At 51.1% G+C, this 71211-nt stretch overlaps 2 long non-coding RNA genes across 2 annotated transcripts; one reads left to right on the forward strand and one right to left on the reverse strand.

Annotated features, from left to right (window-relative positions):
• The first annotated feature begins 3521 nt into the window (after positions 1-3521).
• LOC311631446 lies at positions 3522-18789 on the forward strand. The gene is made up of 4 exons (XR_014796591.1): positions 3522-3594; positions 7268-7403; positions 10486-10598; positions 18529-18789. It is a non-coding gene; the product is annotated as an uncharacterized lncRNA (long non-coding RNA).
• Positions 18790-28578: 9789 nt separating this feature from the next.
• Positions 28579-45722, reverse strand: LOC311631445. Its single transcript, XR_014796590.1, has 3 exons — positions 45422-45722; positions 29911-30091; positions 28579-28648 (listed from the first exon to the last, which is right to left on the reverse strand). It is a non-coding gene; the product is annotated as an uncharacterized lncRNA (long non-coding RNA).
• Between the last annotated feature and the right edge of the window lie 25489 nt (positions 45723-71211).

The following is a 71211-nucleotide window of genomic DNA, read 5'->3' on the forward strand; positions in this document are numbered from 1 at the left end:
GTCTTTAGTCTCATATTTCTGCCTTTTAAGAAGTTTATTGTGTTACAAAAGTAATCTACTTTCAATAGCTTTATTGAGGTATAATTAACCTATAAAAAATGGCACATACTTGAAGTGTACAATGTGGTAAGTTTTGACATATTTATACTCGCTTTAAACCATCACCACAATCAAGAAAATATACATTTTCATCACCCTAAAAGTTTCCTCCTGTATAATTCCTTCCTCCCACCCCTTCCCCATCTACCCCATCCCCTGGCAATCACCGTTCTGCTTTCCATCCTAGAAAGTGGAATTTTCTAGAATTTTGTATACATGAAATCATACTATATATGCTCTTTTTTAAAAAAATCTGAGTTACTTATTTCAGCATGTGTTTTTTTTTTGAAACTCATCCGTGTTGCAGCAGGTATCAATAGTTCATTCTTTTTTAATGTTGAATAATATTCCTTTGTATAGATATACCACAGCTTATCCATTCACTTGTTGATGGACATTTGTGTTGTTTCCACTTACTTGGCTATTACACATAAAGCCACTGTGTGCATTCATGAATAAATCTCTGTGCTGACATAGGCTTTCATTTCTCCGGGTCAATACCTAGGTGTGGAATGGCTGGATCACATGATAGGTGGATGTTTAACTTTATAGGAAACTGCCAAAAAGCCCTACAAAATGGTTGGTTTTGTACCATTTCACATTCTCACCAGTTATGTGTGCAAATCCCAGTTCTCCACATCCTTGCCCAAACTTGGTATGGTCAGTCCTTTTCCTGTAAGACATTTTAATAGGCATGAGTGGTATCTCAGCACGTTCATTCATTATTTATCAGGTTTATCAGGTAGTTTCTTTGAATTTTCTTTACATATTCTGGAGATGAGTCCTTTATTAGATATATGATTTTCAAATACCTGTGGCTCCTCTTTTCATCCTTGTAACAGTTGCTAAGAGAAGAAGTTTTTAATTTTGAGGAAATTCAGTTTATGGATCTGTTATTTTATGGAGCATGCGTTGGTGCTATATTTAAGAAATCTTTGCTTATCCGATGGTCACAAAAGCTTTCTTCTAGATGTTTTATAGTTTTAGGCCCATAATCCATTTTGAGTTACATTTTGTATATGAGGCAAAGTTTCATCATACATAGAAATTTACTTTTTTTAAGAAACAGAGGAAGATACACACACATGGAAGAATCTACCGTGTTCATGGATTGGGAGAATTCACATCATTAAAATGTCCATTCTACCCAAAGCAAGAGTTCTTTATATACTCTGCCAGGTGCTGTTTTAAGTTCTTTGCAAATATTGACTAATTTAATCTTCTTAACATCTGTATGATATATACTATTGTTTTGCTTTTCATTCTTTTCAGATGAGAAAACTAAAGCACAGAAGGTTAAATAACCCACGTTTGCTCACCTAGAGAGTGGCCAGCCAGGATGGGCCCCTCCTGAGCTGCCTGCTATTTGCCTCTGTGTGCGGGGTTTTTGGTTTGTTTCTGCTGTCATCTTAACAATGGCTCACAAGGTGCACTCACATCGGAGAGGAAGCATTTGGGAGTCCTCCTTTGGGGAGATTGTCATGGGACCTTTTGAAAAGACTTTGGAGCAGCCACTGACTTGCTTTTTGATGGTCCTTTGAGAAGCGTAGTAGGAGTATCTTCTCTTCAAGCCAAATTCTAAGGTTGGGACTCATGTCCGCAAATATGGGCGGATGGGTTGTCCGGCTGTCACTGCCAGGTGGAATGAATTTTATGGGTTGTCATGAGTAAAGCTCGATAAACAGAAATCCCTCAAGGCAGGGAATCGGCACGAATTAGAAAGAGTCTCTCTTTCAAGCAAGAATGCAAGGATCAGGGCCGATGTGGGGAGAACCCCAGACTAAGACAGTCTGGGTCCAAATACCAGCTCTGAGAATTGCAAGCTCTATTACTTTGGACACATCTGCTCTACCTCGGGGCCTTCACATAGAAACAGGGACAACAATAGCATTACCTCATCGGATTGTTAGGAAGCTGAAATGAAACGATTCGTGCAAAGCATTTAAAACAGAGCCTGTCATACAGTAAAATGCTCAATAAATATTAGCTATTTTGTGTTATTACCGTCATTATTATTAGGCCACAGGTTGGAGCAGTCTCATAAGATTTCCGTTTGCTCACAGATCTGGTAAGAAGGGTGACTCCAAACTGCCTGGCTGCTGCTAACATGATCCCCCAATCTCACCAACTGCCCATGGGACCTGACCCCAAGACCCAGCCCCAGTGAAGCCCTCAGCTGGAAGCAACCCGAAGACTCACAGGCCAATTAAAGTGGAAACTTTCAGCTGCAAGTGATAGAAATTATGGCTCAAGTCTATAGCCATACCACCCTGAACGCACCCGATCTCGTCTGATCTCGGAAGCTAAGCAGGGTTGGGCCTGGTTAGTGCTTGGATGGGAGAAATTCTGGCTCAAGTTGGCTTAGAAAATAAAACAGAAAGAATCCCTCTTTTATCAGGCATTTGAGAATAAGGACATGTATTATCTCATGTAACAGGGAGTCTGGGAGTCGGACAGACTCTAGCCAGGTTGATCCATGGGCTCAGGGATGCTGTCAAGTTTCTTTCTGTTAAGTGCTCACTGTTCTGTCTGTGGTTGCATACATTACATTAAAAATGTAAAAATACTTTGTGATGCAGCAATTTATTTCAACTCTTGGCATTCATAATGTGTAGAGCTATAAGAGATACCTTGCCAAATGATAGGCCTGCATCATGTACTATGCCCATTCAATCTCGACCTTTGTATTTCACTTCCACCCATCCATTGTACCATTTAATTGAGATTTTGCTAGTAAGTTTCCACTTTTCCTGATTTCAGTCATTCTTACAAAATACTTGGAAGGTTTTGCGGTTTTGTGTTTTTAACAATCAGATCCAAAATTCTCTCAAACTCTTTATTTACAAAACTTTCCGAGCTGATTGTTTAGACCGTGTAGAGTCTGCCATAGGCAATATGCTCACATAGTTTTCAGTAATTTAGAACACCTTGCGATGAAAATATTTCCAAATAATCATCTTCAAAGTGCTCTCTCTTCAGCATACATTTTCATTGGAAAAGCTGATCCTCTCTCCCTTATTGTTAAAATCCCCCCTACAATTGTCTAGAACCGACTATTTTTGTCTGAACTGCCCTGGGGTGTTCTCACTACTAGTAGCCACTTACAGCAAAGGTCAGTAGGTCTAGAACCCATTCTTCTTTCTAGAAGAGAAAAATGTCCAAATAGCCTTTAAATTGGATTCCCAGGAGACCTGTGGGCTGGGGAGGAGTTTCCTGTTACACCCCTCTCATTTACAAACTATGAAAATATTCTTCACATTTTATAAAACCAGCCACACTGGTGACACGCTGGAGGGCTTAGTAAGCAGCAAACGAATGTGAGCCAAAGTGGGAAGGCACCCCCACCCCCAAGCTCCCCAACATTTCACACAGCCGTGCTCACCCTCATCCCCAAGATGCCCAAGGTTCCCAAGAGTCCTACAGAGCCATCCCAGACTCTGGACCGCCTGAAACTGGGCCTGGGGAAAAGCACTGTGTCGATTCATTAACTATTTGGTAAGTCTTTCTTCCATTTCTAGACTGAAACAACAAAAAAACCTGCTCAATATTTGTATGCCTCACCCCAAGGGTCATATTCCACGTTTCCCTGTGGGGAGGGAGCTCCGGGGATACGTTGAGAGAGGCTGCCTGTGGGTTGGACTGTGAAGGCAGAGGGGCCCCCCTTTGGAGGAGGCATAGCTTTTCCTTCTAATCAGAAAGCAAGCCCAGGCTCCCAAGCTCCTGATACCATCCCCTAAAGGGGCAGGGGTCCTCTGCCCTCTCCATTAGCCGCCCCGCAGGGTCCTCCGAGCCCTGGAGGGTGAGGAGAGAACCCCAAAGGTCGGAAGGGGCCATCAGGGTAAGGGGGGGACCTTCTCTGGCAGTCTCCATTTATGGCCTGTGGAGGGGAGATGGAGGCTGGGATGCAGGCAGCAGCAGTGGGTGTTAGTGGGGAGCAAAACCCTAAAGTGGGGGCCTCATCTCCCAGAACCTGAAGTTCTCTAGGAGGCGGGACCTGGCAGAGGGCCTCTCCCCACTGCTCCTGGCATCACAGAGCCTCATGCTTGGAAGATCCTCTGTAAATATTTGCTGGGTTTAATTGAAGGGAGTTGAAATCTCACTTCCTGATTCCAGCAATGTTGGAAGGGCAAGCTGGGTGGGCTGAGCTCTGATTCGTGGGGGGGGGGGGGGGGAATTCAAGGCCAAATTGGAGGAACATCCTAAACTTGGATGAGCTTCAGCCATGCCTGTCCTTCCACCAGCCCCTGCTCGTTGGAGGGTCTCCAACCAGAGGAGGGTCTCTCTCTGATCATCCAGGATCCACGGGAGCCGCAGGAGCGTGCAGGAACCGAGTCAAGTTGGCAGCCACACCCAGAGCCCCAGACAGTCAGTGTGCGCCTGCGCAGGGCTGGGTGTCCATTGGATAGCACATGTGTCAAACACAAGGCCCGCGGGCCAAATCCAGCCCGCCAGGCCTTGCAATGTGGCCCGCACCGCGCTGTCATCACTGCACTCCGCTGTCAGTTTATGACATTGTCAGTTTATGACATTGTCAGTTTATGACTGTTCAGTAAACCATTCGGCCCGCGATTTAGGCTGGATTTTAGATTTTGGCCCCTTCTCTGATTGAGTTCGACACCCCTAGTATAGAGCCTTGGTCCGACCCTCTGGTTCTTTTCTCCAAAGAAAGCCTCAGCGCCAGCTGTGAGTTCCCTGGCCCGGCGCTTGGGGGGAGACTCCCTGTTTTGGTGAAGCAGAAGGCCTAGGCACGTGTGTCCCCATGTGCTCAGCTGCATTACCAGCTCTCAATGCACACACACACAGGCCCGCGTGTATGTACTTGCAGTCTCGCCCAACCAGCCCCGGGCACGCATGTGTCGCCACATGCAGACACTGAAGCACACACACACTTGCCTGTGCTGGGTCAGACCTGCTGGCATGAACGCACACATACACACTGCAAGAAATAAACAGCACCCCCAGACACATGCCAACCCTTAGGCACAGAGAGCCAGCCCACAGGTCCCACCAGGAGCGACACGAAACAGAGGAGGTCCCCAGGCTGGGTGCCTCGCCAGGGCTGGTGTCCACCACAGTCAGAGCCACATCCAGCTGCTGGCATGACACAGGCTCCCATTGTGCTACCAGGCCCCGGGCACAATGGGGGCCTATTTCCTCCCTCTCTCCACCACACTGCCTGGCAGCCTGGGGCTGGGAGCCCAGCTGCCTGTTTCAGAGGGTGAGAGGAACCAGTCTGGGGCTCTGCATAAGGAGCCCCAGGGGATCCTATTCCGAGGGGGACCCCACGGAAGTTGGGGGCTCTCTCTACTCTTAGTCGTACATTGTTTATCTGAGGCCTGTGGGGAAAGTCCTGCTCTGAGGGGTGACTGGGTCTGCTGGCCTGTGAAGGCCTCCTGGGCTGGCATTCTACCCTTGCCTAAGGCCCCTAAAGGAATGGGGGGAGGGTTTTAAATTCCTCATCAAATCAGGATGTGGCTTCTCCGTGAGTCTCAATTTTGAGAGTTGTGAAGGCTACCGCCCGCTGGCCACTTGGCCCTCTCGAATGCCCCATGACCAAAGCCAATGTCATCACTGCACTCTCCATTTCTGATCTGACATCTTCACTGCCGTCTCTGGCAATTAACACCAGCTCCTCCCACACGTGTCCCTTCATTCAGGCTCACCAGCGACAAGGACCTGCTCTGAGCACCAGAGCACGGGCTTGTTCACTTTTACTCTCTGTGGCAGATTTGTGCACAGGTCTTGTATTCCAGGCAAACTGATGTTTCTTGTTTTCTTCCAAATACAACGCCTCTTCCTTCCTCCGTGCTTTTTGCTCATTCTATATTAGTCGATGCAATAAGTATTTATTGAGCATAAGGTTACCAGATAGAATGATACAATATCTTCTTCATTATAAGTAGTACGTTGCTTATCTGAAATAAAGGCCAGCATGCAAGGTTGGGCAGATAGAGTCAAAGGAAACTGAAACCATGTATGCAGCCTCTGCTTTCCATAAAAGGCTGAGGCAAAGGAGGACCCGTGATCCCAGCATGAGTCCTCGGTACTCGGAAGGGGGAAAGGCAGGTGTCATCTTGACCTTGTGCCGGGGGTCACCTTGACCTTCTCCCTTCCCCTGCCGCAGCTGGGACCAAGGTGGTCGATAGTAGCTGGACAGGAGGGAAGGGGCATGGTCAGGCACACCTGAGTGTACATGAGTATGCATACATAGGACTGGGTGAAGTGGCCCCACGCTTGTATGTGTGACATTTGTTATGTTGCATTGGTTTGGGAGAGCTAGACCTGGGCAGCAAAGAGTGAGTTCGATCCTGGCTCTATCACTTCCTAGCTGGATCACTTCCACTTAGTTACTTAACCTCTCTGAGTTTCCATTTCCAGCTTTGTAAATGTTTCCATTTTTTTGTTAGTATTCTTTTCTATTTGTTTGTAATTTTGTATTTTCCTTTGTGCTTTATATATAAATAAACGAAAAAATATATATATTTCATTTATTTTAATTAAGTATAAATTAAAAAAATAATAATATATACGTCCACTAGGCGTGATGTACTGACACGTCCTAGTGAAAGAGTATGCGCCCGTTGTACTTTGCGTAATTAAAAAGGGAACTCCCCGGTTAACAGGTTAAGGCTTAAAAAACATGAAGAACTGGGCCTACCCGGGGATATCCATCATTATGTTTCTACTGATAGTAAATGATTGCAGAAACTAACTGTGTTTCTTATTCTGATTCAAAAGTTTCTCTGGGAACTGTTCTCAGAGCTCCCAGGGAACCATGGGCCATCTGTAGCTCTTCTTAGGCTGTCGGCATTATCCTCCCCAAGAGGAGGACTACCTCCATGAGTCTGTCCTATATTCCCAGGAAAGCCTGGTTTCCTTGCATCCTGAAGAAGGCTTCTGTGATAGGCTGAATGTTTGTGTGTGACCCCCATGCCTTCCCCTTTTTCCCTAAATCATATTTTAAAACCCTAACCACCCAGTGTGGCTGTATTTGGAAATGGGGCCTTCAAGGAAGTTATTAAGTTTCAATGAGGTCATATGGGTGGGCCCTAATCCAACAGGACTGATGTCCTTATAAGAAGAGGAGGAGACAGGAGAGATTCTCTCTCTCTCTCTCTCTCTCTCTCTCTCTCTCTCTCTCTCTCTCTCTCTCTCTCCACCTGCACAGAGGGAGGGCCGTGTGAGGACACAGTGAGAAGACGGTCTGCAAGCCACGAAGAAAGCCCTCCTCAGGAACTCAATGAGCCGGCACCTTGATCTTGGTCTTCCAGCCTCCAGAACTGTGAGAAATGACAGTCGATTGTGTAAGCCATCCAGTCCGGGGCATTGGTTACGGCGGCCCGAGAGGACCAATGGGCCTCCCCGTCGCGCGGTGCCTTCCCTGCCTGTGGCAGCTTTGTCTCCGACCCGCACTGGCACATGACGAGCATGCACAGCACATGAGTTCACACCGTGGTCCCTTTCTAAGCGGTGGTTTCCGAGCAACCAGCCCTGCACGCAGTCCTCACCGCCTTTCCCTTAATGAATGCCCGGTCCTCATTGAAATGCCCGGTCCCTTCCTCGCTGCTTTGGGGGTAAGAGATTCTCCAAACGGACACATTCTTGGGACTTTTTAATTCTTAAAGTGCTCTTTTCTTCCAAATCTATACGTTAAGGCATATCAAAACAACACAGCAGAGTTTTTAAATGGTGATCACAGCTACTGCCTTCAGATTGTTCACTCTGTGTTCTGGATGGTATGGGGGGGAGGGGGTAGGAGAGGGGAGGAGCGTGTGAATGGCCCCCCCTCCCAGCCCTACCCCCACCACCAGCTGGGTTCCTTGGGGCTGCCCTTTCTTTGCTCAAGCTCCTCCTCTCCTCTCAGCTGCCTTTCCCACTCCTCACCAATTTAATCACCACCCCACGTGGGTCGATCTCACCTTTTCCAAGTTTTACCTCCCACGTTTGGCAGTCAGCCACCTGCAGTGGAGGGTTCCATCTCACTCACCTTGGGGATACGGATTTCCCAAAGACCTACTATGTGCCAGTGAGCTAGGCACGGAGCTCAGTGTGTCCATGTGCTCTCTTTCCATCCTCGGTGTTAGCCCCCATGTGACGGGTGAGGACACTGGGGCTCGTATGGTAACATTTCTTGCTTAGAATCAGCCAGACAGAGGAGCTGGGATTCACTCTGGCCTCCTGGGAGTCATCGGCCCTGCTCCCTCAGCCCCCAGCCTCCGTGCCTTTCCTGACCAGCCATCCCAGAGCCACCACCATGTGCTAGTCCCCAGGACTCTGTCCAGATGCATTCCCCTGGAATCTCAGCCCCGAGAGCCCCAACACTTATAAGCAAAGCCTGCGTGAGGTGGGCTCTTAACCATATTGGGTGAAGAAATGAAGCAGGTTTTTCTAACTAGACCCCAAGTCCAAAAAAACAGAATGTACAAGCCCATCTTCTGCCCCATAATAGCGTGCAATCCAGGACTGGGCACACTGGGGGTTGGGGGCGGGGGGCCGGTCTCATTCCCCATCTTCTCACCCAATGCACTCTCCTATCTGTCCTACCCTGCCTCCAGCTGTGCTTTATAAAAACCCCAGCTGGATAGACTGGTGCCTCTGACCCCCCCCCCCCCCCCCCCCCAGCTGCTGGAACTGACTTTTGCCATGATCCCTAATATTCCTTTTCATTTTTTCTCTGGATCAACATTAGCTTTGCTTGCTAGTTCCCTTCCCTCCACCTGATAAGGATGGGGTAATGGCATCTGGACGAACTTGGGGTGTACTTTTCTTGCCTTGTCAGAACAGCAGCTCCTATCTGGCTGGAGATGGGCTGGGAGCCAGGCCCCAACAATGGAGGCCTTGTGAGCCGGCCCTGAGGGTGTGCTGAGAGCCCGCAATTTAGCACACACACAGCCCTTCCTGGTGCCACCTTCTTATCTCCTGCCACTGAGCCCTGGCCAGTGCTGGGGCTGTAACCCAACCCCTGTAATTGCATGTCCAGATAGAGCATTCCTGGGCTCGGGCCACTGTTAAACATTGACTTTGGGTGCTGGGGGCAGTCACCACGGACTGTGGGGCTGCGGATTGGGGGAGCCTCTGACGGGGTGTTCCCCACTCTCTTCCCAGTGGGCTTGGGCTGCCTGAGAAAGCCACAGCACAAAGTAGATGGTCTCCGTTTCCCACACCTCTAAGTCAGTGTGTTAGGGATGCCCCCAGCAAGTTAAAAAGAAAAAATGGTTTCTCTTCCCGCCCCCTACCCTGAGCTCACTGCCTGCTGTCCTTAGCCCCCTCTTTCTCTGGATTTCTCCATTCCTCCTATTCTGCTTACTCTCCTGATCTTCTGTTTCCCTACCTTCTTTCTCAGCCTTTCCTCCCATCTTCCTCTTTCTCCCTGGTTTTGTCCCATGTGGGGAGCTCAGATGAAGAGGGCTCTGCTGTCTCCTCCCCACCAGGCCTCTGAGCTCTCTGGGAAATCTGAGGTGTACGGAGGAAACAACTGGCTCCAAGGCCCTTCCCAAGGACGCCATCCTGGCTTCCCCAGGCCCCCAGGCTGTGTGCTCCAAAGAGTGTCCAGGACGCCTTGGGATATATAACTGGCAAGACCCCCGCCCTCCCAGAGCTTCCAGGTCAGGCACGAACACGAGTGCTGAACAAGCCTTCAGGGAGTGAGTGCTGTGATTAAGTGTCAGGTGAATTCTAATTTGGGACTCACCCAACAACAGAAACTCAGAATTGGATACTTTGCACCGAGGTCCGTGTGTTCCAGCTACACACACCCCTAGTCATCCCTTACATGCAGTCTCATGTGTATGTTTCAAGAGAATGCCTCTGGCTGCCACGTGAAAAACAGCAGTAAGAGGGAGAGGGAGAGGCATGCTACCTCCGAGAGGGTCTGTGCCAGGAGCACTCCCCAGTGACACATACCTGTCTGCACATCTCTGTCTCACCATCTGTTTCCTGAGTAACCCACCCTAGGACAGCACTTTCGTAGATTGCAGGTTGAAAGCAGCATGTTGAAAAGGGTGAAGTTAAAAGATACAAGATGCCTGAACCCTCCAAACCACTAAACCACGACCTAAGCCCCAAACCATCGATGTGCAAGACAGAAACACAGACTTCTATTTTGTCTAAGCCGAGGTAGTTTGAGGTCTCTTTGTGACAGAAGTCTAAGCCATGTTCTGATAAACACAAAATTTGACATCAAGGAGTGGAATGTTGATGTGGCAAAATTTTAAACACAAGGCATGGTGCTGTTGTCAGACGGTGGGTGGATATTTTAGGTTGGAAAGAGGTATGCAAAATATTTGATACCTTGGAATACAGTTCACGTGCCTATGTGAGCCTCCAGTGCTAGAGGAGGTGGTCCAAAAGGTACAAATGGTGGTATACATAGTCTTCTTGCCACAGGTAGCAAGGTCCTGAAAGAGAAAGAACCCAGACTAGAGATAGAAGTTTGTAAGCAGAGATGAAAGTGAATGGAGCTCGGTTCATGGAGACTCTTCCTGCCTGTGGCCAGTCATGTAAGTTGCCGAGAAAGCCAACTGCTTGTGTACCTCAGACTGAAGCAGTTATGCAAAGGGGCCCTTTTCCAGGAGGTGAGATTGTCCCAAAGCCTTTCCCAATCAGCTCCAGTTAAGTACGCCCTGCCAAGACCACAATTATTGGAGAGGAAGATGAAGGAAGCAACAAACGGCCATTCTGTTGTCTAGGAGAGTGGCAGGAGGTGGGGAAGGGAAAAGATGAAGCTGGAGCTGAGGTCTTCAGAGGGTGAGGGTGAAGGCCCAGGAGGCGGGGAGATGACAGGGGCACGGAGAGAGGATGGTTAGTGGAGCAGGAGCGTCAATGAGCAGAGGATGGGAAGAATGGGCTGAAGATGACAATGAGGAATACTGAGAACACACACTTCGCCTTTTAGTCCTGAGGTGCAGGGAATGTGAGACCAAATAGCCCCTGCTTAGGGCTATTTGCTCCTCACTGGCATGTCTATGGAAGAGTCACGCTCAGAGTGTCTGTCCCCCACCAGCCCTGTGTGTCCCTCAGGCTTGATGTATTATACATCATGATGTGGGAGCAGGGGAAGTGGTGGGGTGGGGGTCGGGGTCAGTCAGAAAGCCAATAGTCTTCCTTTGGATCCAATGCTGGAGTCAGAGGAAATGAGGGTGGAGAATTGCCTTGCTCGAAGGTGGGGCCAGAGGTCTCTGAGGAGATCCAGGGATACAACTTAATGTCTGGTCTTTCAGTCCATTCAGGTGGAGCCTGCAGCTTCCATGGCCCTGGGCTAGTCCGACTTGCCCTATTTGAAGTTTTCTGACCCCAGTGTGAGGGTAGAGACACCATCTTGGCTCTTAGGGACATTCTTAGGGCAAAGGTTTAGAGGGAAAGAAGAAAAGGTGAAGCCAGCTGCTTGGCAGCCAAGGACGGCTCTAAGAAAGGCGTGGGCTGTCCCGCCATTGTTCTCAAATACAGTCAGCACAAAAGAAAGGAGGAGCCCAGCCCTGCCCCAGCCTGTGCTGCTGTGGTCCGAGGCAATGTTTCCCAACTGGGCACAACTCAGAGATCACGCTTCAGTTATGAAAGCTTGGAATGAGGGTGGAGGATCGTCAGACACAAAGTCCTTCCATTATTTTCAGTGCCTCCTCTTCTTCCTGACCCAGCCACCGCCTCTTCCCCATCCCAGAAACCCAAGACCTACCTGGCCAGAGCTTTCTTTTCCCTCTCTCAAAACCATGGGCCTTGAGTAGGTGCCTAGGGACAGAACACTCCCAGGTGACAGGGCAAGGGGCAGTTATCAGTGGTCTCTCCTGCATCCTCCATCGCTCAGCTCTCAGTAATTCTGCGCCCCCAGTTCCTGCCTCAAGGGGAGACTGGCTGTCTGCTGTGCTTTATATTTCTCCAGGAGATATATGCTCAGAAGTAAACTCAGGAACCCCCAGACCGATGAGGGAGCCATGGCCTCCACTCTTTTGGAGCCCCTGAGCCAGCACTGAGTTTGGTCTAAGCCATGTGCAAAACACTTTGCACCATGCCCAGTGAAATGGAATGCGTATGTAGGGAGAAAGGATAATAAGTTTGCAGGTTAGAGAGAGCAGATATGGCCTGTGATGTTTCTTGTCACACTCTCAACCAAGGGTGGGGTGGCCACAGGCAGGATTTTTTTGGTTGGAGGTATATATGGTGAGGGAATAAATTTGGTCCTGGATACAGGAGATAGTTTTCAACCCAAGAAAAGGTCCCAGGATGTATTGTTTAGGACATAGACTTGGTATATGTAACCGACACCTAAAATAGCAGCGGCTCAAACAAGAGAGATGTTTCTTTCCTCTGGTGCAATCATCCAGGCATAAACAGTTTGGGGCCAAAATGGCATCAGAGACTCGGGCTCCTTCGAACTAGCTAACTTGCTGTGGTGCCATCCCAAGGATCATGTTCTCTCCCATCAGCTCTCAGGTGGTTCACCATGACACAGGCTTCCAGGATGCACTAAGTAGGGAAGAGAGGGTCCGGAAAGGTTGCTTCCCTCCTTGTAAGGACACCGTCTGGAAGTTGCACACCTTCCTTTTGCTCATATCCCATTGGTCAGGACTATTAAACACATGGCTATATTAGCTGCAAGGGAGCTTGGGAAATATTGTTTTTATTCCAGGCAGCCATGTAAACATTTTCTTCTATTAATAAAAGTGAAAATTATTATTTTGGGCCAACTAGCAGTTTTGCCACATGAAATCCCAAGTGCATAGCAAGTTTTTAAATATTTTTCTGCCATGTACTTCATTCCCCTTAGTCACAGGGTTGGACAAGTGGCTCTGCCTTAGAAAATCACCATAACACATACCCCCTACCTGGCCACAGCAATTGGTCCAGATGGGCACATGATTCAAGGAGAGCCAATCAGGTTCTTCCTCAGGATTTTTTCCTAACCAAGTCTGGTGGCAGACAATGCAATTTCTTCCCTGATCATGAACTATGAGAAGAGAACCGAACTAACCATGGTCATTTTCCCTGCCAGAGTGGTCAAAGAGCGCAGTAGAACAGGTGCCACCAGCCTCTGAGGGATGCAAAGAGAATAGCATCCCAGCAGGGTGAATAGATGTCATGTAAGGCCCCCCAAGGGCCTCTTCTGTCCTTGCCCCGACCAAGTCAGTCACTCAGTCAGTCAGTCAATACTCCCTTTTTGGCAAGCTGATTCAAGTTGGGTTTTGGCTATCTGCAACTTAGACTTACACAGTAGTAAAAGTGATGTTTCTTTCTCCCTAAAGGAATCAGGGGGTTGGGTGTGGGGGAGACACAGCTGAGGTTGAAATCCTGGAAGAAAAGAATGTGGGTTCCAGCCAAGCTGAATCTTTCTCCTAAACATTTGCCCCGAGGCTTCTTAAGTTCCCACACAGCATCTCAGAGTAGAGGTTTCTGAGTATCTTTGCATTTTTTCCAGTCAGTCCTGTTTAGTGCAAGACAGCCATCCTCTCAGGCCTGCTCTAGCCAGCCCCGCTGTGAGGAGGGGGCCTGAGGATGGGCAACCCTGACAAAGGGCCCATTCTCAGCTGGTCCAGGCTGTTATCAGCCAAACCTAAACTCTGAATCACCCGCATCCGTGGGCAGCCCTGTAGGTGGGACTGCTCGATTGCCCCTGGGCCTCCCTGCGTCAGGACCTGCAACTGGGGGCGGACTTTCAATAAAGGCTCATTGTTTTCTGTTCCTTCACACTATCCAGGTCCTGTCCATGGCCGTTCTGAGGCTCCCCTTCCTGTTCTCTTCACTGGCCCCCTTTCCCTGGCCCCCATCTCTCTGGGCACCATCCCCCCCACCACAACCATGCCTGATATACCAGCATAAACCCCTCAGGGGAGACGGGCTGGTGGCTGGGAAAACGGGCCTGTGCATGAGCATACCCTCTCCAGCTCAGTCAGAATGAGGATCAAATCTGAAAATGTCCTGAACTTCGGAACCAATGACTCCCCTACTTCCCTGGGGCCTCCTGGGTCCACCTCAACCTGCAACCAAGCTGCTCCGAGTCTGTGACGTCACCTGGTGGTCAACCTCTTTTCTCCTCCACCTCCTTTCATGGGTGGGCGATAGGGGTACAAAGGTACCATAACCTCCCTTTGCTCTCTGTGTTTGTCCTTTGTTTTTTTTACCACGATCCGTTCAGATCAGCTCATTCTTCCTCAGGACATCTTTAAGACCCAAAATCACACACCCTTGAGTATACTTCCTTCATCTCCTTTTTAACGACTCTACCCTAATTACCTCAGGAGGTCCTTGCCCCACAGTTTACTCTATCTAGCCAAACAATCCTGGCTGCCTGAGTGTCGGGACGCAGCCAGGCCCACCCTGTGTCAAGAAAGAGGCAGACTGGATGTCAGGAAGATTAATTAGAAGGATGGAGAACAAAGGCTTTCAGCTTCTAAAGCCCTTGAACAGCACCTCGATGTTTCCTTCAGAACGTCCCATCCATCTCCTCATACTCCTGTTAAGAAACCTGCTTTCCCTCAAGCACCAGCTCTCAAGAGAAAATAAACAGGCCTTGTCTAGATCGGCATTATTATTTTTCCATTTCTACCTACAGGCCTTGCAACAGTAGGGTTTTCTTTCTGTCCCCCACTTCCCCCCCGCCCCCCCATGTAGGTGTGTGGCAGCCCAGCTTTGTGGTGGGTTCAATGGGCGTTTGTGGCTCAACCTGGAAAACTGAGCCCCATTCATAACGCCAAGTCCTCGGTGTTCTATTGGCTCATTGTCTGGAATGCCAATTCGCTTCACAGCAACCAAGTCTGAAATACAACTCATTGATAAACGGGGATTGCCTGATGGCAGGTATGTAAGATAATGAGATACTTTCCAGGGCAAGATGGTGGCTGTTTACTGTTGTTTTAAACAGGCTCATCTGTGAGAATTTATCTGATTTCCCAAGAAATGGAAACCATGAGCCTGTTAGAAGCCTGAGGGTTTCAGAATGGGCTGGGCCAGTGGACTGAGGTTAGGGGTATGGGTTTGGAGTGAATAGCTAAATGAAGCAGTGGACACAAAGCCCAGGTAGAGAGGATATGAGAAGCGCTGAGCTGAGTGGAGGGGGCTGGAGAGAAGTTGTGGAGCCAATGACTGGAGAGACGGGTCCAGGTAACATTTATTAAGCCCCCTGCACGTGTCAGAAAGGGCCCATTGGAAACATGTGGGTACCCCAGGAAGGCTAATGATTTTAAGTCCCATCAAGCTGACATTCTTTTACTCAATTTTAATATAGTGGCAACTGATCTCTGCTTGGTGGACAGGGCAGTGGGTGGAGAAGAGGATCCCTGTTGGCAATACTCCATCTTCTCTGAGCTGTCCAGCTCTGACCCCAAACTTGAATCCCTGGGTCAGATAAACAAAAACTCTGCAGAGACCCTGCCCCACCCTCCTTAGTAAACAGTAAGCAACCAACTATATTATTCTAGCCTGCTCTGCTGTAGGGCCCTGCCACCCCCGTGCAAGTAGTTCATTCACGTAGAGCATCCAACTGTTCCTTTGAGGACTTCCAAACATGGTCTTCTTCATCTCTTTCCATGGCCAGTGATGTGTGAGTGCCTTGGAAAGATGGCATCTGAGGCAGCTAGCGGCCTGGCTAGCTCACCCCTGAGACCAGCTCTGATGCTGGGCAATGAGCATGTTACCTGATGTAATCACCCTGTGAGTCTCATGATCCCCATCCCACCTCAAGAAACTGCGACTGAGGACAGTGAGGTTCATTGCCCAGGAGGCCCATGATGTGAGTAAATGCCATTTTTGAGCTGAGCTCTGAATTCAGGTATATCCATCTTATTTTAAAGCCCAGATCTCCACTTCCTCCCCCTCTGCTGGGAGAAAATGGGAAGAAAAGCCATTAATAAATAAATAAATAATGAAATGTGGGGCAGGGGGGAAAGAAAAAAATAATAAAAGCCATTGAGAGCAGGAGGGGAAACCTGTGGGATACAGTGGAGGTTTGAACAGGGAGCTACAACAAGCTGAGTCAGAGACCCAGTGGGTTGTCAAGGAGGCTGGGCACCCAGCTACAAGATAGCCCAGACGAAGAGGGTGGGGAAGGTGAGCCAGGTTGAGCTCCTGGAGTGGAGGAGGGTGAAGAAGTCCTGACCTGGAGGTGGGGGAGGGGAGATAGGTGATGCAGCCAGGTTAGAACCCCTTCCTTTGCATGCGGGCACTGGAGCCATGCCTACTGCTAGGACAGTATTGGCCTGAGGTCTGACAAAAAGAGGGGCAGCCAAATAGGGATATTTGCAGAGAAATCTCTCCTTCAGCCTAGGTTGGAGACTGCAGAAAGTCATTTGGACTCAGTGGAGGCAGGATGCCTGGGAGCTGGCCCTGGTCTGTTTTGCTTTTCTCTTCATCTTCCCTCCAAACACCCAGTTCGGCCTGCTCAGCTCCAGGGCCAAGGAGGGGCCCAGCAGCCTGTTCCTGGCCTCCCCAGCAGAGGGCTCCAGAGCAGAGCTCAGGAGTGTTGGGGTGGGGTTGGAAATCTAGGCCTCCCTCCCTGAAGGGAGGTGCAGGAAGCATTGTGCATGGGTTCTGCTCCCAGGTGTCCTAGGGTCCATGGGAATGGGTGGTCTTCAGTTGTGCATGGTATGTCTGTATTTGTGTGCTCCGTGTAGGTGTGTGCAAGCGTGCAAGCGTGTAAGTGGGTATATCTGCATTTGCGGAGTATGGTTGTCTGCAGCGCATATGCATGACTGCTTGTTTATGTGTTGGCTGGAGCCTGCATGTGTGTTTGCCCGCTTCCTCTGTGCACATGATGGTACTGCTAGTGGACCTCTGAGAATTTGGGAACATGTGGGTACCTGGATGATTTGCGCATAGGTTTCTATACTGGCTTGTAAGCAGAAAGGAGAAAAACAATCACGGGGTGTGCTGTGGAATCTCAACTTTTCTCAGGACAGGGATGCGGAGCCCTGGGTTGTCCCAATCCACACACGCTGACCCAGCGTGGCTGCTTCCTACCCTCACTCAACACAGCCCCTGAGTTTGTTTGTTAAAACCCCGTTTACCACAGATGTTGTTGACATTTAGTCCCCAGGAAGCCAGGCCTTCCTGAGTTCTGTGAGTGTCTCTCACTCCTTGTTCTGATTCCCTCGTTTGCAGCTTGAGAATGCTGTTCTCCTTGTTTGGAGGGTCGAGTGGAATCGCAGAGAGTGGGGGAAATTAGAAGGCCAAGGTGGAGGAACATACTAGTAGGCCCATGCCTGCTATATCCATGAGTGAAGGAAGGCAGTGGGCTTGGGGGCAAGGCCATGGCCCAGAAGTCTGGCAGCATGGACAGGTCCAGCTCCATCAGCAGCTGGAGGCCTTGGTTGGTAGGAAGCAACCCCTCCTGCCTTCCTTGCTATGGTCTGGGCTGGTGCTCAGCCAAGGTGGTCAGGGACGCCAGTCGGGAAACGCCCCTCACCCTGTGTGTGTTGGAAAGATGCTTTGCAGCAGGGAATGGGGCAGAATCTGGCATCTACCACATGCTGGAAGGGTGTATTAGTTTCTTGTTGCTGCTATAACAAATCATCATATATTTATTATTTTACTTGTGTGAGCTAAAGTCAAGGCATTGGCAGGGCTGTGCTCCTTCTGGAGGCTCCAGGGCAGAATCTGTTTCCTTGTCTTTTCCAGGTTCTAGAGGCCTCTGACACTCCTTGACTTGGGCCCCTGCTTCCATTTTGCTGTCATATTGACTTTTCTATTGCCTTTGACCTTCCTGGCCTCCCTCTAATTAAGACCCTTTGTATAGGGATTGACCTCGATTCAGACTGATCCCTCGGAGCTCTGAGTCTCCCTTCCTACCCTGAGCCTGCTCCAGATTTAGCCTCTGGCCTTAGTTTCTGGCCTCATCCTCACTCCCAGAATGCTCTTCATCAGCTTGATTTTTTCCCCTGCCCCAGCCCCCGCCTCCCCATCCCAGAGGCAGTCAGACAGACCCCCCTCAGCCCTCTCCACATGTGTGAAAACCACACACATGGGCTCCTTCCAGCTCCCTACAGAAAGCCCAACCGCAAGACCCAAAGTCAGGGAGGGGGTCACCCACGACCGACCGTGCAGGCCAGCGCTGGGGAGTCTGGCGGGACGACTGGCCTCCCAGATGCTTGACAAGGCCAAACTCTCCAGCACAGTCAGGCCCACATCTGGAAGTAAGCTGGAAATTCCAATTGCTCTCCTCTGCTAAGAAATGTGTCAAATCTTCCCAGAGATTCAGTGGATGCAGGAAGCAATGGGGGGTGGGGAACTTATTCTACAGCACCGGAGTGCTTTGGGGAAATCCAGATGTCACGATGTGTCCACAGTCCTCTGGCTGATGGTTCCTCTGACCCGCTCAGCTCTGCACCCTGCCCCATGAACATTAAAGAGGACTGGAGTAGTTCCTTTCTTGCTAAGACCCACAAGTGTGTCCACATGTGTGCGTGTGAAACTATGACTTTTTTTTTTTTTTTTTTTTTTTTTTAGGGATTGAGTTATTTTTTCCTGGAGAGAAAAATGTTGACAAGCCTTTGGAGGATTGCCTTCCCAGAAAATCCCTGATGCGTGAAGAAGGCACGCTGTTCCCATCTCTCTAACACGCACACACGTGCACACACATCTCAGAGGCCTGGGATGTCCCCAACCGTATTCTCCGGGCCCTTCAGGGCCTCACCTGCATTTCTACCCCAGCCCCTTCCAATTTGATGTGGATTCCATGGAGCGGGGCCCGGAAGATCGGAGAACAGGCTCAGCTACTGACAAGCTCTGTGTCTCTAGGTAAGTGTATGAGTTTCCTATTGCTGCTACAATAAATCTCCACAAAGTAAATGGCTTAGAATGGCACAGATTTATTCTCTTATAATTCTGGACTTCAGAAGTCCAAAGTCAGTCTCACTGGGCTAACCTCAAGGTGTTAGTAGGGCCCATTCTTCCTAGAGAGAATCCAGTTCCTTGCCTTTTTTAGTTTCTGGTGGCCGCCTGCACTCCTTGGCTTCTGGCCCCTTCCTCCACCTTCAGAGAACATCACTCCAATCTCTGCTTCTGTCATCACATTGCCTTCTCCCACCCTCCCACAACCTTCTTCTAAGGGTGTTTTGTGATTAATTCCATTGGGCCACCTGGCTATTCCCCATCTCAAGAGCCTTGATTTAATAATCCTGCAAAGTTCCTTTTGCCATATAGGAACACTTACAGATTCTGCGGGTTGCTTGACTATATCTGACAGCCATTTATTGTCTTCCACAGCCAGTGTCCCTCTCTGGGCTTCACTTGAAGCTTCAGATGCTGGTCTCCCATGGCCTCTTCCAGCTCTGTCCCTAAACATGCTGAGTCTCGGCCTTCCTGAATCTCCGGTGAAATGGGCCTGCCCCCACCCCCACCCGCCTTCTACTGATTGCTGGGTCTCTGGGACTCATATCGTCTCCTCTCCTTTGTCAGAAGGGAGGCCTTGTTTGTGCCACATGGAGCAGCAGGAGTCTGATGCTCCAATCTGGGGCCCTCACCCTCAATCTGTACCCGAGGAGCATCTTCAACCTGAGAAGAACTCACTCCAGCTACAATTTAGTTTAGGATCTGAATTATACTTTTTCTCCAAGGCAGTTCTCAACTGCCCATGGGGGATAAGAATCTTGGGCCTTATTCAAGGATGTTGGGTAGGTGTACAAGATGTATGAATGGGAGAGACAGGAATTCTAACCCAGCCTGGGCAGTCCCATGGAACCCAATTGGACAGATGGGCCCCCTCGGAGGCCTCCCAAGTGAAGTGTCCCTTAGAGCCAGATCTACCTTCCTCCCTTTCCTCCTTTCCCTCCCTTTCCTTCCTTCCCTTCCTTCCTGTATGACCCAGTGCCTGGTCCTATGTCAAGCACAGGATACAGAGCCAGTCCCCTGGCCCGTGAGAAGCCAGTGGGGACACAGCCATGCAAATATCTTCTCCTGGGCAGTGTGTGGGTCACAGGTCCCTGGAGTTCCCCAAAGCCCTGTGGGAGCCAAATGAGGCTGCCAAAGGGGCGAGGAGAGCTTTGGAGGGCAGGTCGCACTGCATTTTACACCTAAGAATACACTGGAACCCCAAGTCTGACTGTGTATACCATGTGAGGAGAGGCAGCTGTGCTTTGGCTCATGCTCGCCCCCACTGCTGGATGTTTGCACTCTCCTGGACAGCTCTGACTCGGGTACCACCTCTTCCAGGAAGTCTTCTCTGAAGCCTGAGGAGGCTCAATTTCCTCCCTGATGCTCCCAGCATCCTCACAGAGAGACTCATCATGTCCAGATGGGGAACTGATTTTAGAGAAAGCCACTGCCTTGGAAGAACCTCAAGTGGGAGAGGGAGTATCTGGTGAGATGGGGCTGGGCTCTGCTTTTGAAGAGCTGATTGACCCCTACAGATCGCCCCTCCCATCTCCCTCAGCACAGACAGGGCACCGAGGCTCCTTTCACAGCTCCAGGTGGCGGTGCCGGGACCAGAGTTTCCCCTCCCAGCTTCAACCCAGTGCCTCTTTTACGAACCATTCTATCTTGATGGTGGCCATGTCCTGATCGTCTCTGTGTCCACAAGTGCTCGATGGCCCAATATGAGAGGAGTGAGCGCATGGGAACTGAACCCAGAAGACATACGTGTAGAGAAAGCACGTTTTGTCCTAGCTGTGTGACTCAGTTGGTTGGGTGATATCTCATGCACCAAAAAGTTGCTGGATGGATTCCTGGTCAGACATATGCCCAGGTTGTAGGCTCGATCCCCGGTATAGAGAGTGCAAGAGGCAGCAGATCAATGTTTCCCCTCTCATATCCATGTTTCTCTCTCTGTCTCTAAAAAAATCTACCTGTCTATTTTTTGCAAGCACGTTTTTTAAAACGTCACAATTTGGTCACATACTCTGGAGGTGGTGGCCTGGCTTCACATTATCCCTTCCATGGCAGAGATGTGAAGAGAAGGCTCTGGACCTGGGTTCTGGCTCTGCCTCTTCCTGGCTGTGTGACCTCTTTGAGCTCCCCTTTCTTCATCAGCAAAACGTGGGTAACAATGGGACATACCTCACAGGTTTGTTTTGATGACTAAATAAGATAATGCCTGAGAAGTCTGCGATTTTCTGGCTGCGATTCCCATGGCCATGCCTCTGTCAGTGGTGGCTCTAAGTATTATTCCCTGTCATCCGAGCCTCCACCATACCCTCTTCATGCTCTCATTCTATGGACTCAAATTTCAGGAATCAGGAAAGCAGTCTGATTAAATGGACTCACACATTCCAGCCCTAATCCTACCAAAGAGATTCTGACTCATTAAGTCTGGGGATGGGTTCCCAAAATCATTATTTTTATCCATCTTCATTTTAAAAATTAACCTCCCGAGTGATCCTGATGTTTATCCGGGTTGGGAAGCTACGGGAATAAGGGATAGTGGGCTTTTATTCTAACGAAGGCCAGCTCCTGCCCTCAAAATGAGGCTTTAGCTTGGAAGTTTCTTCCCATGGAACCACCGCAAGCAGGACCCTCTCCCTTCCCACGGGGAGGGTGGCATTCCCAAGGAGCAGCTCTGGAAGGGGTGGGCAGCGCCAGCTGTGTGCCCTCCTGCAGCTGTCTCCGTGCCGCGGCCCGGTGGCAATCACTGTGAAATGCATTCTCCACATCTCCCACAGCTGGGCCAGGTGGCTACTGGCTGGAGCGGTGGATCCCATCAGGCTGATCCCATCTGGAAGCCAAGAAAATACACCCACCAGCCTCCCCACTCAGCACAGGGCTCCCCAAACACTGCCGTCCTGCCTTTCTACTGGGGGACTTTCTTTACTCCATGGCAGGATGTGCTCAGCTCTTGCCTTTCTGCAGGTTCCCCGTGACCATTGGCTTTTTGTCCAGCTTTGGGGTGGGATTCCGCTTCAGCCCAGGGACAGCCCTGAGGCCTGGGACAGAGGTAGCCGCTCTGGGCAAACGGGAGTGGAGGAGGCAAGGAGAACTGTGGATCTCTGCAGATTCCACTCTTCCCTGTGAGTGACAGCGGGCGGGGGCTTTCCCGGCATCCGGGAGCTTTATGAGCTGCAGGGAGGTGCAGGCGCAGGGGTTTGGCCGGGGAACAGGGAAAGGCCCAGAATGAGAGCTCTGTCCTCCGCCAAGGACACAGGACTGTTGACATGGGAGAGATGGGCGCAGCCTCTGGATCGAGTTAACCGTGAGGCGGAAATAGTTTTCACTGAAAAACAAAGTTGAAAAACAGTTTACCGAAGGGAAGAGAAAGAGGAAAGAGGGGGGAAAAAACACCTCAAACTGTCTGATCATCAAAATCACTTGGGTAGTTGGTTAAAAATACAGATTCCAAAACTCATTCCAAGTCAAAAAAATATTATTCTTGACAGCTCCGGGTGCCTTTCCCTTGTGGGTTTTTTTTTTTTTTTTTAAACGTCGATTCCTCGTCAATTCTATCCCAATAAAGCTGGGGAGAAATTAAGTTACAGGTAAAAGCAGTAGAAGAATGAAAATCAGCCATCCCACAAGGCGAATTTTCAGAAGGGACGGAGTGCCAGTGGAGGAAAGGAATGTGAATTCAGCCTTTGCCTTTCTAAACGGGACATCCATATCTGAACTTGAAAAATTAATGGTCTAATTAATAAGTTTTGTGTTGTCATTAGAGCAGGAATGGCCATTGCAAATAAAATGAGAACCTGTCTTTTTAAAAATATAGATTTTAGCTCACATAGGTTGGGTGAGTGGGTGTCAGGCGTGAGGGGAAGCACTACCTGATGGAATAAACAACATGGATTATGTTTCTAACTTTCCAACTGGCCTGAGGGAGAAAGGGAGGGAGGAAAGGCAATACACAGAATCAGGAAAATCAAATAAAATTCTAGAAGCCACTTCTCTGCAGCCAGGCTGAGTCTTCCTCTACATCAGTGTTTCCCAAACTTCTCTCATGATGAGAATCATCTGGTGGAGTTGTTAAAACACAGATTCCTGAATCCCAACTAAGAAGTGCTAAACTAGAATTTTTGAGAACATATAGGTAAAATTGCATACCTAACTTAGTGCTCTGTATATAAAATCTGTCTTAGAGCACTAGTTAAGTATACAATTTTACCTATATGCTCCCAAAAATTCTAGTTTAGCACTTCTTAGTTGGGATTCAGGAATCTGTGTTTTAACAACTCCACCAGGTGATTCTCATCATGAGAGAAGTTTGGGAAACACTGCTCTACATGAACCTGTCCCATCCCCCTTTCCTTTCTCACTCAAGTTTCCTGAGTAAATGGTCTCTCCTCGCCTTTTCCACTTCCTCCTCTTCTCTCTTCTATAATCAGCCCCTTGACAACTGAAAAGTGAAAAGCTGAATAATGACACCTGCCAGCCCCCCTCCCCACCCCACCCCCCCCACACACAAGATGGGCATGTACTCATCTTGTATAAGACTTTGTATGTGTGACTAAATTAAAAACCGTTCCATGGGAAGATTATCTTGGGTTATTCCAGTGAGGCCTGATATAATCACAGGGGTCCTTTAAGAGGGAGGCAGGAGATTAAAGCAGAGAAGGCGATACGATGACAGAAGCAGCATTTGGAGTGATGCTCTTTGAAGATGGAGGAAGGGGCAGCAAGCCAAGGAATGCAGGCGGCCACAAGAAGCTGAAAAGGGCAAGGGGACGAGTTCTCCCTTGGAGCCTCCCGGAGGAACCGGCCCTGCCCACACCGTGACTTCAGCCCAGTGAGACTGATTTTGGACTTTGGACCTCCAGCACTGTATGAGAATAAAGTCCTATTGTTTAGGGCACTCACTTTGTGGTGATTTCTTACAGAGCAACAGGAAAGTCATATACTCCTGACCTTGGCCCTGTCCATCCCACCTGAACCTCCAAGAACCAAACTCTTGCCAACTATAGGCCCTTCTCAGTGCTTTCGCTCTTGACCTCTCCTCATTGCTCATTCTTAAGTCTTGTGACCCCCACTGCCCTGGTGATCCTCCTGCCTCTCAGATCCTCCTCCTCAGCCTCCTCTCAGCATAGCCTGTGCCCCGAGGTTCTCCTCTGAACGGACTTCTGTCCTCATTCTCTTCTCTCTAGGAGTGGTCCCATGCCAGTGGTAATCCCAAATCAGGGCCATGTGCTCCATACTCTAGTATCCAACTGCTGAATGATCCACCTGCCCCCTCCTCAGCAAACCAGTATTTCCGTCTGCAGTACAGTTCCCTCCTTCCCTGCCCGTTGAAATCTAGTTTACCTGTTCACTCCTCGAGGTCCAGCGCGAATGTCACTTCTTCCAGGAAGTCTCTCTCTGTCATGCCATATGCTTGTTTTTTTAATTTTTTAAAAAAATTTATAAACTTTATTTTTTTTTTAGAGCAGTTTTAGGTTCACAGCAAAATTGAGTGGAAAGAACAGAGTTTCTTATTTATTCTACTCAACAGCTCTGTGAAATAGGATGGATTTTCTTTTTTTGTCCAGCTTTATTGAGGTATAACTGACCGATAAAAGGTGCACATATTTAAGGTGTACAACATAGTGACCTGACATATGTATATATTATGAAATGATTAGCACAACCAAGCTAATTAACAAATGCTTCACATAGTTCCTTTTTTGTGTGTGTGTGCAATTTTAAGCATATGTTATTAACTATAGCCAATGTGCTATATAGATCTCCAGAACTCATTCAAATATGCCTGGAACTTTGTACCATTTGACTAACATTCCTCCATTTTTCCCAGCCCCTGGAAACCCCCACTCTAGGCTCTGCTTCTATGAGTTGAATTTTTTAGATTCCACGTGAAGTGAGATCATGCAATAGTTGTCTTTCTATGTCTGGCTTATTTCACTTAGCACAATGTCCTCCAGGTTCATCTGTGTTGTCACAAATGACAGGATTTCTTTGCCATGTAAGTGTCAACTCTGCCCATCTGTGGCCCCTCAGGACTGTGAGCCCCTTAGAAGCAGAGTCCTGGTCTGGTGAGCCCTGGATGCTCAGCACCCAGCACCCTGTCCCTCCCACCTGGAAACTCTCCCTCCTAAGCTATATCTCGGAAGCTCTGGTTTGTAAAATAATAACTATTTTTATTATTTTTGCCCTTCGTGTATACATAAGTGCATGACTATTCCAGAAAAGGTTTAAAATTCAGGAAAGCAAAACCAAAATAGAAAAAAATGAAGGAATCTAAAATTATATTTTATCTTACAGCCAATCAATGCTTTGGTGTATATTCTTCTAATAGATAGACATACTTTCAAAATCAGATTATTTTACATATTTATTAGCTTTTGTTCTGTTTAATATGCTATTCGTTCATTTCTATGCCATTACCTTTTCTTTGACAGCATCATTTTTTAATAGACCGCATTGAGTTTTCTTTTCTGGCTGAGTCATAATGTACTTAACCAATCCCCTCTCGCTGGACATGCAGGTGGCTTCCAGTTTTTCAGACTTATAAATAACACGGTGAAGAACAGCTCTGTAGCTAACTCTTTACCCATCCTATGCGTGTTGCCCTAAAAGAAGCCTCAGAAATAAACTCCCTGAATTAAAGGATGCTGGGCTTTGTTCCCATCTCCGAGCAGGCCCCGGGGAAGACAGGATGTTTCTGGAGGTCTTGGCACTGAGCCCTGCACGCCAACTCCAACCCTCTCCCATCCCCTCCCCATCCCCAGGCTGAGGCTCACCCCGGAGAATGAGTTACACCTCCCTGCTGGACATGAGGCCATTTGTCTTCTGCTCTGGAATCCTGATGCGATAAAATCTGGGCAGAGCACAGTTATTTATTTAATGTATTTCTGGGCGGGTGAGCCTTCGCCCTTGGGTATCACCTTCTCCAGATCGGGGTTAAGAGTTTACAGGGAGGAGGAGCAGGTCACGGGGTGTCGAGCAACCAGCTCCAGGTCTCACCCAAGGCAGGCACTCCCTTCCCTCCCCTTTCCCCCTCTCCCCGCCTCCCCCACCTTTTCTCCCACCCCAAAGCCCATGCCAGTTACATTTCCAACCTCCCAAGTCCTACCTCCCAACCTCATCCTTCCTCATCTTACACTTGAGGCTACACAGAGGACCCTGCTCCTCAGACAAGGAACTGGGTGCCGAGTGCTGTGTTCCCACCTCTCCTCCCGTGAGATGGGGAAGCTCCCGGGCCCCGATTTTGGGACACTTCCACAAGGCATCTCTGCTTCTGGCTCCTGGAGTCCTGCTCAGGCCTCCACAGAGAGCCTCTCTCTGGGGCTTTATCCTAGTTTCGGCTCAACCTCAGCAAATGCCCCCTGACCCAGGGATCTGAACAGCCAGAACACACCCTTGACGCCTGTCCTGTGAGTCATGTCTTTGACTCAAGTGTGATGTTTCTCCAGAGAGTGTGAGGATGTGTCCTCCAGGCCAGGGCCCAACCCTGCTCAGGTCACCAGGGAACTGCACATATGCAGCCCCCAGGCCTCTCCCCCAAGACCCGGATGCTGCAGGTCTGAGAGAGACCTAGGAACCTGTATTTTCACACAGGCTCCTGGCTCTTCCCACAGAGCAGTGGTGCCTTCCTCCTCCTCCTCCTCCTCCTCCTCCTCCTCCTCCTCCTCCTCCTCCTCCTCCTCCTCCTTTTCTATTCAATGTATTTAAACTAAAAACAAAAATGCAATTCACCCATTTCTCTCGACCCCCACATTTTACAACCACCAATCTGTTCTTTATATCAGAAGCTTGGATTTTTTTTTTTCTTTTTTTTGATTGTCTTGTTTAGATTCCAAAGCTGGATTCCAGCTTAAACTCCAGAATCAGCACAGCCTTCCTGCCCCTCATTTGTGCTGCTGTGGGGGCAGGGCATCTGGCCTCTGGGTCAAACAGGCCCAAGGCTTGTGAAGCAATGAGACACAGGCGGCCTACCAGGCTGCTTGCTCAGGTAACCTAAGTTCAGGAGTTTGGGCAGCCAAACTGGCCTCTCCTGGCAGGGGCACTCGGCCAGGGGCAACCTGAGCCGCCACACAAAGCCACCCTCACAGCCTCTCTGGCTGGGAGTCCCCGGGCGCCGGCGTGCCCAGGATGCCCAGGCACACCTCTGGCCGGCCTGGCTTGCAGGAGTCTGTGGCCAGGAGAATCAAAGCGGCCGTCCTCAGCGCCAGTAGGCACTTCCTCTAGAAAGTTCTGGAAACAGCACACACAGTCTGAGGAGGAAGGGCTTCTCTGGGCCAGAGGTGGGTCGGTGCAGACAGAGGACCAGACACCACCCCTTCTGTTCGAACACTATCCACTGCCCGGCCCCTGCCTCCTGTGTCAGCCCAGGGGCCTCAGTGGGTCAAACCCCTTCATGCTTCTGTCCTCCTCCTTCCTCCTCCTGTCTCCTTTCTGTCTTGGGAACCTCTAGGAACTATGGTGGATGCTAGGATGGGCAAGGACCCACAGACGCCCTGCTTGGTTCCAGCCATTCCTGTTTTCTGGACTTTGGGCAACAAGAGCAGTTTATGAAATGGACAACAAAACCCATTCTCTGTCTCAGTTAAGGGCAACTTCATCCCTTCCGCTGCTCAGGCCAAAACGTTGGTGTCGCCCTTGAGTCTCTCCTGTGAGACCACACGTCCAACCCATCCGAGAATCCTGTCGGCTGGTGCCCAGTTATTCCAGATGCCAACGGCTTCTGACCACTCCATCACCTCTTGCCCGGAGAATCTCAACAGCCTTCTCCCTGCTGTTCCGTGGAGCAGCCAGGGGCTGGCCAGCAGGTGCGGGTGGCGGGTGGGGTGCTGGTCCAGGGTCAAGCCACGGACCCCAGAGGTCCCTCCTGCCCAGATTAGATTTCATCTTGGCTATTTTTAACAAGAAAAGCTGTTGGTGAGTCATCTAGAGAATGACTCATTTTATAAACCTGCAAGGGGTATCGCAAATCCCCAAATTGCTTCTCGAGAGCTCTCGTACTAATTTGGAGTTTATGAAATCTGTCATGCTCACAGGGACTCTTCCTCTGACTTTTGGGACACTGAGCTGTGAGTCACGGTGAGATAGATATTCAGCAATCGGGGGGCCCCTCTAAGATGCTGAGGCCAGGGCCAGGGGAGCCCCATCACTGCAACACCCCGCTGGAATATGCCATGGGGCGATTCTGCAACCAATGTGATCATGCAACAGATGTACATGAATGACATGGGGCAGCTGGGTCCCAGTGCCCCCGGCGACACCCCCACCACACTCTGTCAGCAGGAGAGGGCTCTTCCTGGGAGCTTACATCGGGACACATCTTTCTGGGGGACGACAGGCCCAGTGCGAGGTGATTTGGGCAGGAACGGGCTTTTCCTGGGACTCTGGTGTGTGGGTGCAGTTGTGTGTGTGAGGTTACACATCCTGCCCCCTCTTCCCCACAGCTCCTCCAACCTGGAGGGGACAGTAACCAGTTCTCCCTGCTACCCCAGCCCCACCTGCATTCAAGGCCAAGGCCTCGAGGGCAGCTCGCACACAGCCCTCCCAGGCTTGCTTCGGCTTCGTCTTGGTTCCAAGCCATCGCCCTTGGACCAGGCTCCCCACCTGAGCCGCCGCAATCAGGGTCTGAGGATCCAGGCTGTCTTTTCGAACTGAGGACAGATGGGAGGTTCAGAAAGGAGGAGGCACCAGGTCTGTGACGTCCCGAAGAAGGGGCACCAGAAGCCAGATGGATTTGCAGTGCCACTCAGGCCTGCTGAGAAAGGAGTAGAGGAAGGAAAGAAGGCAGGAATGGAGGGAAGGAGAGAAGGAGGGAGGGAGGGAGGCAGGGAGGGAGGGAGCTTTTAGGCTAGGTGCTAGGACCAGCAGCTTTTCTCACCCAGCTTAGTCCTGAGGCCTGCTTCCCCCCCACAGCCTGCCAGCTGATCCCCCTCTGTCTTCATGAACTCCCAGGGCCTCCAGAGGCTTCTCCCGTTTGCAATTTTGTGTCCATCCCCCTTCCGTTCTGCCCTCTCTTGGCTGCTGCGTTTACAGGCTCCAGACAAGGGAGCAGAGGCTGGTGGGCGTGGGGTGGGGGTTGGAGGGGGTACCCTCTCCTTGACACATGCCTAAAAGACATCCCCACCTCCCACACTCCCATCCCCACCATCCCCAGCTCTGACTCAGCCCGTAAATTACCTGGAGATGGTCGCTGACTCAGCCAGGAAGCCCAGAGCCCGCCTCCCCTCCCCACGCCTCAGCCCCACAGCTGGCTCTCATTCTGGAATACTTGGTCCCCTACCCTCAGGAAATTCCTGGAAAATATCAGGCTTCTTGGAGGGGAGATTTCCTAACCGCAGCCTCAGCAGGGAAGGGAGCCACTGCAGCTCATCCATCATCCTGCTCCCTGGCCTCCTCCCCCAGCATGAGGTGTCAGTCCCCGCACAGTGACAGGCACATGGCCCGGAGGGACCGCCAGAGAGGGGGGAGAGGCCAGTGTGGGGTAGGGCAGTGGGAAAGACTGCTGGGCCAGGAAGGAGGTGAAACTGGAGAGATGGAAAGTGTGTTCGGGCCCAGGGAACGGCCTGAGCAAAGGCAAGGAGGCAGGAAGGAACCCTGTGTGTTTGTGGGATGGGGCGGGGAGGGAGCTGGGGAGGAACCAGGCTGAAGGGGGTTGCCCAGGCAGGGGAGCAGGGGCTGATGAGGCAGGAAGTTAGGCCCAGGGCCGAGCTGTGGCATTTGCAAAGACCTGAGAGACTTTGGGGCATGGGAGACTAGGACAGGGGTGGGGGCAGCCCAGCAATGCTGGAGGAGATGGGTCTGGGAAGACCTGAATCTTGACCAGGGAGCACCAAGGAGCACTGGCCCTGCAGCATCCTGGGTCTCAAGGAACATGGCATCAGAGAGCCCCCAGTCTAAGGGAGAGACATGTCCCAGGCCCTATTCGTCCCTGGACCTTGAGCCCCCTTGAATCCCTTTCTTGAAAACCCCGTAAGTTTGTGAAGGAAAGTCAAGAGCAGTTTGCAGGTAAAAAATTACCTCTTTTGGCCCTAGCTGGTTTGGCTCAGTGGATAGACATCAGCCTGGAGACTGAAGGCTCCCGGGTTAAATTCTGGTCTGGGGTGCATACCCAGGTTGCAGGCTTGATCTCCAGTGGAGGGCACGTGGGAGGCGGCTGATCGATGATTCTCTCTCATCATTGGTGTTTCTGTCTTCCTCTCTGAAATATTGAATAAATAAATAAAAAATCTTTTAAAAATTACCTACTTTGGGGGAACTGCTTTCCCTCAGATAATCACAACTTTTTAAAGTACAAACATTCCTTCCTGACTTCCTCCCAGGAAGAAGGGCTGGGAGATGTGACTGTAGCTGCAGTAACAGAGTCGCTTAGCTAATCCAAGGGGTGGGTTGGATAGGAGAGCTGCCGTGAGGCCCCCAGACCCTGGGATAGGATGCCAAGCCAGGGAGCTGGGGGTGGCTGGGGGTGCAGGGGGTTGTGAGTTTCTAGCACTTATTCCTCTTTCCCTGGAATAGCAGTTCTTCGGTGCATGGCAGGGAGGCAGGGGTTGGTGGGGTTGGAAACAGAATAAGACAGGGACGGAGCCAGCAGGACAAACAGAAAGAGAAAGAGGAAAAGATAGGGAGAGGCAGAGTGACACAGAGAGGAAATTCCTTGAAAGCGAGGCCTGGGTCTCGGTTCCTAGGCTGCTTAACACACGCGTGTCCCCTGGGGAAAGCTGTCCTTACTCCCTGCCTGGACTGAGTGGCCCCAGCATGCACTTCCATCAAAGCCCTGAAACATGATACTGACATGGTTTTTTGTTTGTTTGATTGTTGGTTTGTTTAATTTTATTGTTTATAAAAGAACTTTATTAATGAACAGGAGGGTATTTTATTTATTTAAAAAAATTTTTTTTATTGATTTCAGAGAGGGAGAGAGAGATAGAAACATTCCTGATGAGGGAGAATCATGATCAGCTACCTCCTGCATGCCTCCTACTGGGAATTAAGCCCAAAACCCCGGCATGGGCCCTGACCAGGAATCAAACTGAGACCTTCTGGTCCCTAAATCATTGCTTAACCACTGAGCCACACCAGCTTGGCAGTGAGAAGGTTTTTTAACTAAATAATTTTTTTTCAATTATAGTTGACATTTACATATTGGCATTCTTTTTTTTGTCGTAAAAAACTTGAAAACGTTTTATTCTATGTACAAGAATGTACACAAATTTAAATAGGTTACCAAGGAGACCAGAAGTAATTAAAGAGATATATTTACAGTAGCACATCACAGTAAACAGAAAACCATTCACAGATTCAACATTGACTGTTCCTGTGCTCCGTTACACACTGAAGTGAAGCATCTTAACTCCATTTTGGATGAACTGAATTTAGAACAAATAACTTCAATGATTAGTAAGTGCTGTTTCTTAGTCAGTGTCCTCATTAAATTCTTCAGCTGCTGCCCTGTATCCTGAGTCACTCCATTTCTTTCTGTTTGAACATCCTCATCACAATCTGTATTCCCTGTCAGATTCGGAGGCGGCAGCCTCTCTTACAACTTCTGGATTTTCATTGGGTGCAACAAACCCGCTGTTGATAGGTTATATATTGACATTCTTGAGTTGCATATTGTCCCCTATACCCCAGTCTGGACCCAGGCCTTGTCCACTAGTGCATCACAGCACCGAAGCGGGTGCCCTGTTCAAAGTATGACTGAGTGAGGGGAAAAGAGAGAGAAGAGAGCAGACCAGTCCCGCACGGGATTTGGCTACAGGGAGAGAGCCGAGGGCGCTTGCCCTTCCCCGGGGCCCTGCTGCAGGGGCCTGTCCGGGTCCTGGAGCCTGAGGCGGGGAAGGGCAGCCAGGGAAGGCCTGGGCTGGGCTGGGCTGTCGCGCTGGCCCTCCCTGCCCCTGTGGAGGCACCTCAGAGATGGTTAGCTGAGTGGGCCCAGCCCTGGAGGCAGTGGGTCTGCGGCAGGGTTGGGCTCCTGAAGGGGGAGGGCATCCTGCCTCATTGTCACTGGCCCAGCTGCATTTCCAGAAATTCTTACCGCCCTGTCAGAAGAGGAAAGGAGAACCTGGGCAGCAGCTAGGGCTGCGGGAAGGGGTGGTCAAGGGGGAACAGGTTCCCCAGAGCTCTTGCGGGCCAGGCTTGAGCCAAAGGGTGTGCCCCGCCTGAGGTGTCAAAAGAACTGAGCGAGTAGAACTGGGGCTCACCGTGCTCGGGCCCTGCCAGGCCATGTTTGTGGCTGCAGAACAGAGTTGGGAAGAAAGAAGACCTGGAGAGCACAGGGCTTTCCCCATTGAATTCTGGGGTCTTATATTCAGTCAAGAGCAGTTATTGCCCCCTCCCCCATTTCAGTGTCTAGCCCTATATTAGATCCTGACAGAGAGACACGGGAAAGTGATAATTATTACTATTATTATTACTAATTATTATTATATTATTTTCCAGTATAGCATTTCCCTAGTGTGCTCTTCTGCATAGCACCAGCTACAGGCTAATCCCCAAACAGGTAGATTTGCAGAACTCAGCACAGCAGCTACCCTCTCAAAGACTCCCAGTGTGCAACCGTAAATAGTAAAGTCACAAAGAAATCTTGGAGACTGAATTCACATTGGCTAATCCAATGTTTCTCAAACTGACCTGATCATGGAACCCCATTTTCATGGGACACCATGAGGTAGAGCTCCCAGAAGCACACTTTGGGGAAAGCTGACTTCAAGGTCTCAATGGGCGGTTTTTTTAAACTTGTTTCCAGCCAAGGTGCCCCCCGGGGAAGGGGGAAATGAATAACTTGGACTCTGGGTCTCCGTCCCATCCCGATTCAACTAGCCAGTCCTGTATTCTGCTTGAATTGGGTTGCCAATAGCACATTTTTATTTGGTGAGAGGGCTCTGTTGCTAAAACTAACTTTGAGAGCATTGCTTTAGGGTTCTTCATGAGTGTATGAAGTGTGTGTGGGGGAGGGAATAGGCAGAATCGGGGGTGATGATCTAAAAATAAAAACAGTCGGTGGCATTTCAAATGCAATGGATTAAACAGAACAGGAATGTAGTTTCTGAGGAAATCAGCCAAAGTGTGGATCTCACGGTGCTCTGATCAGGTACCTTGCCATCCTTCCCCAGTATCCGGGGTTAAGGGATCCTATCCCTTCCCCCCAGAAGCTGTCAATTTCATGGAGGAGGCAAAACTTGCTCACCGGAGAATGGTGAATGGAAACAGTCTAAGGCCCAGTGCGGAAGCAAAGGCGTGATGGTGAGGGCAATAGGAGGACAGAGGAGAGGTGTAGGAGCAAGGAGAGATCTGGAATTACACCAGGATATAGCCCAGAGCCTGGCATGATTCTGCTACATGAAAACTGACATCTGTCTTCAATTCTAGAGACTTCTTAGCCATTGTGTCTCTGAATGCTGCCCTCATTCTTTCCAGTCTCTCTTCCTGGAATTCTCCTTGGCCCAGAAACTGTTTCATTCTCGTCTCCGGACCTCTCACTCTTCCCTATTCTCTACTTACTTACGTCCGTGCTGCCTTGTGGGGGAATTCTCAGATCTCCCTTTCCATCTGTTTATCCCCCTGGGTTTTAAATTTCACGGATCACTTTTTATTTTAGATTTTCTACAATCTGGCTTTTGAAATTCAAGATCCAAAATTTCTAGCCTATTTTCCGAGGCAACAAATGCTGGAGGGGTCCAGCCTGGGCTTCCCAACTAGCATCCTGGCCAGCTCCGTCCAGCCCCTGGCACCCCCTCGTGGTCCCCTCCTGTAACCCCAGGGCCTCCCAAGCATTCACATCTTCTGTGTGTGCCTCAAAGCAGACTGGCTACAGGGATGCAAGAAAATATTGGGGGGGGGGGGGGAGAATTAATTAATACTTTAAAAATATTATCCCATATCCCAATAATATCATAAGTACTAGTATTAGCATAATTTCCATAATCATTATTATTCTACCACTTTTCCATGTCACCTTGGGACTCTCTCTCTCTCTCTCTCTCAACCTTGGTTTCCTCACCTGAGGCTGCAATAATCAGCTGCACTTGATTCTTCCCTCCTCAGTGCCTGAAACCTCCCCTCCCCACAATCTGAGTGCTCCTTCCCCTTTTCTTGGTCCAGTGGAGGCTCTAGGCTGGCGGAGGCCTGGGCCTTGATAACAGCTGAACAATGACAGCAGAAGCCCCTGCGTGAGGGCGTGGGAACTAGCCGAGGTGATGGGGAGAGGGACCGGAAAAGAGAGGAGGAAACCGGACAGCTGGCAGGCAGACGCGTCCGCCCCCGGCCCTGCCCTGGAAGCCCTGGTTGGCAGAGGGTGGAAATCACGCTGTTTCTCTTGGATGGTCCCTCCTGGTCCACTCATTCATTCACCGGCTATTTACTGGACACCTACGAGGCAGCAGGCCCTGTGCCAGGAACAACTTTGCCCCTCGGGACAGTCCCTTCAACTCTGCAAAAACATTCCTGACCATTACCTCTGGGCTCACACCGCAGTAAGGGTTCAAATTGACAGCCTTCCTTGAGAAAGCAGAGGCCGCTCAAGAAGGAGCCATGAATTCTGCAGAGCAGTCTCCGCCCCCGTTCTGCCCCCTTGCCTGGGGAATGGGACCCTCCGGACACCTTCCCTGCAGACAGCTAGAAGAGACTGATTTGCCCTATTCTGTGGCCTCCTCACTGTGTGTGTGGGGAAACAGCCCTTATTGTGGACAGCTGTACAAAAATCTCTAGGTATCTGTCAATCTTCCCTTTCTTACAATAGGTCGGCAGGGGGGGGGGGGGGGGCGGCGGGGGGAAGACAGTGCCCCAAATCCATCATGGAAATTGCTCGACTGCCCAGTCAAAGACCATTGGGAACATTTTCCATCTCTGCTGAAGTAGAGAAAAGGTCTGAAAAGCCCGATGAGCAATTTTTTCTTGGACACGGCAAGTCGCAAGGCTTTTCATCAGCCTTCATGAGCTGGCAGCTGGGTTTCCAGTGGACTCCAGCCTCTTTTCTGCGTGTGGGGACTTCATGTGTAAAGCAGACCCAGGAATTTCTGATTTTTTTTTTTTCTTGGAAAAGCAAATGCCCCAAAAGATTCGGAGATCTTCTTTCCCAAATGCTGGTGTTACTTCACGTCATTGCCAGGCTGTGCTCAAGGTCAGTGCTTCAGCGGCCAAGGATGCCACATGATTATCCAGAATGCACACGTTACGGGACAGGCATGCAAACACAGACACACCATACCTACCTATTTTATACTATACTAGAGGCCTGGAGCACAAAATTCAGGCATGGAGGAGGGGTGTCCCTCAGCCAGGCCTGCACCCCCTCCAATCTGGAATCCCTTGGGGAATGTCTGACTGCCATCTTAGGCCTAATCCCTGTAGTATTGGGGATGTCTGACCAATAGTTGGACATCTCTTTCATAATCTGGGACTGCTAGCTTCTAATCACTCGCCTGCCTGCCAGCCTGATCACCCCCTAACTGCTCCCCTGCCGGCCTGGTTGATGCCTAACTGCTCCCCTGCCAGCTTGATTGCCCCCAACTGCTCTCCCCTGCTGGCCATCTTGTGGTGGCCATCTTGTGATGATGTGATGGCAGCCATCTTGTGGTAGCCATCTTGTGATGATGTAAGGGCATTGCTCAAGGGCACAAGGACCACCTAGGCTTTTATTAGTATAGATACAATATGCACACTGCAAGTACCCCACACATCTTTGACAGAACACATATACCTCTGTGCTCTACAGACACACTTACTGTGTACCTCTCTCTCACACACACACACACATTAAATACACGTACATGTTCATGCCACATTGATATGACACAAACATACACACATCTTATGGATCAGCAGGCTCTACACATATATACTACATTAACACACACACCACACACAAGCACAAACATATCATAAAGATACACTGTCTTCTGATTACGCTTCTCATGATTTTAGTTTCTGTTTAAACCCAATTAAATAACTCATCAACTTCCCTTGGTCTGTTCTTTTCTTTCTTGACCCTGCTATGCATTTTTCTGTTTCAGCAAAAACAAAGCAGTAACAACACAACCTTCCATGTTGTCACCTGTGAGTGAATGCAGCTGGGCACAAATGTCTCAGCGTGCCAGGAAAACGAAAGGACCGAGAACTCAGGTTTAGGGGTATTACCCTCCCTTCTCTGCTTCATGAAGCGGTGGCTCTGCCTTTGTCTGTACAAGGCCTGGGACACCTGTCTTCCCTCTAGATGCTTTGCCTTGGGGGAATACACCTAAGATTTGGCACAAGTACTGTGTCTCCCTAGCTGTACCGAGCCCCTATTCCCTGGCCTCAGCCCTCCCCAGCCTTGCTGGGACAAGCTGGGCGTGCCTGCTCTCTCAGATACAGCATCCCTGGCCCTCTATTCCTGGCCTCTGGCCTTCAGGATCCCGGTGGGGAATGGAGGATCTTCAGGGTTCATAGACATCATCCCCGTAGTGCCCTTTCCTTCTCTCCCCTGCCTCAGACCTCTCACCCAAAGCCTTACGGGCCCTCCACTCCTCACTAGCAGACGTTTATCCACCAGTTGGCACCTACCAGCTTCTGAACTAGACACTGTAACTAAGCCAGTCTGTCCCCTTCTGACCACCAAGCCCTTGCCACTGCAGCACCTCTGCCTGACAATCCTTTCACCTGGCCCGCTGCCTCCTGCCCCCGCAGCCGACACCCTGCCTTCCCAGAGCATGCGTGTGCCCTTCTCTGCATCATGAGAACTACGTCTCTGGGCTTTTCTCACACCCTGTGACACGCTGCTTTCTATTGTCATGAGAACGAATGCTGTCTAGGCTTTATCCCTTCGGTGCAGTGGTGTTGGGACTTCTGGTGACCACAGGAGAAGCCCCTCCCACCCGGGAACCCCCAGACAAGTCGGGTCTGGCGTGGGAACTCCCGCTCGCCCGCGCTGAGTGCTCCTTGGCTAGGCCCCAGCTCCTGGCACACTGGGTGCTGAGAACATATCTGTTGATGATGGGGCACCAAGAGATGCAGAGCTGACCGAGCCCTGCCCTCCAGGGGTTCCTGGACAATCCCACTCCTCTGGACTGGGCTCCAGGCAGGATCCAGGAGGGTCCATGGACTGGTTGCCTGGTCTCCGGGCTCTTCCTCTCAGGGCAGTCCTGTTCCTCAGGGCAACAGCTGCAGCAGGCAGCACTAATGGGGGACACTGGGCGGTGCTCCTCCCGGGCGGCCCTGTCACGGAGCCAGTTGGACATGCTGTCCGCACCTGTGCTGTTGCGTACACCCTGGGGTGGGCACTGTGGCTGCCAGGGACATTCTTTTCCTGGGGGGTGGTATACAGCTGTTAACATGATATCAACGTGATGTGGGAGGGACAGGAGTCCGAGGGAACATGAGCCTCAGCATTTCAGTCACGTCACACCCAGACAGACAGATGCTCGCGCAGACGGGCAGATGTGCCGTCACGGGTGCTCATCACACACTCACACAGATGCCCCCGCACGATTACAAACAACACAGCCACCTCCGCCAGGAGTTTGGGCCAAAACAACACTGGAAGAGGCCAAAATGGTGTCAGACAATGAAGAAAGAAAACCCAGCAACCAAAGACAGAACAGGAGAAGCTGTGCCTTCTCCAAGGGGAAAGGGCCTCAGATTCCGTGGCTCCCATCCCAGCTCAGCCCCTGGGGGGGTCTAAGGATTGTCTTTGTCGTCTCTGGACCTCAGAGCCCCAAGCCCCGAACTCAGCCCAGTCGGCCTCCCCAGCAGCCCCCGGAGGCTTGCGGTGGGAAAAACATTGGATCGCACCCAGGAGGTCTCCAGGCTCAGCAGGACCAGCTGGGTGACCTTGAACCAGAGCCTGAACTTTTCAGCTGTTTGCTCTCTGTGCAGAGGGAAGCTCCAATATCCCTTTGGCTTTGAAATTATGTAAAAGGGGGTTGGATAGGGTGAGTAGAGGGGACTGTAGGGGGTGGGAGCTTAAGAAGGGGACTGTTGAGTCTGGGAATTATGTAGGCCCTTGAAGACCTCCTAGAGAGAAGAGAGGGCAGGTGGGATGCAGCCAGGGAGAAAGAGGCTGGGGGTGCAGGGAGGGCAGTGTGGCCTCAGATAGCAAGCTTGGAAGAGAGGTCAGGAGCCAGGCCTCCCTCCACGGGGCTGAGAGGCCACTTCCTGTGTCAAGCCGTCCCCACCCACCCACCCACGCAAACCCCACCTGGGTGATTGGCCCTCGTTGTTTCCAGCTGGCATTCCCATCTGGGAAGCAGACTCTGAGGTCTGTGACGACAATTCAGGGAGATGATATGTGGACAGGGCTTAGGTGTGCTCCTGGCGTGCGATCACCACTGTTGCCCTTACACCTAAAGAGGCACGTCTCTCTTCCATTTCCAGGGACTGACTGTCCCTAGCCAAGGTTGAAAATTTCCCGAGGTCAGAATGGCATCCGTTTTGTGCAGTGCTCCGTTCTAAATGCCACAGTGCTGGGCACACAGTAGGTGGCAGACCGAACTTCCTGTTGGCTGCTGGCCTGGAGTTGCATTTGGCAGAGGGGTCTTGCAGGAGGCCTCCACGCTGTTGCTGGGCCTCTTTCTCTCCAAGCCCCTTCTCTGCCTGGGGTCCCACCACCACCACCCCGCACCCTCACCTCACCACTCACCACTCCCTGTTGCACTCCCCGTGGTCAAGTCAAGGATGATGGGACCAGTCCCCCTAGAACCCCAAGCCCTGGTTTAGACTCCCTGTGTTTGGATTCCAGAGACCCTCCTGCTATCTCTGGCCCTATAGGAACCTCAGCCCCAATGAAATACTGTACTTGTCCTATCCCTCATGGGGATGAGGCCTGACGACTCAGGTGGACTCACTGCAGAGTGGGGACTAGTGTGGGGGCAGCCCGAATGGCAAAGGTGGGCACCATGCATACCCCAGAGGGGAGAGATGAGCTCCGGTCCTCAGGGAGGGCTCAGTCTGTTCTGAGTGGCTACCCCAAGGGGCCCGATGAGGAGTGTGGGAAAGGCTAACATGATACCAGTGAGCTAGGAGCAGCTCCTGGGCTTCTAATGCTTTGTGTCCTGAGCATTTCTTCCGGCCAAGCGCTGCTTCACTCCTGATTTACAAACACGATCTCTTTTCATGGTCGCAGAGCTCTGTGTTAGACTCTGCTTTATCACTGTTTTAAAGACAAACTCATCACGGCTCAGAAAGGTTACACCCCTGTGCCCTAGGCCACCATGAGTGATGTCCTTGGAACTCATCCCAGGGCCACCTAGGGGAGTCCATTCTGTGCCTCCACCCCACAGTCCTACTGCTGAGGTATTGGGGTTCTTTGGCCATTTATTTTTATTTTTTAAATGTATTTTATTGATTTTTTTTTTTTTTTTTTTTTTTTTTTTTTTTACAGAGAGGAAAGGAGAGATATAGAGTTAGAAACATCCATGAAAGAGAAACATCGACCAGCTGCCTCCTGCACACCTCCTACTGGGAATGTGCCCACAACCAAGGTACATGCCCCTGACCGGAATCGAACCTGGGACCCTGAGTCCACAGGCCGACGCTCTATCCAATGAGCCAAGCCGGTCAGGGCTCTTTGGCCATTTCTAAACATGCCTCCATCGCTCACTCCCTTGGCTGGGCCAGCTTTCTAGCCCAGCAGTTGATGAAACGGAGACTCAGAGAGGACAGGGGATGATCCCAAGGTCACCCTTCCAGGAAGTGGCAGGGTCAGGACTAGGACCCCAGCCCGAGTTTAAATCACATTTGTCTTCCCTCTGCCAAATTTCTGTGTCTGTTTCCACTTATGTAATTTACAGATGTTCCTGCCTTATCATGGCCCTCTGGACACAGGATGTTTTTTGCAGCTCTTCACAGTGTGGTAGTGAGAGCTGTAATCGACAATTGAGTTAGGTATTTCTTATCTCTATGCACTTTGTATCTTTTTCAAAGACTATTATCCCATATAACCCCAGATTTTATGTTAGCTTGAAATGAGATTCACCAGATTTTCACCAAGGAAGCGTGTATGAGGGAAGCCTGAAGCCCCAAAAAGTTTTGCAATCTGCTTTTTACATGTATTTTGAATAATTTTCAGATGAATCAATATAGGTCTGCATTATTTTCTTTCTTTTTGGTAAATATTAAAAATTTTTCAATATATATTAGATTCACCAAAATGCAAAGATACTAAGTCTGATTTTAAAAATTTTATGTATGTATACACTTGTTTAACCACTACCCAGATCAAGGTGAACATTTCTTTTTCTTTTGTTTAATATATATTGATTTCATTATATATATATATATATATATATATATATATATATATATATTATTTTTTATTTCAGAGAGAAAGGGACAGGGAGAGAGAGAGAGAATCATTGATCAGCTGCCTCCTGCACACCCTGCACTGGGCATTGAGCCCATAACCCTGGGTATGTGCCTGACAGGAATCGAACTGTGACCTCCTGGTCCATAAGTTGAAGCTCAACTACTGAGCCACACTGGCAGGGCTGAACATTTCTAACATTACAGAAAGTTCCCTCATCTCCTTCCTAGTCAATACCTCCCTGCCCCCTTAGGCAGCTGTTCTGACCTCCATCGCCTTAGATTAGTTTTGGAATTTCATCTAAATACAATCATACACTACGTACACTTTTGTGACTCAATGTAATGTTTTTGGGGCTCATTCATGTAGTTGCATGAATCAGTAGTTCATTCCTTTTAGTTGCTGTGTACATTTCCATGTTATAAATATAGCACAATTTGTTGACCCACTTGTCTGTTTAGAAATGCAGATCAAAACCACAATGTAACGCCTTTACACATTCACTAGAAAAGCCCACATGCGACAGGCCAACAGCGCTGAGTGTTGGAGAAGACGGTTGGGGAGCAAGTGGCGCCTCCATAAACGGGCGGTGGCCATGTGTGTTGTTGGAGCATCAACTCCAGCGGCACACACCCATGTCCTTCAGCCCAGCCATTCCATCTTGGTATGTTCCCAAGAGAGAGACCTGCTTCTGCCGGCCAAAAGACACATACCAGAATGCTCATGGCAGCTGTGCTGATAATCCCATCACTGTGAGAAGGTTACCAAACTCTCCATTGTGTGAGGGTACCTCCCCTTGACTGATAACAGTTCAGAAGCAGGCTGAGACAAGTGTTCTTATACACACGCCTTATAGGAATTTCCTATGATTCCCTTAGGATCAATTCCCAGAAGTGCATGCTGAATCAGAAGGTATCTAGCATGCACATCTTTAGGGTTTGAGCCCCACATTGTTGGGCTGTCCCCAGAGGCCGGCCTTGGTTTCCCCTCCCACGGGTCACATGAGCCTGTGATTGCCATGCTTTCACAAACCCAGGAGTCATTCCCTGTTTCAATGTGCCCTGCCCCCTCCCTGGATTCCAGAGGGCCTGGCTTTCCTGGCTCCTGGTGGTGAAAGGAAGGAAGGTTTGGGGTAAACATGCTGGGTAGCACAATGGCTACAGTTCCCAGCCAGGGCCAGCACCCTCCTTCCGGCTGCCGAGCCTGGGCTTATCGGAGCAGCTCTGGGGCCAGCGTGTCCGCAGGGGCTGGTGGCCTCCCAGAGGCTGAGCACGGGAAGTGGTGGCTGCGGCACATGCGTGGCCAGCTGCTCTGGCCCGGGAGTGCCGACGTGGGCAGCCCGGCCTCACACCCAGCACTTCCCCGCTGCCGCCACCCTTCAGCTGGGCGCTGGGTCTCTCGGAGCCTCTTCCAGATTTCCCTTCCCCAAATGCCCAGAGGGTGTCCCGTGTCAGGCAGGCAGGCCGTGGTGTGTGCAGGGCGTGGGGGAGGAACTGGGAATGACCCACGTGTCAGAGGTCTTCCCTTCTCTTTGAGACCAGGGTCTACCTGATGGGATGCGAAGAGCCCCAAGAAGTCCCCGACTTGGACAACGGCAGGGCTTGAAACACCCCCTTTGTGCCCCTCCCTGCCTTTGCACCTGAGGCCGCCCCGCCGGCCCCTCCACCCAGGCGGCAGCAGCAGAGTCAGCACGAGGGAGGGAACTGGTGGGACCCCCTTCTCCAAACAGGAAAGCGGAAGGAAGGTCACAGGAAGCCGGCTTCCCCGATTTCACAAGCCAGCTGCCAGCTGCAGTGGGCAGGCCAGCTGTTCCCTCGGTTCCACCACAGCTGAGCCCTTTCTCCACGCCCGGGGGAGACCCAGCGTGCAATTTCTCCCAAGGTTTCCTGCCGAGGATCTGGCTCCTGCCACCTGTAAGCCAGGACTGAAGATGTGTGGTTTCCAGAGGCCTGGTGCAGGGTGGGCGCCGAGAGAAGGGAGGGGGCCTCTCTCCTCTGCCCAGCCTTGACCTCCCAACTCAGGCCTCCAAGCTTCCCCTGTCCCTCTGTCCGCTCTGAGCGTCTGCAGCCAAAGACAACTGGTGCCTTGACCTTTCGTCCTCGCTCCACGGCCATGCTCCTAGAGAGCTCGTAGGCCAGGCCTGCGTCTCAGATTAGGACCCTAGAATCCGAGCCTGAAACGGCGATCCCTGTGGAAAAGTAGACGGGAGCGTGCTCTCAGGAGCAAGGCAGGGAGGGAAGCAGGATGGGGCAGGAGAGAACCTAAGCAAGGACGCGGCCTCCAGCTCCCGGCTGGCCCAGGGAGCCATCGCCCCGGGGCATGCACACAGCCTGTGATGTCCTGGGTCAGACACTGGCTGCAGGCTGGGCTGGGAGTGGGGGGGGGGCGGGGGTACCAGGGAGGGTAAATCTGTGCATGTTGGGCCAGGACAGGGAAGAGGAGCGGTAAGCCTGCAGCTGGTAAGGGGGTCTGGGTGGAGCACCCATGGCAGCCACTACGCCCACGCCCTCTGGGTGGGGAGCCCCCGGGCAGCTAGCTGGGTCCCGGCCCACAGACTTGCTTCAGCCAGTTCTCCGTAGTCCCCTGTGGGAAGCACAGGAGTCCTGTCTCCAGGTGAGCACACAGGGTCCCAGGAGCAGGTGGTGAAAGAGCAGCAGGGGCAGGCCAGAGCCGAGTCCTGACTTATGGAACAGGGACTTCTGGCTGGGGTCATGCCCTCCCCTCCCCACAGAATGTCACGCTTCTGTGGTACATGCACGCGTGGGCATTTTGGGGGAGAAAACCCACAGGTACCATGGCATCTCAAAGGCAAGGAAACCAAGCATGATTGTTTTTTTGTTGTTGTTGTTTTTAGATGTTTATTTTATTTTATTTTTAATTAATTTTTTTTTAATTTTCTTTATTGATTTCGGTGTCACATGATTGTCCTCATCCCCCCATTCCCATCCCAAACCCCTCCCCATGTATGCCCACACCCTGTTGTCCATGACCTCTGGTTAGGCTTATATGCATGCACACAAGTCCTTTGGTTGATCTCTCCCCTTTGCCCCCACCCTCCCCTACCTTCCCTCTAAGGCCTGACAGTCTGGTCGCTGCTTCTTCCAAGCACGATTGTTGGTCCTCACCTAATTATTGCCACAGAAACGTCACCGACCAGGTGGCATGAAAGGGATTCTGGGCTCAACAAATACCTGGAGAGCTGTCCCCACTCCCGACTGGCCTGCATGTGGGAGAGAAGGAGCTTCCTTTCTTCCCCCCATCCCATCTTGGGGTGGGGCTGGACCCGAATTCTAAGGCCAACCCCCCTGAGCTGCCCAGAAGGCCATCACTTCCACACACTGCACCTCTGTACAAGTTAGAAAAAGACACCCTCAGGAGGACAGGCAAACTCCAAACAACACCCCCTCAGCCAGTGGACTTCAGAAAGGACCCCTTCTTTAGGACGGCCTGTCCCGGCTCCCCCGATGGCTGCCCCCCACTGTGGTTCTGCAGGGCTTCTCCCCACCAGGGAACAAGCCCACCCCCCTCCCGAGGCCCCCAGACATGGAGGCCTCTTTCCAGGGTGAGAGAAAGAGCGGGGAAAAGCCTGGGCGGGTGCTCAGGACTCTGAAATCTTGAACTAGGGCAGCAATGGGGCAGCATCTCAATGAAGCTGCCGACAGATTCTGGGCTTCGAGCCAGCCACACAGCAGACCTGTGAGGGGGCCGGGGCCGTGCCAGCCTGGCGGGGCCATTGAAATCAGGGCCAGGGAGGAGCACACAGCAGTTGCCCGGCCACCGTGGCCATGGAGGTGCCCCACAGGCTGCCGAGGCTGAGGGACCTGAGGGTCCTGGAAAACAGAGAGCCTGTGCAGTTGACACCTGCCGAGTCCTGCCAGGAGCTGGTGGAGGCTGGCTGTGCATCTGAGGGAGCGGGTATCTCATGTCCGTTCCTCAGCAAGAGCCTGTCTGTGGGGACTGGGAGAGGGACCCGGGGAGGAGTCCTCCATCAGGTCACTTCCAGGGACCTCCGTCCGTCCATCCTTCCTGCTCGTTAGAATCACCTGGGCCTGAAAGCAATACAGCCTCTGGGCAGCCCTAGGATTCCATCCCCTGGGAGGAGGGGCAAGCATCACTTACCTGTGTTTAGGCTCTGGGGTAGTTTACCGTCCAGCCAGCCAGAGGCAAGAACCAGTGAGGTGATCAGAAGCTCCAAGAGCAGCGCCTCCCTCCCGAAAGGACACTTAGGTTTGGGAAATACCTTCTCTTCTAGCTCCTCTTGGTGACAGACACATTGACTTCTCAGACACCTGCCCACGTGAAAATGTCTTTGCTCTGGAAACTGGTGGTGGTGGTGGTGGTGTGTGTGTGTACATGGGATATTGTCTCTATTTTATAAATGGGACTCCAAGAGGCTAAGGAATTTGCCTGATGCTGTCACTGTGGTCAGTGGCAGAGAGCCGATTCAGACCCAGGGCTCCCTCACTTATCACCCGCACTCCACACTCCACACACCTGAGCGCCTCCAGAAATGGGGGTCTCCAGGACGACTCCTGGGGGTCAGTTGGCCGGGGGGGAGAGGGGGACTGTGGCAGACTGTGTCACAGAGCTCCCTCTCCCGCCTGGATTCTGGGGACCAGGGCCCTCCTGTTTCCTGTCCAGCCCCTCGCAGAGCAGAGCTGGCAGAAACTGTCCTCACTATGGGGATGCTCGGAGCCCTCCTGTGCCCAAGTCCTGTCAGGCGGGTGCAGCCCCTCCATTCTCCCCGCTCTCTGTCCCCTCTGAGGGCTGGAAGGGAAGGTACAGCTTACGGATTCCATTTCTGCACGTCAGTATCCATCACCCACCTTGCTTCCCCAACACTTAAAAGTGAGTCTTTCATTCTTCCAGGCACAATGGTGGAACTGAAGGCGCCAGGAGGCTCAGAAGGAAGTCACGGAGGTGGTGTGGTAACCGGGACATGGGGCTGTAGGCCCAGCACACTCCCAAACTCAGGCTGTCCTCCTGACCCCCACCGAGTCCCTGATCCCTGCTCCGCAGGCTGGGGTGGTGGTCCCCCTTTTAAAAGAGCATCAAAGCAATTCCCCTGCGCCCCAAGTGGCTGCTTCATCAGCAGAAAGGAGCTCCTAGAGCCAGTGAAACCTGAGTCCCGGGCAGCCAACTGTTAGCTCTTGCTCAGGCCAGACCAGGAGAAGGCGAATGAACCATGCCACACCAACCAAGTAGGTCTCCAGTGAGTGCCATACCTTGGCCCTTGTGGACATTATCTCAGCTTACCTTTGCATCAACGCTTAAACGCAGGTTTTCTCACTTCTCTGTACAGGCGAGCACATCTCTACAGAGCTCAGAGAGGGCATACGTCTCATCCAAGGACACACAGCTGGGAAGTGGCAGAGCTTTTCTAATTCCAGAGATGAACCCTTCACTCGGCTTGTGGGCTGCCCCCAGAGGCCTGACCAGGGAAGCCGGGAAGAGGCAGGAGGGCGAGGAGCCAGGCTATCGTTCCCCACCCACTCGCCTCCTCCAGAAGCCCTCCCATATCAGGGAAGGGCTTCAGAACACCCTGTTCCAAGGCATCCTTTCCTCCTGGCGCCTCTGCTCAGGCCAGGGCACGTACAGACCTTTCTCCTGGGCCCTGTGTCCCAGTCTGTTCCTCTCAACCCTGAGAAGTTCCGGAAATCCCCTCTCTCTGCTTCCTTGAAACCTTCCCCGAGGCATTCTCCCAGTGCCACCTGTGAGAAGTTATTCAGCCATGAGCTCTGAATAACTACCAGCACAGGGCCTTCAATGTTTCTCATACAAGTTTTATCTTGGAATAGTTTTACACTGACAGAAAAATTGTGAAGGTGGTACAGAGAGTTCCCATATTCTCCACACCCAATTTCCCCTGTTCTTATCAGCTTATGTTAGTCTGGTGTGCTTGTCACGATGAGTAAACAGATATAGAGGCACATTATTGCTGGCCTTGCGATATTATTAACATTATTATTAAAGTGCAATCTACACTTGCTTCAGATTTCCTTCGTGTTTTTTATTTGTTTGTTTGTTTGTTTTGTTTTGATTTGTTTTCCTACTACCCCTTTTCTCTTCCAGGATATCACATTCCCTTTCATTGGCATGTCTCCTTAGGCTTGTCTGTGACAGTTTCTCAGACTTTCTCTGTTTTTGACCATTTGGACGGTTCTGAGGAGTCCAGGCCAGGCATTTTGCAGAATATCCCTTAGTTGTCCGATGTTTTTCTCTGGGTGAGACTGGAGCGATGGGTTTGGGGGAGGAAGACCACCGAGGGAAAGTGCCGTTTTCATCACATGCTGTAAAGGGCACATGCTACCAGCATGACTCATCACCGAGATGTTGACCTTGACCACCACTATCAACTTACCCTGCTCTTCCCTCTCCCGCACTGGGGAAGGGAGTCGCTATGCGCAGCCCACATGAAAGGAGTAGGAGCTAAGCTTCTCCTTGAAGGCGAAACCCACATAAATCATTTGGAACTCTGCACGGTTTTGCTTCTTCTTCCCCATTTATTTATTTCATTTCATTTCATAATTTAATTGACCAATTCATTGCTGAATCATTTATTGATGTGAGTATGAACTCATGAATATTTTATACTTTGGGTGATAATCCAACACTACTATATTTTGTTGCTCAAGTTATTTCAGCTTCGGTCACTGGAGCTCCTTCCGTTGTCTCCTGTGTCCTTTTGACATACTCCCATTAATTTCTTTTTTTTTTTTTTATCATTTCCTTATTTTCTGACACTACTAGGTTGTATTTATCTAAATAAATATGTGTTTATAAATCCAGGCTCAGCTTGCATTTCCCATGTTCCACTACTAAAACCAGCCATTTCTCCGAGGAGCCTGGCTCTTTTGATCAGAAAATGGTGTTAGGCACCGAGATCTGGACCCTGAGTGTGCTTGTTGCTACTGGTATCATTGCTTCCGGGCCCGCTCGGCTGATGGGGCAGGAAAATATGCGAGTAAACTAATCCTTGTGCCTATCACACTAGCTAGATATATATATAGACCCATAAACATTTCGGTATGCAACCATCTGTGTCTATCTTAAGGTTAACCCGAGTTCATACAAATGTTCCCGACTCTACTCCATAATCACAGGGATCATTCTAGCCCAGTGGTTGATAAACTGAGACTCTCGAGCCACATGCGGCTCTTTGGCCCCTTGAGTTTTTAGCAAAGGCCAGCTTAGGAGCACCCTGATTAAGTGAATAACAATGTACCTGCCTATACAGTTTAAGTTTTAAAAATGTGGCTCCCAAAAGAAATTTTAACCGCTGTACTGTTGATATTTGGCTCTGTTGGCCAATGAGTTTGCCGACCACTGTTCCAGCCCCCGCCCTTTGCTTGTCTATAACCTCCCACCTGCCGCTCCCACGTTGGGAAACCTGGCTCCTGGACCCGCCATCCATTCACGGCTCGGTGCCCATACACACGCAGAGCGGCTTTGAACAGTCAGCCATGGGAAACAGCCTCATCAGCGAGGGCACAGCGTTCGTGCAGTTTCATTTGCCTTTCGTCTTCTAGACTCTACTCATTTCTAAAGTTGCTTAAGTCAAAATCTTTCTCCCCCACCCACCTCAGGGAGGTTGTTTCATACATTTGAATTGCAGACAGGTTTGTCATAATCTGGGTTCCATCCTGGCACCCCCCTCCCCTTTCTATTTTTTTTTTAAGTAGGCATACATTAAGTTTCAATCTATGCTGTAAAGTTCTATGGGTTTTAACAAACTCATAGTTTCGTGTATGCACCATTGAAGTATCACGCAGGACAATTTCACCCTGCCTAAAATAACAGACACCAAAAAACCCCGTGCTTCACCTATTCAACCTTTCTCACACCCTCCAGAAGGTTTCAGCATTACAGTACAGTTACATGATTTTCAAAGTTCTTTTTCCACCCATTACCTTATTTAGTCTACAGAGCAAGCCTGTGAGCTGGGAAGAGCAGAAGAATCATCCCCACTTGATGGAGGAGGAGGCTGAGGCTTAGATGCATGGACAGGCTCGCCTTTGGCCACAGGGCCAGTGTGTGCAGACGCTAGTCGGACCTGCTGCTTTATGCCTGTGCTGCTCAGGCCAGGACAGGTTCCCAGACCCCAGAGGAGGAGACAGGGGACTGAGCTGCACTCAGGCAGAAGCCTGGGCCATGCATGAGTGAAAACAAACTGTGGGCTGATGGTGGACACCTGAGCTCTAGTCCTGGTTTTGCCACCTGTCCATGGTTGGTCTTGACCTAGTCGCTTTCCTTGGTTGGGCCTCAGAGTCTCCTCTTCTGTAAAGTGAGGGATGAGGTGAGATGGCTCCTAAGTCCCATTCAAGTCAGCAGGCTATGTCTGACCTTGGGCATGAGGCTGGCTGCAGTTAGCAGGGAAGTTTGGGGGGTGGTCCAGGGAGATGTCTGAGAAGTAAGGCCCAAGTCAACCATAGAGAAGAGAGCAATGGTGAGGGCCCAGCAGGTGTCGCTCAGTGGTTGAGCATCAACCTATGAACCAGGAGGTCGCAGTTCGATTCCTAGTCAGGGCACGTCCCCAGGTTGTGGGTTCAATCCCCAGTGAGGGGAGTGCAGGAGGTAGCCGATCAATGATTCTCTCTCATCATTGATGTTTCTATCTCTGCCTCTCTCTCTTCCTCTCTGAAATCAATACAAAAATACACACACACACACACACACACACACACACACATATATATTTTTTTAAGAGTGGTGGTGGGCCAAGTTGGAGTCAGAGTAGGTGAACCACTCTGCTCTTCTGCCCCAGCAAGCTCTACAAATGGTAAAGCTACTAAATGCTTTTGTATCCCATTCCATGGCTTATGACAGTATTCCTTAAACTGAGGTTCAAGACCCAATGGGTCAAGACCTGATTTTTTTTTTTAATTTAATGAAATGTAATGAAATAGAATAAGGTAGAATAATCAATGTATTCAACATAATGAAGATAAGTATACACTTTTGTTTTGATTGTATAATGTGTGTGGGTAATGCGTCAAAATGCACAATGTATTGGCCAGAAAGCCTGGAAGTTGCTGGCTTGACAGAGCACATTTTACATACTTATTTTATGCTTTGATACCCTGAGAAGAGAGATGATTATTATTATCTCTATTTTTCCAGAAGGAAACTGAGGCTCAGAGAGACCCCATGCTATACTCGAGGTCTCTCGTTAGTGCGGGGCAGGTTATGAAGAAATCTCCTGGCTCCCAGGCCCTGCTGGGGTCTCCTGCTTTTGGTCCCAGACAGAACTGTGACACTTGTCCAGCTCACAAAGTCCCAAGCAGCGCACACCATGGGAAGGAGGTCCAGGGTGAAAGGTGTCTGGACACCTAAACCTAGCCAGTCCCACCTCACTTTGGCAGGTGGAAGGGTTGATCACTGTCCACCCACCATTGTCCCAATTGAAGCCCATTTAGTGGGAGTTCAGCCAGGACCAGCCCTGCCCGGGTGGGCAATGAGGGTGGGGAACTGAGCTGGTGGAAGAGGCTGAGAGGGTCACAGGGGCCTCCTCCCTCCACCCAGATGCCACACACACCACACATACCACACTTAGCAAACACACTCATGAAAGCGCGTTCCGGCTGGGACTCCAGACTCCCTCGAGGCCCCACATCCCCGCCCTGAGCAGCTGTGGGTCCTGCTTCGCCTGAGATCAATGAAAGCTCCCAAGGGGGGGAGGGGTACTTTGCTCCTTTTCTTCTTTCTCGTCCCCCTGATCTGGACACCCACAACAAAGCTGCGTTGTCCTGTGATTTATGAGCTCACAAAACTCACTGATCCCTTTCCTCAATCGCCTCGACGTAAAGAAGCCCCTGGTTTCTCTGCAGACAGGAGGGCCTTCCTTCTCCCTCAGCCGCCACCACCGGGCCCTGGCCAGGACCCCTCCTGCAGGGCTGTGTGGCTTATTGGTGATCATTCATTCAAAGTTCACCACGGCCAGGAAACCCCTGACGGTGGTGAGGAAAAGGCAAGATAAAGGAGGGACCGGCAGAATTTTCCTGCCGAATAAGACTTCCGGCCAGCCCCTTCCTGGCCCCTGGCCCTTGGTGAGGTGGGTACGTCCTCCAGGCCACCGTAGGTCTTAGTGTCTCCCAGTGACTGGGGCCTGAGGGCACTGAAGAGTCGGGAGCTGCGGTGGGAACTTGTCTGCAAGCTCAGTCACCCTCCTGCAGCCACCCACCTTGACCTCACTTCAGGGCTCGCTCAAGTATCACCAACCCAGAGAGACTGCCTCTGAGCCCCTCCTCACCCAGCTCCGGACACCCCTCCCCATTTTGCGTTTCCTGTAGCCCTTCCTGCCAGCTACCTGCTTTTCTAATTTGTTTGCCTGTAGTCTCTCTCCTTAGAACATAGCACAGGATCCTTGGTTTGTTCCTGGCTTTCTCCCTTGTGGCCTAGGATGGTTTCTGGCATATAGGAAGCTTTTTAAAAATATTTGTTGAATGAATGAATGAATGAGTGAATGAATGAATGAATGAATAAATTTCTTGGGCCTCAAAGTGGCCAAAAGGGCCCCATTCCATGGCCTGCCTGGAACTCGTGGGACATGTATTCCCAGTGAATTCTAAAAGAGCTCCCTTTGGGGCTGGTGGCTGCCCCCAAGGCTGGGACCACCTCAGAGTTTCTCTCCTTCTGGCTGGGCCACAGTTTGCCATGAGCTGAGCACCCCGGGTCCACTCACTCACCCTGGGCCACGCTGCTGTAGGGGTCCCCCACCCCTCCTCTGGCCCAGCCCTGGACCTCTCGTTCGAGAGCCCGGAGCTTCCCCTAAACCAGGCAGGAGACGTGGCTCAGGCCCCGAGTGTCTTGGTTTCCTTAACTTAGAAGGAGCGAAGACTCTGAGGTCCCCAAGGAAGGAGGGGGTGAGGGGTCTGGGGCCCACAGGGGGGCCCACAGTGGGCAGATGAGATGAACCCTGGCCATGAACGTGATACCAGAAATGAATGGAGAGACAGGGCCGGAAGCCTCAGGGTGGACAAGCAGAGAAGGGGCAACAGAGAGGCAGAGAGAAGACAGACGGAGAGGAAGAGGCACGCACAGAGGAAGACAGAAAAATAATCCGAGATAGAGACACAGTCCGGAGGCAGCCTGGAGACCCACAGGCAGAGGGACAGAGGACGAGAGGGCAGAAGACGTGCAGAAAGGGGTGGCACTGGCCCCGCAGGGCCGCAGCGGGCGGGCGGGCGGGCGCTGAATCACCCTCTGTTCTCGCGCCGCACTGAGGGGCTTTCTTCGTGGCCGTGGGAAAGCGGTGGGCGAGCGAGCCACCCGCCCGCAGTGTGGACGGTAATTAGCCGGATTAGGGCGGGAGCTGCGGGCCAGGCAGGCCAGCCCCGGAACAAAAGGCCCCTCTTCTGCCCGTGCAAACCGCAGGGTCGTGAGGTCACCGGGCAGGGTCCCCCAGGAGCTGGTGAGGGGACGTGTGTCCTGGAGAATGGAGCCTCTGTGCACCTGGCAGAGCAGACTTTGGGGTGCAGATTTGGGGGCACAGGAGGAGAGCAGGGAGGAAAGGGAGAGCGGCCAGAGGCAGACAGGGGAAGGCCGAGGGCAGGGAGACACCACTGAGGGCAGAGATCCGAAGGGTCTGATTAGTGATAGCGTTGGTGACAAGAACATGCACCAGCTCATTTAACCCTCATAGCACCTCCCGAGTGTGCCTCCTAGTGCCCCGATTTTACAGATAAGAGGCGCATGCAGGGATCGTGACTTGCCCAAGGTCACACAATCAGAGGCGGGGCCTCACACCTTCGCCGGCCCAGAGTGGGCACACCACAGTTATGTGTTGAATGAATGAATAACAAATTGGCCCTGACCTCACCCCTGTGGTCACCCATATCCTGGGAGGTTTGGGAAGTGGGGGCTCCCAGCCTGGCACAGAGGTCCACTCCCTTCAAGAAAGCCGCTCTGAGTGACCCACACAGGGATGTGTCAGTACCGGTAACACCGCCCATCCTGGTCAGTACAGGGGACTCCGGCCACCAGGGTCAGGGGGCTGAGGGATGAGGAATGTGACCGTTTGGTTTTCTTTCCCACAACCCTCAGAGAACCGTACCCCCCTCAGGGCTGCGGGAAGGGCTGATGGTGGCCCATGGGAGTAGGAAGAGAAGGCCCTGGAACCTTCTCCTGCCACCGGGCTCTCACCAGCCGCTCCAGAAGGTCGGGGTGCTCCAATTTTAAATGAAGAACATTCTCTGGCCTGTGGGTGCCACGCCTCAGGAGCTGCATAAACAGTTCTGCTCCCAGGAGATGGTCAGAGGGCACACTCTCCTGCACAGCAGCCGGCAGTGATGGGAATGGAAGACGTGGCCAGGTGGACCTGGTGTGAGGCATGAGGGGTGGTGGGACTGAGCTACCCAGCCAGGGCCTGATGGTGGTTTTAGAGACACCTGTCCAGAATACCTAAGGCATGGTGAATGCTTGCTTCCTGCCCTCACCCCCACCCCCCACCCCATTAGAGTAGGGGACATGCTTAGGGGGGTGGGGAGGGTTATTCAAAAGAAACCCAAGTTCTGGTGAGAAAGGCCTGTGAGGAAATGTGGGAACCCTCAGGAGCTGTTCCAGGCCCAGATCAAGTTTCTGAGCAATTCATGCCCAGCCAGGCCCAGAACATGTAAGTCACAGAGAGAGCCCCTCTCTCCGCCTCTTTCCTCGCTTTGCATGTAACCGGCTTGGGTGCGGGAGTGTGGGGGAGGGGAGGACCTCAGGTTCTCTCTCAGGAAGCACAAGATGGCGGCTCAGTTCCTTCCACCAGTGGGAAAGGAGGAATTTCACTCCAAGGCTTACTCAAGCCTCCATCCTGGGGAAAACCTAATTCCCACCTAGGTTCCTCCACCCCCCAGCTTCCCACCCCATCCCAGTTTATATTCTGGGTTACAAAGAGTATGCCCAGCCTGGAACACTGGAGGTGGCTGACTGCAGGGCGGAGCCAAGGCAGGGCGGGGGCACAGAGAGAGAATCCTGCTCTGCTCATCGGTGAGCTTAACATCATGGTCCTGGACTCGCACCGTGGAAAGATGGGTTTGGGCCTCTGAAATGCAGCCAGCAGTGGGCTCGGGACCTGGCCCAGCAGCCTTCGTGTCCTCTGCTGGATGAGGGAGGACACCAGAATACGCAGCCTCCTTGGCTGGATGCATAGCATCCTTCATGACAGAGACTTGGAGGAGGCAGCGGTCCGTGTCCAGGGCCTTGTGAGTCCTCAGGGGACGGGCCTTGAGGCCCATGTCTACACGGGGAGAGCTTTTTTATACAGATGGGACCTGGCCCCTTTGGATGAAGATGTGGGGAGTAGAATTCTCAAATCCGCAGCCCATCAAAGCTGAGCAGAGGAGGAACTACACTGAATAATAAAATCCGAAAGGTTTGGTCCTGCAAGGTGAATAGGCCACGTTTAAGAGATGAGTCTGAAGAGAGTTCAATGTCAGGTTCTGCTTATGGGATCCAAGAAATCAACTGCCTCAGTACATGTGAAAACCTGGCGGGTTTGGGGTGGTCAGCGTAGTGCCAAGCAGCTGTGTAATGAATCTGAACAATACAGCTAGTGCTCTTCAGGGGCATTAAGGAAAGTCCTGTTTTATGGGATTTTTTTTGTTTGTTTCGTTAATGTCATTGAGGGCTTTCCTGTGGATCCATTGACAACTTGCATCAAAACCCTGTGGGGCTTGTTAAAAATTCAAATTTCTGGGCCTGCCCCATATTGTTCAACCAGACGCCCTAGGGACGGGTCCCGAAATATGCAATTTCTACCACCGCCCAGTTGGTTTTTGAGACTATTTTCAGTTCTACCTCGTTCTTTAGCCCGTGCCGGGCCTTCTTGCCAGGACTGCTCTTCTCTTAGTGAAGTGAGGGGACGGACTCCCGGCCCAGCAAAACTCCCCCCGACACTAGAAATTCCCCTGGTGGAACTTTGCTCCTGTGGGTTAGGACCCTGCCCCTAACCGCCTCATCAGGGAAGATTTTAAAAGACAGCTGGCTTCGAGCAAAATTGTGGTGGGGGCACCGGGTGGAGGCACAGACTGAACTTCCCAGACAAAGAACAAGGCTTAATCATACTGCCTCAGGGCCACGATCCAGCTCAGCCCGAAGCCGTGGACAGACTAAGAAATAAACCATTTGTTCCTCGCAGGCGTGGGAAGCAAGCACTCAGGCTTTGCAGAAAGCAGCCTGACCTGAGTGTAAATCCCGCTCGGGCCCTTAGCAGCTGTGTGACCCCGAATATTGACTTCAGCTTCTCTGAGGCTCAGATTCCCCCTCTGAGGTAATGGCACATTCCTTACCCAGTTGTTCTGAGGAGCAGATTAACAATGGGCGTTATTGTATGTACATACACTTAAAGCCCCTGATGGCTTTTGTACACAGTAGGTGCTCAAGTCATTGTTTGTAGAACGCATGAAAGGGTAAATAGTGAATAGATGGGTGGGTGTATGGGAGGATAGGTGGATACGTGGATGGATGGACCGATGGATGAGCAGACAGTAGACAGATGGCCTCTGTGAATTCTTTCTTACAATCAGCCTCTGCTTCTAAATTGTGGATAGTTTTCCCACCCGGTGTGATTCTCTGACATCTTACCGATGTCTTGATTTGGGATCCAGGGACCTAGGAAAAGCCCCTCTCATTTTCCCATCCCTCTTCCCCCTTGTCCCAGCCCCTCTCCAATCGCCAAGGTTTGCCTGTCTGGCATTGGTCTCAAATTCCATGCAGGGGCAAATCTCAGGGCACAACCTTCCTCAGGCTCCCCAGTGTAGGCCTGCAGCCTGCTACTGAACCCAGCTCAGTTCTCCCTTCTGGCCATTCTCTGGGAACAGCCCACCTTCGGGCTGGTTGGGACTCCTCGAGGAAAATCAGCTCCATGAGGCACAATCCTTTCTGGAACTTGGACTTGAGGAGGAAAGTAAGAGATAGTTAGCAGGTGGTAAGTGCTGAGTATAAGAAAGAGCTCCCAGCCAGCAGAATTAGGGAGGATTTCAGGAAGAGTTAATATTTGGATCATAAAAGGTTGGATAAACTTGGATATGCAGAGTTCAGGGAAAAGAATTCCAAGGAATGGAACAATCTACACAGAGGCCAGAGAGGGCAGAGTAGGGGATGGTTCTGTCTCACAGGAGCATGGGTGAGAGGGAGGGGGATTAGGAGAACTGCGGCTATAAGGTTGGTTTGGAAAAGGTTGATGCCAGTGTAATGCCAAACTGAGATGTATACTTGACTCCCCTCAAGTGAATCGGGCAGAAACAGCAGCTGTGGTCTGGGTGTGGTCCCTCTCCCTCTCCCTCTCCCTCCCCTCTTTTTCTCCCCCCAGACCCCTACCCCAGCCTCTCTCTGCATCCTGCTGTGTGTTCTCCCAGCAAGCATTTGTGGGCTTCGGCCTGGGTGCCTTCGGTGATTCATGGCGGCCTGGTAGGCCACCCTTCCGGGGCCTTCTACCTTTACAGAAAGGAATGAATGGAGGAAGTTCGGGCCTTGTGCAGGCTCTTCTGGGGGAGGGGGGTCTGCTGGGGCCATGTGAGGGTGAGGGGCTTCTCGGCCCCAGGCACATGCAGCTGCTTCTTTGGTGGTAGGTCACCCCCACTCCTCCCACCCCCTGCAGCCTGCAAAGGGAGGGGGGGTCTTGCCCCTGCACTTTCCCCAGCTAATCCAAGCCACACAGAGAGCAGCCAGCCCGCCAGCGGGTCTTGTTTCACTGGAATGTTGGCATCAAACTTGAGATCGGAAATGAACTCATTATCTGATTATTTTTATTTATGAACATGTAACTGCTCTGGGAGAGGTCTTTCTTAAAGAGTCTTCTCAGTGATGAGTAGTTCTCTCCCCTCCATTTTCTTTCTTTCTCTCTCTCTCTCTCTCTCTCTCTCTCTCTCTCTCTCTCTCTCTCACACACACACACACACATGCACATACACACATACACACACACAGGCAGCCACATGTTCCAGCAGAGACATTCCTCCAGGTACCCACACAATCACATAGAGACACATGCTCTGAGTCTAAAACGCTCTTCTGAAGGTGGGAACCTTGTCTCTTTTACTCACAGCAGAATCCCTAGTGGCACATAAGAGGCAATCAGTAAATATTTGCAGAATGAATAGCTGAGTAGAGGCACACACACATTACTCAGATACACACACACACACACACACACACACACACACACACACACACCAAGCCACTCTCTCTCCTTAGAGAACAACAAAGTCAGAGAATCCCTAATTCCATCGTCTGAAATCCTCATACCATGAACCACACCTGGTAGTAGTTAAGAATGCACTTTCTAGAACCTTCCCATTGAAGATGTTCTCACCAGTTCCAGGAGGCCAAGGCTGCACTCCCCCTGACCTGCTAAGGCTTCACCCAATGCTCAAAGCCACCCTTGCCAATCAGCCTTGGCAACCTGAGACCTAATATGAGTGTGGCCAAGAAAGCCTGAGCTGATTGTGCAGGGAAAACTGTTTTCCAGGAATGTTCTCTGGGGGCTGTCCCCACCCACCCATGGCTGGCTCAGCAGCAAGTCCCAGCATAGTGTCTTGGGCAATGTCAGCCCCCAGGCTCTGTCTCTCTCTCTCACCGGCAACCATGACCATGACTCAGGCTGTCCAGAGGCAGGGCTGGTGGGCAGGCAGAGGTGGAGAGGCCCAGAAAGGTGGCCTAGAGTCTGATATCAGAGGGGAGCCCTGCCCCTGGCCCCTAACTATCCCTAAATGACTCCCCCACAGAGAGAGGGAAGTCTTCTATGGTCGAAAGAGCTCTGGACTAGAGTGAGGTTCACCTGAGTTGACCTCCTTGCTGGCCACATACGAACCACTTGACCTTGATCAGCTCAATTAACACTGGTGCTTAATTTTCGCCAGCATCTTGGACAATCAGACTTTCCCTGCTTCAATGCCCTAGGTCCCACCCTCTCCTGACCTCCCTTCCAGCTCCCAAAGGAGAGCCCACATCTTCCCCTGGCATTGAAAATGACTATTTAAAGGTGCAGAGCCCTTCACACCTAGCAGTGTGTTAGGGCTGCCTGGTCTTCCCAAGGCGCTGCATGCAGGAGGTAAGAGGGCATGGGGAGGGAGACAACTTGCTTTGCTAACATTTCTGTGTCCCAGTGAGAAGAAAGGACTGTGACCTCTTAACCTCGAAGTCACCCAGCAATCCCACTTCTAATTATACACAGAGGGAAAGCAGACATACGTGCACAGGATTACGTTATTTATAGTACCTCCAACTGGGACACCCCAAATATCCATCAGCAGGAGAATGCGTACACCCACTGGGATGTACTCATTGTAACAGACACAGCGATAAAGCACAACAACAAGCCTCAGCTACACACAACAGCATGGATGTATCTCTCAGGCATGATGCTGAGTAAAATAAGCCAGACACAAGGAGAACATGTGATACCATGTGTAGAAAAGGTCAAGAATGGGGGAAATGTTTCTGTGGCGGAATTTACTAGAAAGGGACACAGAGACCTTCTGTGGGGCTGAAATGTTCCATATGTTGATCCGGTGGTTTGTGGACATGTGTGGTAATCCAGCCAGCTGCACCCTTAAGCTCCTGTTAACTCCACTGTATGCAGGGGATCGATTCAAGTCACAGGGGTCTAACCCATGCAGAAAGGAGGAGTTCTGAAGGAGACTCACATGTTTTTGGAGTGGAAGGCCAGGGGACAGGCAAAGAGGGAAGCCATTACACTAGAGGAGGAGAGGAGGCCCAGAGAGACTTGACAAAGAAGGGGTTGCCATAAAGAAGGGGGTAGGGACCTGACCCTCTGGCTGGCCCTGCATGTGCAGCCAGGTCAGGTACCTTTCAGTGGGTCTCCTGCACAGGCTGGTACATTGGGGTTGGGGCCTACGGTGGAGGCTGATCTCAGCCCATCTCTCTTTTCCCCCTTCCTCCCTGCCCCCCACTTTTTTTTTCCCTGCCCATAAAGGGACTGAGCCCCCAAGTCTCTCTTTTAGCCCCATTTAATAGATAAACTCAATCTGCCCAAAAGTGCTTAAATAAAAGTGGAAAGGAGCAAGCTAATTCATTCTGCCTTACTTTATCTTAAAGTCTTGAACAGAATCTCTCCTAAGAAAGAACATTCTAGAAGCCTGTGTGCTGGCCCACCAACCCTCTGGGCCTCTTGATGGTGGTGTGGGCCTGTGAATGGGCAGGAATGCATGTCTAGGGGTGTGTCTGCCTCTGCATATTGTGTTTCCTTATAATGGGGTGCTCTTGATTTTATCTTCACACACTCCGGTCCCTCCTCATGATGCTCTCTTGCCCTGTTCAGCAGTCTCTACCCCTCCCAGACATGGGAACCCGGTCTCTCCTGCCCTGACAATGAGGTCTGATTATCTTGTCATAATGATGCGGAGAGACTAAGTCTTCATCCCTCTTGGACTTTTTTTTTTTTTTTTTTATGGAACCCAGAGGAGGCAAAACTTTATTTCAAGGCATTGCTTTCAAGTATCATGAAACTCAGTCTCTTCACACTATGGGCCTTAAAAGCTGACTGTTGGTAACTGGTGGCACTCTGAGGACTTAGGAGTTGAAGGGCATGGCACACCAGCATCTATATGAGTGACCAGGTGAGTTCAGTGAAGAGAGGCTGTCAAGACTTGGGCAGCTCTGGACACATCTCCCTCTCTAGAATAACGGAGGTCATCAGGCATGGGGCTCTGTTCTCCCAGGCCCGGCCTTGTCCCCTTTCCTTCCCTGGGCAGCTCCTGCTACTGTCGGGCTGATTTCCTCACATAGCCCACAGCGATGTTCTCATCCCTCTTCCCTCCATCCCCTCCCAACGGCTGACATGTACGCACATTTACTACAGAGCCTGGCAGGCACTGGGCAAAGTGAGTCAGGTACCTACCAGGTAGGTGTTACTCGAAAGGTGAGGAAATCTCCGTTGAGCAATTGAGTGATTTCCCTGAAGTCGGGCAGCTGGTAATTGGTGGAGTCAGGATTTGAACCCAGGTCACCAGACTCTAGCCTTACTAACCCCTGACTCGGAGCTCAGTCCAGCTCATCTCTTCACCAGACACTATAGAGGGTGGTGCTCCAGGGCACAGGCCTAGAATCCAGGTTGCCAGGTTCATGTCCCAGATCCTTCTCTTTCTGGGTGGATGCTGGAGCGGGTCACTTGGCCCCTCCTTAGCTCATTTCCCTCACCCCTATCATCTGAATGGGGATCCGATTGGGACCACTCAGAGCGTTTGTATCCAGGCAGCTCTCTAAAGGTCCAATTTGTCCAGGTTTGTATCCAGCCACACTAGGTCCAATCTGTCCAGGCTGAGGGCAGGTCAATGGTACAATGCAAGGCAACCATTTCTAGGTTTGCTCCAGCGGGCGGTGAGACCCAGGGCTGAGTAAGAAAACCCAGCCCTCTGATGCCGCAACACAGTGGCCAGCATACAGGAAGCCCTGAGCCAGGGATTTCGGAGCTCACTGCCCACGCTCCTCCAGCCCACTCTGAGCTCCTACCCATCACCCCAGCCCTCCCCTCCGACCCCCCAATCTGCATCTCCTGCACCCTGGAGTGTACTTTTTCTTGGATTTTGTTTTCCCAGCGAGGCTCTGAACACCCCAAAAGCAAAGTTCTGTTTTCCCCATCCTCATATTCCTGATGGCTCTGAAACAGGCCAGTGCAGACACCAGGTCCTTAATACCCACTTGAAATGGATGGAAATGGGCTGGAGTTTAGAGGCTACAACTTGGAGTTGCTGGTTAAATACTGAGCCTCACTAGAGATGGGGAAAGGAACAGTGTTTGGGGTGGGTGGATGTGGACTTGAATACAAATAAATGCAAATCATGGTGCAATGATATGCAGATGTGCATCCAGGATTTGTGGGAAGGAGTTCCAGGGCTTCAAAATCTTGGTTCGGGCGGGCGGGCTCAGAGCAATTCCATGTCTGTTGGAGATGGTTTTGCCTCCGTGCCAGAAGCAGGCCCTGCAGGACTGGTGGAAGCCATCTGAGATCTGCTCCCACCCACCAGGGCAGCCTGGCCCATGGGGAGTGTGGAAAGACCGAGGCCTGCCCTGGGGAAGGGCTTCGGGTGTAGCCAGAGCTGGGAACCCCTGGGTTCTGGGGGACACCTATGGGGGAGCACAGAGCGCGGTGCCAGGAAGGAAAGACCACACCTGGTGTCATTTCCTGGTTTTCACACTCCATCCCAGGTCTCTGCTGTGATCACAATAGGGGAGCCTCTGGCTGCCTGCCACTCGCCGCCACCACACCCAGCCCTAGGCTGTGCTGCCCACCTACCCTCAGCCCATACCCCACATGGGTGGGCACGCCATGGGAACTGTGGCTTCCCCACACTGACGGGCACCCTATTTGACCAGGCACTGTGACTGTGACTGTCACAGGCAAGGACCCTGAGTCTCAGAAAGTATGTGAGTGGCCCCAAGCTGTCCAGTGAGTCAGGGGAGACCAGATCAGTAGCCAGGTCTCTGGGGACAACGGTGCGACGGCAGTCTGAATGGAGAGGGTCCCACGTGGCAACCCAACCCCAAAGGTTCCTCTCCTTCGGGTAAGTCATGGTGTGGAGGGAGTGAGGAGAGGGCCAGAGGGGTGGTGTGACAAGAGCCAGGCTGGGCCTGCAGTCGCTGAGAGCCCCAGAGCCTGGTAATCGTCAGGGGGTTTTGCAAAGCAGCCTGAAGCCGGGGTTCCCGCAGCAGCAGGTGGTCATCCAGCAGGCCGGGCCAAACAGAGCTGGTACCCACTCTCAGGGGGCCGGAGGTGCCAGCTCTCAGCCACCCGCCAGCCTGCCAGCTGGGGAAGCTTCATTAGAATTCCTCAGCCCTCCAACCCATTTCCTTCCTGGGGAACGAGACAGCTAATAGCCGGGCTGGCAGCTTCAGGCAGGGCTGGGGGGGTGGGGGCGCCCTGGCGAGCTCAGGAAGCGGCCCCCGATGTGACGACCCTCACTTTCCCTAAGTCAGAGACCATCTGCCGATCTGTCTGTCTATCCGTCTCCCCAGGGCCCAGGAAGGGGGAGGCTGGTGAGTGCAGACAGACAGACACAGGCTGTGGGAAGCTCCGATGATTAATGGGCGATGAAAACCAGGCTCTGTCAGGATGAAGGTGGGAACAGAGAGAGGCACAGAGAGGCTGTCTGTGTTCGGCTTGGCTCAGCTTTGAGCCCACAGCCCGAGGGAGGAGGGTGGAGGCAGCTGAGGGCAGGGCCCGGCCCCAGCTCCCATGGCCCAGCCCGGGCAGTGAGCCCCACTCGTCAATGCCCGCCTGGCACTTCCTTTAGCTTCTGCCCCAAAAGGCAGCCCTGCAAGGAGTCAGATGTGCTCCCAACCCCAGGGACTCCTCCATCTCTTCATCGTCCTCCTTGCTGAGGGACTGACTGTCCCAGGACCTGCAGGGGAAGCTCCTCTGGCCTCTCCACCCTCAAACACATGACAGCCCCAGTACCCTGTCCTGCCCCCAAACCTCCCCGATCCAGCCTGCCCTGCGCCTGGTGTCCCACCACTCCGCCCCTAGGGTTCCCTCCCGGACACTGAACCGGGCGAGTCCCCAGTGAATCCACCCTGGGGTCTGGCCAAGCAGGGCCGAGAGAAGGAAACAGGATACAGAGAGAGGAAGTGGCTTGTAGAGAAGGAGGAGCACAGAGGCAAACTCTGCTGACTGAAGACTTTTGCTGCTGACGGACCAGGCCTGCCTGTCATCAGAATAAAAATTATTTCTGCTTGTCAAAAAGGTATTTCCAAGCTGGCTGTTGCATTGTGCTAAGGAAGGCCATGTTTATTTATTTCCTTCTTGCCTACCAGGTACTCGTGTATTTGTGGCTCACACATCTCAGAAACTGTCTATCTGAAGAAACTTTTATTAGAGCTTTGTATTTTTTTTAATATATATTTTATTTATGTTTTACAGAGAGGAAGAGAGAGTTAGAAACATTGATCAGCTGCCTCCTGCACACCCCCACTGGGGATGTGCCTGCAACCCAAGGTACATGCCCTTGACCAGAATCGAACCCGGGACCGCTCAGTCCACAGGCCAACAACTATCCACTGAGCCAGACCGGTCAGGGCTTAATTAGAGCTTTTTAATTAGTAAAGCAGAAACATACCTTTGCCAACATTTCTGGACACCCAGAGATACCTGGTTATGTGTGCAACAAATGATGAAGGAAGCAAGTACAAGGTTTTAAAATCCCCAACCCAGCCAGTCAGAGCGTGCTTTTCATCGGGGGTGGGGAAGGGTGCAGCCGAACTTGATTTCTTCTTGCCTCCCAGCTCCTGCCTCTTGCCTTGACAGAGTCCAGACTTGTCATCCGAGAAGAATGGGGAGGACGAGGTCACTGCCCTTCTCTTGTTTCTGCCCAGAGATCTGCTCTCCTGCGGGGAAGGCAGGGCTGGGGGGGCCTGCAGGCCGCAGCATGCAGGGAGCTGTGGGGGTTCTTACAAAGGGGAGAGCAGGATGCGGCTCCCTCCCCTCCCCCGGAGTGGAAGACCAGGCGCCCTCAGCCAAGGGCCAAGTGGCTCTTGGTTCATTGGTGACTGTTAAGCTGGGGCCTCCTGCAGACTGGGCCCTGCACTGACCCTGTCCCATTGGCAGAGCGGGAGCACCACAGATCCCGGAGATGAAATGAGAAAGTGGGAGAGAAAGTGGGAGTGCATTCATTCCCCGTTACTGCGCAACAGATTACTCCACAGCAGCCTCAAACACCCGTCTTATTGTCTGCTGGTTCTGTAGCCAGGAGTCCAGGTGGGTGCAGCTATTATAGATTCTGTGCTCCAGGTCTTGTCAGGCCAAACTCAATGGGTGAGCTCGCTGCCTGGGTTTCTCTCTGGAAGCTCTGGGAAGGGAAGGGCCCCGGAGTTCATTCGGGCGGCCGCAGAACTCTGCCCCCGCGGTTGTCGATTGAGGGGCTGTTTCCTTGCTGGTTGTCTCGGTTGCTGGAAGCTGTTCTCTCTCTGGTCCCCTCCATCATCGAGTAATCAGAGGTCCATGGAATCCCCCTCCCTCCGGTGCTTCAAATGGATGGTTTCCTCTCCTGCCACGAGGCAGAGAAAACTCAGCTGTGTAAGGGCTTATGTGGTCACACGAGGCACACCTCTCAGGTAATCTCTGCCACCACCACCCCCCCCCCCTTTTTTTTTGCTATGGCCGCAGTCAATCTACAGCTGAAATTTTCATTGAAGTGAATCAATATATTTGTTTACAACAATTTTAGTTCAATGTTCTGTTTCCTGAAGCCAAAGCAAATACATTGTCCTATGGATCCTATCATCCATTCCACTCCAGTTCCCCACCACAGACATCTGACATAACCTTGAAACAAGCCCAAGCAATGTAAGTCATCAGGTCCTGAAAATCAGTCGCTAGATCCACGTTGACAAAAGACGGAAGCCCCTCCATGGGCAGATGTAATAGAAAAGAGGGTGGGTGCCAAATGAGAACTACAAGGTAATCTCCCTTTGGATGAACCCAAAGTCAACTGACGCATCATCTTCATCAGGGTGTTCAGTTCCTTTGCCATACGAGGGGCGTCTCAGAAATCAGAGGCTTGCTATCGTATTCAGGGACCAGGGTGGGGAAACTTGGGGGCCATCGCCAGAATCCTGCCTACTTGTCTGAGTACTGGGCTTGACTCTCACCATGGGGTTTCCTTCCCTCTGCCCAGGTGCTCAGAGGAAAGGGTGGCAGGTGCTCGGCGGCTGCTTGGGAACCCCCAGCCCCTGGGGGTTGCCACCTCTTCTTGGGCCAGCTTCTGGGCTTTTTAAGACCTGAGGGGGCAGTCCTGCATCAGGACCTCTGGGACTTTGCTGCTGTCCGTTACGTTCTTCCTCCCAGAGTTGCAGCCACCTCATGCCACCCACGTCTCTGCTGGGCCCCACCGTCCCCTTCACACTCTCTCAGCACTGCACCCCCCACGTGGTCCAGGTGGCCATCTACACTGGCCTGCCCTCTGCCCGCCAAAATCTGGTCTCTACTGGTACCCACTCCCTTAATCTGCTCTCTCCCCCTTATCCCCTTCTAGGCCACATTTCCCAGGCCTTACGGGGAGAGCAGGGATGGGGCCTGGCACATACCCTGTTATAGTCCCAACACCTGGCCCATTGCCAGGAGCATAGCGGACACTCAGCAGACATTTGAGTGGTTTTTCTGGGTTGGAGTATCTGCGGGGTCCGTTTACTCAAGTGCTTCTCTCCCTGTCCCAAACCAGACATATGTCACCACCCAGCCCGTAGCAAGGAAAACCCCATGTCACACTCCCTCAGCCAGAGGGCAGCGACCCAAGCAAGGGGCTGAATGTGTGGGCCCCTCAGGATGCAGGTGTGAGGGCGGGGCGGGGGGAGAAAGACTCGGTGTTCCCTCTGGACCGTGGCTGGAGAGGGCAGGAGTCACCACACACAGGCTTCCACCCCTCTCCAAGCCTGGGCTTCGGCTCAGTGATCTCTCTAGGAGTTCATTTGTGCCGGCCTTCATCTCTTTTCATTTCGTTCCTGAATTTGGGCCTGTGTTCTCATCCCCAGGGACCCACCCACTTCCTCCTGGGAGTCCAGCCGAGGACAGTGCGGTTTGAAGAACGTTCTAATCCCAGCTCCAACGTGCGGAGAGAAAAAAGATGACTAAAACCCCTGGAATGTGGAGCCTGATGTTTCCTGCAAAGCGTTTTGAATGAAACACTAACCAACAGCTGCAGCGCACAGAATGGAAACTCGGGAACGTCATGGCTCCAGGTCCTCAAATAGCAGGGCTGTGAGCAGAGCAGGCTCATTATTGCAGCCCAGCCCCGACGCCCTTCGTGCCCACCCCTCCCTGCTCTCCTTCCAGGAACCAGGCCTGTCCTGTCGTGCCAAGGACATCATGTTCCTGCTGCTCACTTATTCCAAACGCCCTGCAGCCCCCCCTCCCCAAAGCCCCATGCTCTCTGTGGAGAGTGGTCAGACCCCCTCCCCACTCAGCAGTTCCCATCCTGGAATCAGCCCCAGGACATTTAAGAGCTCACAGCCCCAACACTCTGCTCTCAGATAAGCAGGTGAGCCCATCCTGCAGCGCAGTCCCCATCCCGGAATCAGCCCCAGGCCACGTCTAGCAGTGCCAGTCAGCTCATGCAAAGTGCCCGGGCAGTGCCAAGGGCCTAAGCACCTGGAGTCAATGAACCTCCCCCTTAGATCACTTCCATTAAAGCAGCCCCATTCCAACAGCTCCCACTCTCTGCCTTGCAGTTCCAAATTCCAGACTCTTAGGAGAAAGAATCTGATTGGCCTGGCTTGGTTCAGCTATTCCCTCCATACTCATCAGCTGGAAGTGGGCAGGGGTGAGAAGAGTCATTTAGTGCAGAATAGACACCATAGATTCAACTGTTGAGCCCTTCTCCATAAGTATCATGGGGTTCTCAGAATTCAGACCCTCTAATTGTGAGCTGTGCAGCCCTCCAAGAGTTGCCTACAGAAGTTCCATACAGCCCTAGCCAGTTTGGCTCAGTGGATAGAGCACTGGCCTGCGGACTGAAGGGTCTAGGGTTTGATTCCCATCAAGGGCATATGTCAGGATTGCGGGTTCAATCCCCAGTAGGGGGCAAGTGGGAGGCAGCCAATCAATGATTCTCTCTCATCATTGATGTTTCTATCTCTCTCTCCCTCTCCCCTTCTCTCTGAAATCAATAAAAAATATTTTTTTAAAGAAGAAGTTCCATACAATTACCAAGGATTTGTCATCCCCAAGAAGGCCAATATATTCAATGACCTTCCCACAAAGTCCTGAGAGGCTATCTGTTCCAACCGGTCAGGAAAAACGATTCCTATAACTATTCATCCATTTAGTTTCACTCTATAAGCAGCAGGCAAAGACACTTTCACCAAGATTTTATTTATGAACTCCTTACCAATAGAAAGTCAAGAATTCATGTTCTTTTTGGAACTTGTGTTTCTGACAGCCTGGAGCAGCCATGAAGCTCTGTAGACCTATTCAAAGGCTAACCTATGATCAGAAATTCATTTAGCCGGGCTGGCGTTACTCAGAGGTTGAGCATCGACCTATGAACCAGGAGTTCACGGTTCAATTCACGGTAAGGGCACATGCCCGGGTTGCAGGCTTGATCCCCAGTGTGGGGCATGCAGGAGGCAACTGATCAATGATTCTCTTTCATCATTGATATTTCTGTATCACTTTCCCTCTCTCTTCCTCTCTGAAGTCAATAAAAATATTATTTTTAAAAAGAAAGAAATGAATTCTGGTAAAAGTCACAAAGTTATTTTGCAGTGTCTTGATTGATGAACTTTTAAAATATTTTTAAATTATAATACATTTAAAAACAATCTAACAGAAACCCACATAGCCAGCTCCCCAGATACAACAGAGGTTAACAATTTGCCATTTTGCTTCGGATTTCCTCATCTTTTTCAAAGACATAAGATATTACAGCTATAGCTAAGTCCCTGTCCCACATTCCTCCCACACAGATATGTGTGCTGTCCTGAAATTGGTAGTATCATTTCCAAGAGTGATTTGGGTTTTGACTCTTCTTTCTGTTTGGACTTTGGGTGCAGAATTGAGTCCAACATTCTCAGTGGCACACTCTCCTCACTATTCATTCCACACAAAGGCCCTGTCTTGTTTTATTTCTTTATTCCTTTGATCCTTGTTCACTGCCCCAGTCTCCCTTCCCTCCCCTCCTCCCCCCCCCTCCCCCCCGGCAACCAAGAAAGAAAGGCAACCAAATTAATATGGTTGACATCACGTCTTTGTATGTGTCCCTATAAAAACATACATTGCCTTTCTTTGTAGATGTACATTAATTTATGTAAATGATACTATACTGTAGATTTTGTTGTTTCTTGCCTTCTTCAGTCAGCACTGCTTTTAAGGTCCACACATATTGTTGAGTGTACATCTATTTGGTTATACAGCCACGTCATTTGATTCTTATCCCAATCCCACAGTGAGGAAGAGAGAAGGGCAAACTAAGGAAATGGTTAGAAACAGACTTGTCCTCTAGACTCTATCCCAGGAAAGAGATATGCCAATGCCCCCACCCCAACCATGTATGTGCGCACACACACACACACACACACACACACACACACACACCTTCATCTGGGACCTTGGCAAGTGTATGTGGGAGAAAGCAAGCTAAGCGTTCTATCAAAGGAACATCTGTCCTAGAGCTCTGGTACTTTTAAATTCCAAGTCCTTGCTTCCTTCAAGAAGCTTGCCCTGACCAGCCCATTCCAAGCAGGTCTGTCCCCTTTCTGGTGACTGTGACCCTCATTTAATTATATCCTAGTCTATTCTAGTCTTTCTGTTACTCTCTCCCTAATCAGACTGAAATCCTCTCGAAGGAAAGGAAATCTCTTATCCTTTTTGTCTCTCTTGCTCAGGACCCGGCCCAGAGGAAATGAGGGCAGGGAGTGGAAAGTTGAATAGTGGTTTCGCTTCATTCCGGCTCTGCTCCCTCTGTTTTGTGGACAGGCCATCTTTCAACAAACACTTATGGAAAAGGTTCTTAGAAATCCAGAGAGGATGCATACACTGTTCCAGTTCTCAGGGAGGCCTGTTATGGGGAATGAGCACATCCAAACCTGAATTTGTAGGACAATGGGGAGAATGCAAAGACTTGAGCATATACTTGGGGTACAGAGGAGGAAATTCCATCTCAGTACAAAAGGAGGCCAGGGGGGCTCCCAGAGGAACCTGCGAACCCAGTCAGAACAGGTGCTCGGACAGGACAAGAGCTAAGTTTAGAATTTGGAGTACATGAGGGAATTATGCACTGAGATTGAGAGGATGCAAGAAGTATTAGGATTGTATGCACTTCGGTTATTATGGCTGCGTAAGAAATTGCTGTACTTTTGGCATCAAATGACTATTTATTGTGTTTGCAGATTCTTTGGGTCAGGAATCTGGACAGGGCATAGCAGTCAGGGCTTGGCTCTGCTCTGTATTGACTGGAACCTCAACCAGAAGCATTGAAGGCTAAACTCTGGAATCATTCGCTCACAAATCTGGTGGTTGGTGCTGGCTGTAGGCTGGGGGCCTCAGTTCCTCTCCACACAGGGCTCTCCATAGAGGCTAGTTTGGACATCTTTATAATATGGCAGCTGGGTGAGTACCCCCAAAAAGAGAGAGCTGGGTGGAAGTTATACCTTTATATGACTTAGCATCCAAAATCATATTTCATTGGCAAAGCCCCTGCCCAGATTCAAAGAGAGGTAACGTAGACCTCATGTCTCAGCGATGGGATACATACTTTGGTGCAGCCATCTTGGGAGAATACAGTCTTCATGGTATTCATTGATAGAGCAAAGGGACAGTAATACATAGACAGGCACACACTACTAGGACAGGGGGGAGGAAAGCATGAGGAAGTTTCTGGAAATCTGTGCCTTTTGCCTCCTTTCTGAACTTTCTTTCCCCTTTCTTCTCCTCTCCTCCCACCCAGAACTGGGATCCAATTTCCTCTTTTTTCAAAATACAACTCAAAACACATTTAATCTCTGAGGATTGTTCTGTGGAGGAAACCTGTAGAGACAAGTTGCCTCTGAAGTTGGGAGAGAAATGTATGTAATAAAACATCCACTTGTTATGGGATATGACTTGGATCTCTGGCTGCTGGCCGCCTGTGCCCTGCCTGTGGTAGCCATCAGCTAGGGCCACATCTAGAGTTGATGTCCCTCCCTAATCCGTATACCTTGGGGGTTTTCAAAAATAACCATGTGGAAACCCTAATTCTGAGGAGAGACTAGCACCCTGACACCCAGGCAGAGGTCAAGAATGCAGATTCCTAGACCCCCTTCCAGACTAGTGCATTGGAATCTCCCAGTAGCTGCTGAGGATTCTGGGCTGTGCAATGGGACTTTCAAGCTCTGGAGAACTGTCGCCTAAACTTCAGTCACTCTGAAGTGGGGTGAGATGTGGTGGGATGTATGTTGTTTAGTGTATAGTGTGTGACAGTCTCTGGTGCTAGGTACACAAAGGGCACAGGGTGACACAATATGATGTTTGGTATCACCTGACATGGGTTATCCCAGACCCTACTCGAGTGGTATAAGAATGATGCTCCTGACCTCCTATCACTCATGGCCACAGAGGCCAAGACGAAACAGTCCCACCGAGAGCCCATCTTCCCAGCCTCTGCCTCTTGTGGTTTCAATGGCAAACCCTAAGAAAAGAGACATGCACTTAATATCTATGCTGCCCTTAATATCAGCTCAGATATTCCAGGAGCGGAAAGGATTCATTCATAAGCTGCTCAGTCATCACTGGAGGACTAATATGGGGTGGGGCAGAGGAGACAAGGTTCAGGTGGGAAATGCAGTTGGGGTGGGGACAGAGGAGACTGGAGTGAGGGCAGGCCCAGAGTCCTTAGCGGGGCAGGAAGTTAAACGTCAAATTCATACAGTAACTAACTTTGAAAATGTAGGTGCTCACAAGTTGATTTTTAAAAAGAATATTTTTTTATTGATTTCAGAGAGGAAGAGAGAGAGAGAGATAGAAATATCAGTGATGCGAGAAAATCACTGAACAGCTGGCTCCTGCACACCCCACACGGGGGAACGAGCCTGAAACCCGGGTATATGCTCTGACAGGGAATTTTACCATGACCTCCTGGTTCATAGTTTGATGCTCAACCACTGAGCCACTCCAGCTGGGCATGTGGGTGGGCGGGGGGGAGGGGGAGGGTTGGGGTGTGCACGTATGGCCTGGCCCAGCACAGATCTTGGGCCCCAAGCTTGGCCTAGCTGTCCACAGTGAGTGGGGGCTCTGCATTGCTCATTGATTTGCATGCAGATGGATCTCCTACAGCTTCTGGGAGCTTGGTCATGGGGTATCCTTTATCCACTGCCCTGTGGCCTTTGTTTAAGCTGGGCCCTCTCCTGCAACACCCCTAGCTTTCCTAGAAACTTGGGTACAGCCGATGTTTACCACCCAGCAGGCTCTGGGGGCTTGAGGAGGCTTTGAGAAGCCCCAGGGTCTTAAATTCAAAACGTTGCTGCAGGCTTCCTGGTTTCTCCCGATCATGCTCTGAGAATTATGTGTTTCCTATGCTCTCATGCTGCAAATTAACTGCCTTTTCACTTTTCCCACAGATTTTATCTCTCTTTCTTTGTGGCTGGCTATCACCGTGTAGCGTTTAAAAGTGTGTGAACTTGGGAATCAGACAGACTTGCCTAGGCATCGTAGCTTCTGCTCTGTGTTACATCAGCCCTCTGAGCCTCAGTTTATTCATCTGTCAAATGTATCTACCTAAGATTTTTTGTTGGGAGGATTAACTGAGGTTGTGAAGAGGTGGGGTAGACCTGCAATAAGTGAAAGCTAGTATGACCCTTAATAAGAACTCAAAGTGGCCCTAACTGGTTTGGCTCAGTGGATAGAGCATTGGCCTGCAGACTGAAAGGTTCCAGGTTCAATTCCGGTCAAGGGCATGTACCTTGGTTGCGGGCACATCCTTAGTAGGGGGTGTGCAGGAGGCAACTGATTGATGTTTCTTTCTCATCGATGTTTCTAGCTCTCTATCCTTCTCCCTTCCTCTCTGTAAAAAAATCAATAAAATATTAATCATAATAATAATTCAAAGTGGGCTGGGGCTCTTAGGGCTGGCCAGGGTCCTCACCCACTCTGACCCCTGCTCCTATGTCGCCAGCCTCTCTGCCTAGTTCCACTTCAGGCCAGAGCACAGTGAGAAGGTCCTGCATGTTCTTGGGCCTGTGGGGGAGCCTGTGAGTTGCTGAATCCATGAATGATGTCTCTACAGAGCCCCACACTTGCCCAGCATCAGAGTGCTTCCTGTCAGACCCTTGTCAGCAGTTACAACTTCCAACTGCTTCGCGCTGCCCAAGTTTTATCAAAAGCTCAGTTGAGAGAAATAAAGTTCATGGGGGTTATTTAAAGGCCATGCATTCCAGCCATTCTTCCAGATGAAACTTATCCCTGAACCGAGTTGGGCTCTCATGAAGCTGAGTTGTTCTTGGACCACATTGTTGAGCCACCACAAGATCCTTATTCTGTCCCTCTTTTATGATGGGACTTTATGGAAAACTAGAGGCCAAGTACACAAAATTCGTGCACAGAGGGGGTGGTTCCTCAACCAGGCCTACACCCTCTCCAA

This window comes from Pipistrellus hanaki (assembly GCF_964339955.1).
Source record: "Pipistrellus hanaki genome assembly, chromosome: 12".
Lineage (NCBI taxonomy): Eukaryota > Metazoa > Chordata > Mammalia > Chiroptera > Vespertilionidae > Pipistrellus > Pipistrellus hanaki.